The 71,683-nt window shown below is 44.9% G+C and overlaps 1 protein-coding gene across 1 annotated transcript; it reads right to left on the bottom strand.

The window, feature by feature from the left end:
- Nucleotides 1–32,094: 32,094 nt before the first annotated feature.
- TNFSF15 (TNF superfamily member 15) lies at nucleotides 32,095–53,248 on the bottom strand. The gene is made up of 4 exons (XM_072883092.1): nucleotides 52,798–53,248; nucleotides 45,926–45,977; nucleotides 45,239–45,286; nucleotides 32,095–39,906 (listed from the first exon to the last, which is right to left on the bottom strand). The coding sequence occupies exons 1-4, from the start codon at nucleotides 53,008–53,010 to the stop codon at nucleotides 39,479–39,481; spliced, it is 741 nt and encodes a 246-aa protein (XP_072739193.1). The 5' UTR covers nucleotides 53,011–53,248; the 3' UTR covers nucleotides 32,095–39,478.
- Between the last annotated feature and the right edge of the window lie 18,435 nt (nucleotides 53,249–71,683).

The raw sequence follows: 71,683 nt of genomic DNA, 5'->3' as shown, positions 1-71,683 counted from the left end.
CCTTGACTGTTGTAGCAGCCTTCTCTTTTACTCTGGGAATACGAAAACTGATGGAGAATTAATGAAACTGCGACATCCTGGCAAGGAGGTTTCTGTCAGACTGTTAAAATTTGTTTGCATTAGCAGTTATTTCACTTTTGCATTTTGTTCAAAGTTCAGGACTGCAATTATTTCACCTGAGTGGTGGTAACACTTAGTGCTAATTAGAACTGGGCAAGATTTTTTTATGAATAGCTTATCCATTGAAATTTCAAATTTAGGTCAAACAAAACAATCTGCCAAATTCTGCATTGATTTTTTTTTTCTTTTGAAGCCAAAGTGCTATCTTTCAACATTTTTCAGTATAAAATTTTTCAATGTTACATTTCAAAATGAGGCTTCAATGTTAAATTTAGATACCTTTTGATTTTAAAAAAAAAGATAAAAAATTTAATTCCCATGAGAACATTTAATTTGAACCCCCTCAAATTTTCTATTCTCTGTTTAGGAAGAAAAAAAGTTTGTAATGCGTTTGACCTTAATTTTACAACAGATGGAAAAAATAAATTTATTAACTGAGTCACAAATACAGTTGTTTCCCAGTGCCACAACGTAAAGCTGGATCCCTGCACCTGCAAAATAAAGTACAGTCAGGTGCAAAACCAGAGATTTCTCACAAATTTTTGTAATTCTGGCTAAACTTCCAGCGCTGGCTCGTGGAGGGGCAGGGAAAGGCACAGTGGAAAGGGCAGATTCTGGCACAGTGCAGCCACCCTGCTCAGGTGCAGCCCGGCTGCTGCTGCAGGGACAGGGGTGACCCGATGCTCCTGCTGCCATTGGGGATGGGAGGGAAAGAGCTGTTTGTTGGGGTGGGTGGGGTGGATCCAGTTTGGAGGTGGAGGCTGCAGGCGTTGGTGTCTGTCCAAGCCTGCGTCCAGTGTCAACCTTGCAAGGCAGGGAGCGGAGCGGTGTTCAGGTCACCAAAGTGGTTTCGTCAGGGAGGAAAATAGGGAAGAGCAAATGGATCCTCTTTTCCTTGGTACAATTAGATCTGAGAAACCATCTTAGTTACTTCTCAGTAACAAGCATGCTGTCGTGGTTTAACCCCAGCCAGCAACTAAGGACCACGCAGCCGCTCGTTCACCCTCCCCCCATGGTGGGATGGGGGAGAGAATCTGAAGAGCACAAGTAGGAAAACTCGTGGGTTGGGATAAGAACAGTTTAATAATTAAAATAAAGTCTAATAACAACAACAACAATAATAAATTGTAAAGAAAAGGAAAACAACAAAAGAGAGAGAGAGAGAAACAAACCCAGGGAAAAAAAAACCAAGTGATGCAACCGCTCACCACTTGCTGATCTAAGAGTTAGAGCTGACTAACTAGGTGGCCTTTGCTAAATGTGTTTGAATGTCCCACCACCCATTGCTCTCAGTGTAGTCTTTAACAGTCCATTGTATCATTCAATTTTCCCAGAGGCTGGTGCATGACAGGGGATGTGATATACCCGCTCAATGCCATGCTCTTTGGCCCAGGTGTCTATGAGGTTGTTTCAGAAATGAGTCCCGTTGTCTGACTCAGTTCTCTCTGGGGTGCCACGTTGCCACAGGACTTGCTTTTCAAGGCCCAGGATAGTGTTCAAGGCGGTGGCATGGGGTACAGGATACATCTCCAGCCATCCAGTGGTTCCTTCCACCATCGTAAGTACATGGCGCTTGCCTTGGCAGGTTTGTGGGAGTGGGATATAATCGATCTGCCAGGCCTCCCCATATTTGTATTTCAGCCATCGCCCTCCATACCACAGAGGCTTTAACCGCTTGGCTTCTTTAATTGCAGCACATGTCTCACATTCATGGATAACCTGTGCAATAGTGTCTATGGTCAAGTCCACCCCTCGATCACGAGCCCATCTATATGTTGCATCTCTTCCTTGATGGCCTGAGGGGTCATGGGCCCACCGAGCTATAAATAATTCACCCCTACGTTGCCAGTCCAGATTGACCTAAGCCACTTCAGTCTCAGCAGTCTGATCCACCTGCTGGTTGTTTTGATGTTCCTCAGTGGCCCAACTCTTGGGTACGTGAGCATCTACGTGACGTACTTTTACAACCAGGTTCTCTACATGGGCAGCAATATCTTGCCACAATGCGGCAGCCCTGATGGGTTTGCCTCTGTGCTGCCAGTTGTTCTGCTTCCATTGCTGTAACCACCCCCACGGGGCATTTGCCACCATCCATGAGTCAGTACAGAGAGCAAGCACTGGCCACTTTTCTTGTTCAGCAATATCTAAAGCCAGCTGGATGGCTTTCACCTCTGACAACTGACTCGATTCACCTTCTCCTTCAGCAGTTTATGTGACTTGTTGTGTAGGACTCCATATAGCTGCCTTCCACCTCCAATGCTTTCCCACAAGCCAACAGGACCCATCAGCAAACAGGGCATATTGCTGCTCATTTTCTGGTAATTTATTGTACAGTGGGGCCTCCTCAGCACACGTCACCTCCTCCTCTGGCTATATTCCGAAATCTTTGCCTTCTGGCCAGTCCATGATCAATTCCAAGATTCCTGGGTGACTGGAGTTTCCTATTTGAGCCCGTTGTGTGATCAGTGCAACCTACTTAAACCACATAGCATCAGTTGCGTGATGTGTAGAGGGGACCCTCCCTTTGAACATCCAACTCAGCACCAGCAGTCGGGGTGCCAGGAGGAGCTGTGCTTCAGTACCAACCCCTTCCTAAGCAGCTGGAACCCCTTCATATGCTGCCAATATCTCCTTCTCCGTTGGAGTATAGCAAGCCTTGGATCCTCTGTATCCCCAACTCCAAAACCCTAGGGACTGACCTCAGGTCTCCCCTGGTGCTTTCTGCCAGAGGCTCCAGGTAGGGCCATTCTCCCCAGCTGTGGTGGAGAGCACATTTCTTACATCTTGCTCTGCCCGGAGTGGTCCAAGGGCTACTGCATGAACTGTGTCCTGTTTAATTTGTTCAAAGGCTTGTCGTTGCTCAGGGCCCCATTTGAAATTGTTCTTCTCCTGGGTCACTTGATAAAGAGGGCTTACCATTCGACTGTAATTTGGAATATGCATTCTCCAAAAACCCACAACGCCTAAGAAAGCTTGTGTTTCCTTTTTGCTAGTTGGTGGAGACATGGCTGTTATTTTGTTGATCACGGCCATTGGGATCTGATGATGTCCATCTTGCCATTTTATTCCTGAAAACTGGATCTCCTGTGCAGGTCCCTTGACCTTACTTTGTTTTATGGCAAAACCGGCTTTCAGAAGGATTTGGACTATTTTCTTTCCTTTCTCAAAAACTTCTTCTGCTGTGTTGCCTCATACAATGATGTCATCAATATATTGCGGATGTTCTGGAGCCTCACCCTGTTCCAGTGCCGTCTGAATCAGCCCATGGCAAATGGTGGGGCTGTGTTTCCACCCCTGGGGCAGTCAATTCCAAGTGTACTGAATGTCCCTCCAAGTGAAAGCAAACTGTGGCCTGCACTCTGCTGCCAAAGGGATTGAGAAAAATGCATTATTGGTATCAATTTTGGCATACCACATGGCTGCCTATGACTCCAGTTCGTATTGAAGTTCCAGCATGTCCGGCATGGCAGCACTCAGCGGTGGCGTGACTTCGTTCAGGCCATGATAGTCTACTGTCAGTCTCCACTCTCCATTAGACTTTTTCACTGGCCATATGTGACTGTTAAAGGGTGAGCGAGTCTTGTTGATCACTCCTTGGCTCTCCAGTTGACGAATCAGCTTATGGATGGGAATCAGGGAGTCTCGGTTGGTGCGATATTGCTGCCGGTGCACTGTTGTGGTAGCGATTGGCACCTGTTGTTCTTCAACTCTCAGCAACCCCACAACAGAAGGGTCCTCTGAGAGACCGGGCAGGGTGGACAGCTGTTTCATTTCCTCTGTCTCCAAGGCAGCTATACCAAAAGCCCACCGGTACCCTTTTGGGTCCTTGAAATACCCTCTCCTGAGGTAGCCTATGCCAAGGATGCACAGAGCCTCTAGGCCAGTCACAATGGGGGGCTTTTGCCACTCGTTCCCAGTTAGGCTCACTTTGGCCTCCAAATCAGTCAGCTGTTGGGATCCCCCTGTCACTCCAGAAATACAGATGGGTTCTGCCCCTATATAGCTTGGTGGCATTAGGGTACGCTGTGCACCGGTGTCTCCTAGAGCCTTATACTCCTGTGGGTCTGATGTGCCAGGCCATCGAATCCACACAGTCCAGTAAACCCAGTTGTCCCTTTCCTCCACCTGGCTGGAGGCAGGGCCCTTCTAGTCCTGGTCACAGTATTTGTTACTTCTTGCAAATGCAAATCAAAAGTCCCTTTATTAAGATTGGAAGTAAAACCAGCCCTTCTGCTCTGTCTGGGGAACTGCTCACTGGAAACTGGAGCAGCAGTTTTCCTGGAAGAACACCCTTTGGTGATTGTTTTTCCTTGCAACTCACGTACCCGTGCCTCTAGGGTCGAGGTAGATTTTCCATCCCACTTCCTCACATCCTCTCCGTGGTCACACAGGTAAAACCACAGGTTGGCCAGTGGTGTGTATCCACTATATCCTCTCTCTTGAGCAGAGGGACGCTTACTCCTAATGGCTGAGGTATTGGTTCGTACAGGTGGGGAGAAGGACATATTCTCTTTAAATTGCTGGAACTCCCAGGACAGTTTCTCTGCTAGCATGTCTGGCAATTTCTCCACAGCTGAGATGCAGGCCCATAGGGAGGAAGAGAGACTTTCTTCTTATTGTTGGAGTTGGCCAGCCAATTCATCCACCATTGGTTCCTCTCGGTCTTTCTAGGTCATTACTGCCAATGAGTTTGCGCGTGACGATGGTGTGCTCAGTACCAACTTCCGCCACATGGGTTGTGTGCACCGGACTTCATCTGGATCTTTGGACAACTGCTCATTGTTCAGGTCATCATAAATCACCTCCAGCATGGCTAATTCCCTCAGGTACAGGATACTTCTCTCCATGGTGGTCCACTTGCCTGGGTGACATATAACATCTTCCTTGAAAGTATACCTTTCCTTCACACCTGACAGGAGTTGCTTCCAGAGGCTGAGGGCTTGTGCCCCTTTTCCAGTCACTTTGTCAATGCCCCCTTCTCTAGAAAGAGATCCCAGCTGCTTGGCTTCCCTACCCTCTAATCCCAAGCTACTGGCCCCACTATCCCAGCGTCGGAGCAGCCAGGTGACAATGTGCTCGCCTGGACAACGACTGAAATCTTTCTGCATATCTCTCAGCTCACTCAGGGATAGGGATCGGGTGGTTACCATCTCATTTATGGGTTCTGCCTCTTCCTCCTCCTGTTCTCGTGATGGCCCTGGTTCGTCTTCATCCGTTACTAAACAAGCTTATTTTCTTGTGTATTTCTTCTTGTGTATAGGGGCGACTGATACCGGCATGGGTTGCTTCTCTGGTTCAGCTGCAGTACCTGTTGCGGGGGTTGGCGTAGCCACAGTGCCTGTAATTTTGTCGTTGGATCCAGAGGCCTTCTCTTCCCCTTGAGGGTTCTCAATAGTGTTGAACAGGGCTTGGTAGGCATGGGCCAGGCCCCAGCACGTTGCAGTGATTTGTGTCTCTCTGGAATTGCCAAGGTGACTCATACTTTTTCCAAATACTTTATTAGTTTTTCAGGATTCTGCACTTGTTCAGGGGTGAAGTTCCAAAAGACTGGAGGTATCCACTGTCCTAGGTACTTGCCCATACTATCCCACACACCCTGCCACTCATAACTATCCAGCCTTGGGGCAGATCTCTGGGTGATATCTTAAAGTTATTAACCTTAGACAAAACCAAAACAATATTCCCAATAAATACCGATAGAATTATCTTAACTACCCAAGGATGTTCAAGATACTGAAAAGTTATGGTAATGAAGGAAGAAACATCATAGAATAAGGTAGTGAAGGTGCCATTCTGTATTTCCTCCATAAAAAACCTCTCAGAGGAAAAGATATAATTGCTAATTGTCTCCATGAGGTGGTACCCGAAGTACAGTAATGGCTTCAGTACAAAACTCAGATACCAGATTAAACTCGAAGACAGTGTTTTAATAACAAATCTCCCAGGAAAAACATCACTAATCACTGCAGAGCACAGCAACTGCAAAAACCAACACCAATCTTTAACACGTACAGCAAAAAAGAGAGCATTGTGCAGATAAGATAAACTAATATTGAGAACAGATGAATCAATATTGTGACCCACAACTGTTAACAGATATAAATTCCTTAATACGCTTTGGTTAATCTCTTATTATCTCAAACCCTTCGTGCCCCACGTTGGGTGCCAAAAAGGACTGTCAAGGTTTAACCCCAGCTGGCACCTAAGCACCACACAGCCACTCGCTCACCCTCTCCCCTGGTGGGATGGGGGAGAGAAAATTGAAGAGCAAAAGTAAGAAAACTCATGGGTTGAGATAAGAACAGTTTAATAATTGAAATATATAATAATAATAATAATAACAGTAACAACAACAATAATAATAAATTGTAATGAAAAGGAAAACAATGACAGAGAGAGAGAGAAACAAAATCCAGGGGAAAAAAACCCCCAAGGCATGCAACCACTCACCACCCGCCGACCGATGCCCAGCCTGTCCCTGAGCAGTGATCACTGCCCTCCTGGCCAACTCCACCCAGTTTATATACTGAGCATGACATCATATGGTATGGAATAGCCCTTTGGCTAGTTTGGGTCAGCTGTCCTGGCTGTGCTCCCTCCCAGCTTCTTGTGCACCTCCTCACTGGCAGAATATGGGAAGCTGAAAAGTCCTTGACTTAGTATAAACGCTGCTTAGCAACAACTAAAACATCAGTGTGTTATCACATTATTCGCGTGCTAAATCCAAAACCAGCTACTAGGAAGAAAATTAATTCTATCCCAGCCAAAACCAGGACAACAGTACACACAGCCTTCGGTCCAGCTTCAAACAAAACTCTCCCAAGTTTTGCTACAGTCTCCTGCTACTTTTTGCAAAATTTTTGCACTTTTGTGCTGTGAAATCACTGTGTATCTGCACCATATTTGCAGGAAGCACCATGCACTGGACTTCTCAAAACCTAGTTTGTCTAAAACTCTTAATGGTGCTCATCCCACTGCCAACAGACCAGAGAAAACCCAACCAGCTCTGTAGGCTAATGCAGCAGAACCAGGAGGAACTTGGAAAGGAGGTGAATGTTCATTAGTGGCTATACAGAAATAATTTAGGGCAGAGACCCAGGATTGTCTCCAATGTAGGTTACCTTCAAGAGCTAACTGACATTTGTCAAGGGCCTTCAGAAAGAAGCCATCCACATCCCAGTCAGCCACAGGGTTTGAATGCACCATGCAAAGGGCCACAAAGCATCAAACCGCACTGCCCTTGTCCATTCTGCTCTTCTGGTAAGTGTGAGCACGGCTGCTAGGCACCTTCAGGTGGATCCTACTGGTAAGGTTTTCCTGGAGGAGCCAGTGGTTGGGTGTTTATGAGAAAATATTTCCACCTTCCCCACCATGTCCCTGCTGTCTCCAGTCTGTCTTTGGAGTCTGCCTAGGGAGGGGGGAGCTGTGAGAGCTTCTCTGCAGGGGAAAGCAAAAAGACTTGCACTAGAGCAAACCTGGGTGAGGGGACCCTCCCCTGACCTGACCCTCTAGCAAGGGTAAGAGGCAGGGTGGAATCTGCCTGGACCCAGGTGCTCAGAAACAATCCTTAGTGGTCAGAGAATTACAGAAAATGGGTTTAGAAATGCAGGTACCCCTTCTTCAGGCAGGTTCAATAAACCAATATATTCCTGAAGGAAGTTTGTAAATCCTGGTCTCAAAGCCTGCCCGAAGGAGACTCCACCCTGGCCAAACACTCAGTACCAGCACATCCCTGTTCTTACCACCAGGACATTTTCTAATGCCCAGCTCATCTCTCTTTCTTGTTACAGTTTAACCCTGTTACTCTCTGGCACATCCCAAGAAGATATGATGAACAAGGACTGTGTTCCATGGTACAGATTTTCACTTGCTATTAATTGGCAAAACTCCCAGGAACAACAGCAAAAACTATCTGGTGAGGAACCAGACCAGGAGAATCACACCATAAGAGTGATGGTCTGACATGCCAGAGGAGCGAGATCTGAAGTCATCTCCTATGCTTGCTGTTGTGAGCTGCATGAAGTTAGGAGTGAACCGAGGTTGCACAGGTTGGCTTTATTTGCTCTTTCCCAAAGGGCAGGAACATCTCTGAGTCTGGGCTCCAGCATGGTCCCGCACTGCTGCTGGGTCCTGCACTGCTGCTGCTGCCTAATGCTCTCATTCCTCTTCCCTTTTGCAGTCTTTTGAGCTGTGAGGGTCTCTCTTGTATGTGCACCCTTTTTCTGGGGGATGTGCCAGGGATGGAGAGCTGCTGTTGTTCAATTCCTTTCTGCCATAAAGAAGCTCTGAAGGAAAAGGCTGCAATGTGATTTCAGATAAAAGTGACTCAATCAATACAGTATAATTTGATCCCCAAGAAACAACCACAATAACAACCACAATGTTCACTTCTACTCCTTTCCTTCCCACAGAAGGCATCTGTTTGTCTAGAGGGTCCTACATGGACACATGAGTGAAAACCAAGTTGTTTGTAACTTTATCCACATGCATAGTATTCTTCTGCCTGGATATTATCAGGTGACTGTCGAAAACCAACAGGGTTTGCATTGCTGGTTACTACAAAGTTTGCTTTTCTATTTTCACCGAAGCAGAGGGGGGTTCTTTGAGACAGTGTCTGATGATGGTCTGCTCTCCCCTTGGGATGTGCCCTCTGCAAGAGGGCCTCTGTGCTCTGTCACCTGCCTGCAGGCAAGTGGCATGGACTAGGTGTGACAAATAGAGAGGGCATTGAGCAACACCATTGCCATTAACATTTCAAACATTCCATAGCTCAGCTGGAAAGCCACTGCCTTAAAATGCCTGACCTGTGGTTTAGCTGTGGGGATGGTTTTACTCAGCCTTTTCCTAGCAGTTTCCTCTTGCTAGCAACTTCTCCTGGTTCAGACCAAAACTGCTGTAACATCCAGCCTGTCCTGCAGGACTGAGGAAGTTATTTCACATGTAACAAGGTGACTTATTTTAATTTTCCTTTGTCTGCAGACCATCCAGCTCCATCAGGTTTCTCTTAGCCCTAGAACTGATGGATGGGTGAGTTGCTCCTCCTGCCATACCTCTCCCTCTGTAACGACTCCTGTCCCTTTACTGTGTGTAACTGTGAGGGCACCGTGTTTCCCACATTTCAGTCACGTGTTGGACCAGTCCAGTAAAACTCAGATCAATCCTGGCCAGGCTAACCCACTTCTTGACTGTGAAGTCTTTCAGGCTATGTTATTGTTCCTCATCTAAGCCCCTAGCAGCATGCAGAGACAATTACGGTAAGGATGGCTGTGGCTCAGCTTCACCTCTTTGCCCTCTTTGCAGCATTTCTGAGTTTGCCAGGTCTCTGATCTGCAGCCAGGTTCCTCTTTCCGTGCTGACTGCCTGGGGGATGCATTTGGGAAGTGAGCAGTTCTGCTTTGGAGGTTTTGCAACTCTGACTCCTTACAGCTGCTCCTTACAGCTATTGCAGTTCTCATCTTTCCTTCCTGCAGACTGGGACAAGGTACAGCTGCTGTGAGAGTACTGGCCACAAGCACGGCTGGCACCCGTCCTTGTCTGTAAGCCTTTATTCACATTATAGCTCTTGTCCACAAATTATTCCTGGCCCTGGGCTGCAGAAAATTTCCCTGGCAGGACGTATGGGGGACCATTCCCTTCAGCAAATGGGTTACATGAAGTTGTAGGCATTGCTAAAAGGTGTCCTCTGTTTCCATCCTTATTTTGATACAAACGTTTAGCAAAATCAAAATGAAGCCTTGAAGCTATTTAGAGCTGCTGCATTTTCAGTGTCAGGGAACGGGAGCTTTGAGCAAGTTCCACCCTGCCTGCTCTGAATCCCAATGTCAAGTAACCAAACTCCAGCCTTTCTCCTATAATTATTCCAGAGCTGAAGACACAGGAGGGTGTACCTGGGACTCTATAAGCCATGCCATACATTTGTGATAACAGGCACTAGTACCTGCCACGCTCCCCGAGACTGCTGTCCCAGGCGTACTGCTCACGACCCAACACCCTGCCCCGGGTTTCCTCCCAGCCACCAGTTAACCGCTCCTCATGTGGTGTTCTTGCTGTTACTGCCAGAGTAACATGATGTGAATATGTGACTCATGCCTCGGCACTCTGTGAAATGACCAGCTCAGCTGTTCATGGAGCATGGACCTGCGTGGGAGGACAGCTTATTCCCCAGGAGTGGTCCTGATGCTGCGAGCTGGTAGTCTATTTGTTGGGAGCAGGCTGGTGCTGCAAAGGGTGAGTAAGTTGGAAACAGTGTGCTTGAGATTTTCAAGGGAAACAGAAAGGAGTTAAGCATCCAGGTTCCCTAAGCACTTTTAAAACGTTATTCTGAAAACATCTTTTTTTTTTTTTTTTCCCCCTTCATTTTTTAGTCACCTGCAGCATGTTGGAGTTTTAAAATGCCAGGGCTTTTCTTTAGCTTTTGCAGTGGGAGCTCTCTCTTCATCTTCAGCACTAGAAAAGCAGAAAATATTACATGCTACTTTTCTTTGGTTTGTTGTGATCTCCTGAAAGATGTTGCAACTGAGTTCAGCTAAGCAGGGAATATTGTTTCCAGCACACATGGCTTAATGCTCTTCAGTTTCCTTGAAACTCTGCAGACATTTGTGACCAAATGGTGGGAGAAGTCAGTGCTTCAGAGGGCTAATAACAGTGGAAATATCAGAGATGATGTTGACATCTCAGGGAAAAGTATGTAAACATGGCTGAATAGTGCCGTGCGAGGTCCAGACCAAAGTTAACTGACTGAAATTCAGAAGAAGAGGAACAAAGCAGCCTCTTGCAAATGTTGAAAGGGGCCTGAGCCCCTCAGTGCATATCCTGCTAATGCCTCTCAGAGATGCCTGTGACAAGGTCAGTGTCACTGTCGCAATGTTCCCTCAGACCCCGGATGGTGATGGAGCAAGTCCTCGCTTGCATGCTGTACGTTATGCCTGAGCAGGCCTGGAAAATTCACCCCCTCGTCAATCTGTGGACCTGGTCCAATATCAGTTATTTTACAAGTCTTGGTGTCTGTTCAACACATTCAAGTTTTCCCAGTCTGAGAAGACTTGCTGTGGTTGCCTGGGTTTGACATGTATGCAAAAACAACACTTGGAAACTTCAGGATACTTCTGAATCTTTTGATCTGACACTTCCAAGCCAAGGCAAAGTGGTGTCTCCATTCTGGGAATGAATCACACCAAAGGTTGGGGACCTTTCTGGTCTCCTCATGTTTCCATCCCCATGAAGAAGAAGGTGACGGCTTCCTGCCGCTGGCAAGTCAGCATTGTGTCAGGCCATAGCAATTTGCCCTCCTCTTACTTCAGGGTGTGCTGTGAGCTGGATACCAGCCTGGGAACCCTTGTACCGAGGGATAATGGACCATGGGCAGCCCTGCATCTTCTGGCACGTCTCTTCCCAGATGGCAAGGCCTTAGCACAAACCCAGAACATGCACGGCTGCAGGCGAACGTCATGGTCTGTCTTTCTCCTTCAGCTAGGATTAAAGGTTAAGAACCAGATGGGTTGTTTTGTAATCTTGTTACAGTAATGACCCCATTACAAGAATTATAACTTTTATCGTATCGTGCCTCCTCCTTTCCTAAGATTCTTCAGGGAAACCTCTGTTGTGTCCAGATGCTCTGTCTGGGACATGTAAAATTGCAGCTTTTATTACTCAGAGACGTTGCAGCAGCTGGATGCCTGTTAAAGTCTTCCCACCTCAGCTCCAAAACCAGCCCATGGCTAGAAGGATTAGCAAGAGAACAGATAAGGTCATGCCACGACCTAGATCTGTATCACAGATTCCCAGCTGTCCAACTTTGCTTTGTTCTGTGGTTAGCATGGACAGATTACCTTCCTGTGTCAGGATCACGGCTACATCTGCCAGGATTGTGTTTCCCTCAGGACTGTTCATAGGAAACCTGAGGCATCTTTGACCAATGGCTTACACGTACATTCTTCTGCTACCATTTGTTAATACAAAAGGCCAGACACCATACAGTTATTTTGAGTGAAGGGGAAAGAAAACTGGTGATTTTTGTTGGGAACTGCTGATTCATTGAATATTTACTGGAAGCTTTTTGATGGCATTTCCTTCAAGGATGACATGGTACTTCATTCACTGGTCTGGTGTACAGCTCAGGAGCCTGGACCTTGCCAGCTGTAGAGGGCACATTTGATGTTTTGGCATACAACCTTGGGAAAGGACCAGCTCACACCCTGCTGCCTGGGGAGTCCAGAGACCAGCACGGCATGTGGCCATGGTGCCTGCAAACCCCAGCTTCCCAGGCTCTGTGTAGCAGTGGCTGTTTGACCATATCGGTGATGAAAGTTGTTGTCACATACCCAACATCAATGCAGACATCAGTACCTAGAGGGATATCGTTTTGCGGATTAAGGCACTAGATGGGTCTGAAAAGCTTGGTCTTGCTGAGAGATCTGCACAAGTCACTTGGGGACTCACAGCATTAGAGATGTCCTTGATCTCCCCTATTCTTTTCCCATAGTATATTCATCTTTTGCACCAAAGGTGTGGTGCTGATTCTGTGGAGATACTTGTGCAATTAGGGCAAAGGGGACAGGAGAGGCCGGCTGTGGTTGAGGGGTGTCACACTCAGTCAGATCTTCCCATCCCACACAGAAATCTGGGGTCCTTGACCCCAAAGAGTGGAAAGGGGTTATTCCAGAGAGAGGGACTGTGGCTCTGGCCCAGCACGACACTGTCTGTAATCACTGTGGTTTGGAAGACACAAATTTTGCATCCTCTCAGCGCTTTCATATCTCTGCATCACCTTTGATAATGGACCCTGATTCCCCATGGCAACAAACAGAGGCTGAGATCCTGACAAATGCAGTTTCTCCGTGGCAGAAGGAACAAAGCATACAATTTCTGACTTATCACTTCAGACAATATCACTTCGGTGCATTATATATCATGTGAAAATAATTTAAATGGCACTCTAGAAAGCCTCCTCATTTTAAATGTATCATTTTCCTTCAAATTTTCCTCTGTTTTTCCTGTTTGAGAAGCTCCAAATATTTGTTTCTGCATATTCTCTTTATCACTCATTGCTTTGGGCACGCTTATCTGGTTCCCACCCTCCTTCACTAAACAAGTCTGGTTTTTTTACTTATGGGCAAGAACCTAAAATTTTCCATGAGCTTTCTCCTGCAAACTCAACCCTGGGGATCTAAGTCACTGCTTGATTTGAAAGGAACATGGAAATTACGCCACTGGGTATGGATGTCACGAGGGCAAGGTAAGAGGCAAGGCAGCTTTTTGATTACAACATAGTCAGCTCTCTCACTGATGCAGGCTTCTCTGTTCACCCTTTGCATCTTTCTTTCCTCCCTGGACCCGTCTCCCTGCCACCCCTTCCCTCTTATGTCCGTCTGTGGAAAGTGTTTCTGGGAAGGTGAACCTGGCTTCCTATCAGCCCAAAGGCACATGCTCCTCCTTCCTTCCTACATCTCCTCTCTGCTGGGGAAAAGCCACTGGGCTTCATCTGATATGGGGATTCCCAGCACTGCTGATCTCACGTCTGAATTCCTCCCAGAAGAGGTTTACAAAGGGTACCCCAAGGAAGGATCTGTAAAGCTTTTCATTGACCTCTGTTGGTATTTGTAAAGCATTTAGAGAACAATAACTGAGTGGAGCTTGGCTTCCTTCTTACTACAGGACTGAAACAGGAACAGCTGTCGTAATGGCAAAAGAACTGATACAAGACACATGCTTGGTTATTTGATGCTTCTTTTCATTTAATTATGGAAAAGTTCCCTAAAGAGTATGAGAAATGTGATTTTCCACCTTTATGCCAAAGCACAACTGAGCTTGAGCCCATAACCAGCACAGCAAGGAATAGCCACAGGGCAATGCCCCAAGGAATTGAGTCCATGAGCCAGTGGTCCTCTGCCTGCTCCATCCTGGGGTGGATGTTAGACTCCTTTTGAGTGAATTTCACTTACTGCATGCAGAATTTTCCTACTTTCTGTTAAAGAAAACCCACTGGCTACATGCAAATTTCCACAGAAGAAAAGCAGGTTTCTTTGACATTCTCCATCAGGATGGAATTAATAGTTGCAAGATTCAAAAGTAACAAAAGTTGAACAAAAAACCCAATTCTAAATCAGCACTTAATCCATTGGATTTTCAAAGTCCAATAACTGTTTAAGTGAGTATAGAATTGTTTCAGTTCTTCCATCTGCCATTGGAAATCTTTACCCCTTTAAAAGCATAGTGCAGATCTTTAATAATGTTGGAACAATTAAGGCTGTAACATACAATGCTGTACATTTTAATCGCTCATTTGTTGTAGTCCACCATTATATCATTGTAGGATATTTTAAAACTATGCAATTGTAATGAATAGCTTTAGGAAAATAAAATGTGCCTTTGGCACTGAATTTAAAATGAAATGAGTATCTGATGTTAGTCCCAAAGGCATATATAGGGTAGAAATCCTCTGCTCCCATAAACTGACATCCTTTTTTGGTTACTACATGTGTGAAAACCCCCTGTCATTGGTGATATAGTTAACATTAAAGAAACCACAAAACGTCTCAGCTTGGGATTGGAAAACTGCATATACCGGTCTTCTGAGACATCCTCACCGTAAAATGTGGCAAACTCAAGCAGTGCTGCAGAGCTCTGCTAGAATCGTGGAGTCAAGCAAATGATGGGACCTCATGCAGGCAAGAATAGATGGAAATCCTGATGAGATCATATATGCTGCTGAACTGTAGACATGCTCTAAAAACAAAGTCTTTATTACTTCAGAATGGTGAACTTTATTCAGTGTGTTCTGGAGTAGGACACAAGCATTTTTCCATGCTGAGTAGAAACATATTCAAGTTGATCAGAAGTTTCTTCTAGCCATCCCTCTCCCGTCTCTAAGTCTCAGTAAAGAACTTCAAGTTGCTGCAGGTATAATAAAACCTAAATCCTTTGCTTCAGTGTTGGTAAAAATTTCATTATACACAGCTTGCTGTAATTTCATCTGGAAGTGATTCAAGCTGTTGCCTCATGCATAATAGCAGTAATGCAAGAGACAGACCAAGCCAAGGGAAACTGCTTACTTAATGTGAGTGAACACTAGGGATGAGTAGAAACAAACTTGTTTTGAGATATTCTTTCTTGTACAATGTAGTTTTTAAAATTACCACCTCTCTTGGAAATTAAAAATGGCACCAGCGAGAGCTTTCTTAATGATAGTTCCTGATTTAGGTTATGGATGTGAGTGGAACTTGCCTTTGGGTCCCCCATGCAACGCTACAGGCTTGGGGAAGAGTGGCTGGAAAGCTGCCTGGCAGAGAAGGACCTGGGGGTGTTGGTTGACAGCCGCCTGAATAGGAGCCAGCAGTGTGCCCAGGTGGCCAAGAAAGCCAATGGCATCCTGGCTTGGATCAGAAATAGTGTGGCCAGCAGGAGCAGGGCAGTGATCGTGCCCCTGTACTCGGCACTGGTGAGGCCGCACCTCGAATGCTGTGTTCAGTGTTGGGCCCCTCACGACAAGAGAGACACTGAGGGGCTGGAGCGTGTCCAGAGAAGGGCAACGCAGCTGGGGAAGGGTCTGGAGCACAAGGCTGATGAGGAGTGGCTGAGGGACCTGGGGTTGTTCAGCCTGGAGAAAAGGAGGCTGAGGGGAGACCTCATCGCTCTCTACAACTCCCTGAAAGGAGGGTGTAGAGAGCTGGGGTCGGTCTCTTCTCCCAGGTAACAAGTGACAGGATGAGAGGAAATGGCCTCAAGTTGCGCCAGGGGAGGTTTAGACTGGATATTAGGAAATTTTACTTCACTGAAAGGGTTCTCAAGCACTGGACCAGGCTGCCCAGGGCAGTGGTTGAGTTGCCATCCCTGGAGGGATTTAAAAGCCGTTTGGATGAGGTGCTCAGGGACATGGGGTAGTGGTGGGCTTGTCAGTGTCAGGTTTACGGTTGGACTCGATGATCTTAAAGGTCTTTTCCAACCTCTACGATTCTGTGATTCTGTGAATCCCTATTTCTGGTCTTTGTGCCTTTGACTCCCTTTCATAGGTGAATCGTTGATAGAGCTTCATTGAGAACAGCATTCAAATTTATATTCTCACTTCAACTTCATGTTCATAGATGCTTTGGATCTAATTTCAACTGTGCAGTTGCTTTTACTTGACCCTGATGGAAAAGTCATAGGTGTTTTGTTTCAGTGCAATTGATCTGGAGACTTCTAAGGGCATTTAGGTTGCTGCAAGAGGCTGATGGGAATATCTAGCTTGTGTAAGGCTGAGGTGTAAGTTACTGAGCATAGGTATGCCCATCTGCCCATGCTTCCTTATTTTTTGAACAGGACATACACAACTGTGTGATATTTGGGTTCAGACTTGGCTTAGATGTCAGTTCCTCATCTGATTCTGCTCAGGAGAGTGTTTTTAGCAATCAGGTGTTTAAGGTCAGGTGGCTCAATGTGCTGCTGAAACCCTATTTAATTCTCTTATTCCTCCCTTTTGTTTGACTATGGCTTCCTTTCTTTTGCACAAAGCCAAATCTTGTTAGGATGCAAGTAAAAATGTAATTTTGCAACTGGAAAAAGAAAATAGGTAGTGAAGTTATGCCCTTTTCATTGTAAATATGCTATTTTAAAAATAATTTTTGGCCTGACCTGCCTTGCATCTGAGAAGTGCGGAGTGCAGTTCCTGGTCAAGCCAGGACAGTGCCGTTGCTTCAGCTGTGGCGTTTTGCCACTGCCCTCCTTGTAAGTGCATATCCAGAATGGACGGACAGGCCAGAAAATGATTTTATTTAACAGGCGAGTTCTCAGAAAGGAGATTTTGTACTAAAAAATGAATGTCAGTTGAACCAGTGATCTGATTTTGTTGTTTATTCTGTTTCTGGTTTTAGTGTTCTTACTCTTAAGTGCTGAATAATACTGCTAAATTCCAGAGAATATGAAAACAAATAAAATTTGCTTTTAAAGCAAATCAAGGCAAATCAATTTGTTTTGCTGTGCCCTGATCAGCTGTGCTGATTGGAGAGGGATGAGGCTCGCACTAAATTACAGACAGCTATTTTCCTCCTCTGCAGGCTACTTTAGCCAAAACTGGAGAGGTCAAAGTCATGTTAGCTGAAAATCAGAAGTCCCCTCATCTGGAAGCTGATGAGTATAGACTTGAAAAGAACTACTAGGAAGATGACTCAAGCTATGTAAAGAGTTCCCTGTTTTTGATGAGATGGGAGAGGTGCCAATAACTCTGCAATCAGTTGTACTATTTCTGAGGAATGATGAATCCCTATGTGGGATGCTGTTTGCAACAGGAAGGGAGAGGCTATGTAGTCTATTAACTGCAAATATTGTACTGTTAAATAGGGAATGTTTCATTTTAAGGTTTCTGTGTATAATTTGTCTGAAATAGTTTATACGGTTGAGGAAACAGGATGGCCCGCAGGGCAAGGTGTGCTTGCTGCTACCTACACAGCAGTATTTATAGTGAGGTCATTTAAATAAGCAATGTGTAAATGACACTATATTTTTTTGTTGTTTTTGAAGCGGGTAAGTGTGTCTCTGAAATCATGTATGTTGGTTCTGCAGGAGAATACTCAGCAACTGGCAGTGCAAGATGGTCATTTTGAAGATAGGTGAGACCTTTGAATCAAGAGGGAAAGCAATTGATTTTCCTGGCATCTAAATTGGAAATTGCATTAGGTTTCTTAGAAATTAGAACATTGGGTCACCTACTCCCATCCAGTTTTAACAGAACACTTGAGGAAAAACCAGGCTCTTCCTGGAACTGATGGAGGAACATTGGACATTATCCATCACTCTGGCCTCTGACCAAAGATACAAACAACCTCTGCTGATCACTCGATGGCATCTATGAGAAATGAAAAGCAATTTGCTCTCTAAGAAGGATTTTCTCATTGTGTCACAGAAGATCACAGCTCTTTTGGTTAGCTTTCTCGGGCAGCCTGAACTCCACAGCCAGAAGATTCAACTCAGTCCAACCTCCCTAAGAATCAGATTGGACCGACCAAGTACTTGGTTCCTTGAAGACATTGTTCTGTGCCCAACAGGGAACCTCTCAGTAGAAATGGAATGACAACAGGTGTTGGGGGCTGTCATACGCCTGTGCATCCAGGGGCTCTGTCTGGGGGACAGGAGAGCGGGTGGTTCTGGCGCTGGCATCCTTCAGTAGCCCCAGTCAAAGGCACAAACACTACGATGTTAAGAGGCACTTCATGCTCTCTTGGTAGACTCAGTTTTGTTCTGGGAAGATTTTGAAATATCAATTGGCATCCAAAAGACATAGTAGGGAGTGAACCCCCTCTTTGTTCCCTTTAGACCTAAACCACAGCCAGCATCCTCCTGTTTACTTCTAAGCTTTGTCAGTGTAATAGCAGGTTTGCATTACTCATTTAATACAGTGTTATGAACTGTTCTGGAAGGGCTGTTGGAGAGTTGTTTTGGCTTCTCCTAGCCAAGAAAATATTTGTGTTTGTTTTCTACACTCCTGAGGGAGAGATATTGGCTTTATGGGTTGTCTTGTTTCCATGTGTACATGTGATTTCCTTATTCCCTGCCTCTTCACTCTAGGCCAAAGCTGCTCATATTTTGCAACATTGCTGAAGCAATAAAGCTTTCTGAAGCTGGCCAAAGCTGCTTGCCCTCACTCATCTCTATCAGGTCTTCTTGGGAGGCTTTTGCACTGTTTTTTCATGATGGCATCAGCTTTAGGAAGCACGGCTCACTGCTGAGGATGGTGGAGTTCAGGACCAGCTGCAGAAAGGCAGCACAAGGGATATTATAAAGGTTGAAGAACTGGAAAGTGGCACTGGAAACTAAACTTGCACGTCACGAGCCCTCATTGCTAATCCAGCTGTGACATGGATGAATTCTGTGACCATCTGCTTTGTTTCTGGTTTGGTTGTTTCTTACCTTTTGACTTAGGCTGTGAACAAGTCGCTAGCGATTAGTGAAGGACTTCGCCAGGCCCTGTAAACATGGCTGAAAGTAAGCAAGGGCTGAATGCTTAGCTTCTTAAAACCAGATGTCTACAGAGGTGCCACAGATTTGGCACGCAGCACTGGCAGATTCTTAAGTCATGGGTTGGTTTTCCAAGGTCGTAAGGGTAATCATCTCTCTGGTTTTTTTGTTGTAGCATTTAACTCAATGGAAACCTGCAAGAACTGCTGTAAATAATAATAATAAAAATAACACCATTTCTCTGTTGTGCACACGATGAAAGCATGTGCTCAGTCTCCAGTGACTCACCCCAAGGGAGAGCAGGCAGGCCCACCTCTCAGCCCTCCTTAAGGCTCTAAGGGGTGGAGGACAGGTCTGTATTCCTCTGGCCATGCCTCCTGAGAAATGCACTGCCTGGGCAAATATCATCGTCAGCTTTCCTCTGACTCCTTGGAGAGCTTGCTGGTGCTGCTCCATGGGTCAGGACCCTGTCTGGTGTTGTGTCACTGAAGCTGCTGTGTCGCTGGCTGAAGCTGCAGGAGCAAACACAAGCTGAGCATGTGTCCGGGTTGCTCACAGCCCTGTGCCTCCAAGTCCCTGTGCCCTGTGCTACACCCTGCCCGGTGAGGAGTGCTGCAGGGCAACTGGGGGGATATGCGTCCTCGGCAGGGCTCAGATCATGTACTGAGTGCCTTAGTCTTTGCTTTCACTGAAACAGAGGAGGAAAAACAAAAAAGTAAAAAAAAATAAAACCACTTCATGTCTTCTCTCTGGTTAACGTTATGAGCTAAATTTGTAATCTCATGAACTTTTTTTTTAATGAAACTCCTCTTTTTAAAGAAGTAGTGTGCGGTGACACTGTTCTCCTCTGTCTACTGATCATGAGGTTTCAGCTCAGCACTTCCACTGCCTTGCGCTGGGCTGATGTCCTGCCTGTTGCTGGCTGGGACATCTCATTTCTCCCTTTCTGCATGTCCCACTGACTTTAGCTCCTTCTGATGCAGGACTTCCCTGGTGTGTTCTGACTTCATGTGACACCCGTCAGTGGCTGGAGGAGTCTGCTGGACTCCTGCGTGTCTGCTAGGCAAACCCACTGATGAAAACCATCTGAGATAGATATGTTTTCTTGTCTTCATGCACTATAAATTCACCATCCTGCTCCATTTCATTGATGACATAAGATGAGGATAAGAATAAATAGCAGAAACCCTCAAACTTCCCAGGTTTCCCCTAAGGTCCCTTTTCCTACAGCGTTTCCACAGAAACATCTCACAGTAGCACACTAAGCAAAACAACTCAGCCAGGAATAATGAAACGAGCATTGTGTCCTTTGCAAGCCGAAGGCAATTAGGTTTGGTAAATGCAACATGAGACAAGGGAATTATTTATGGTTGTGTAGAGGCTTCAGTCCAGGAGTAGCTCTATCTTACAGGCTTCAAATGAACACAGTAAAAGAAAGAAGATGAATTTGGTTGTGACACTGGGTGGTCCCTGCAGGTTAGCAGGCTGCTGGAGATGTTATTTGTTAAAGGTAAAAGCAGACATTAATATTGCTATTCAAAAAGTGGGGGAAAATGCTCCCAACGTCACAGCCAATGTCAATAATTTGCTGAGGTTGGAATTGATCCAATTGTAAGTTTTTGCATGTTTTGGCCATGCTTGCCTCATTGTTTTAACCTAAATTTCAGCTGTGGTATATTTACAATTGTGAGTTGGTATGTTGCTTAATGCAAAACAAGCAGAAAGAGAAAACAGGTAATTTTGTCGGTGGCTTTTCCCTCTGCCCATTCGCCTTTGCCTTTCCAAAGGTTTCTCTACTTTTTTTTCCTTTCTGATGACCTAAAAGTTATTCTGGGGGAAAGTACCTTGTAAAATTCAGAAGTTTTTGTGGTTTTTTTTTATTTGTTTGTTTGCTGATATATTTCCCAGTTCTTTCTCATTTTCTCATTTATTTTTTTATAGGGGCTCTCAGTTGTAAGCTTCTTCCTCTGGCAAATAATGTGAGTCATTTTCTGGCTTCTTGCCAGTGGCAAAAGTATGTGTAAAACAAATACCTCCTCCAGGATGTAATACATTTTCCTTCAAGGTTTGCAATGTTTGTTCGTTGTCATTCAATATGGACTGGATGGTGTGGTACCAAAATACAGACATATTTTGAGGGTACTAAATTCATTATAATTATAAATTTTATTTCTCTGTGGCATGTTAGGTGCTTCTGTGCAGTGGTTTGAAAATGTTTATTAAAAGAAAGCCATTAACTAGGGTTCAGGATCTAATGTTGAACTCTAGATTGAATAAAACCTTTTCACCTAGGACAATAATCCTAATGAAACAATGTGATACATTGAATTGGGTATTTTTCATGGGAGCATCATGTTTTAGATTAAAACTTCTGGTTTTAAGATAAGGAAATATTTGTGGGGGAGGCATTTTGAAACATCAACATTGGAAAGGAAATATATTTCTTTAGAAATTACAGAAGTTTTTGTTTCACCTTTTTCAAAGAAAAAATTCTTGGGTGTCTTTATTCAGTGAATTTCTATATTTTTAGTTTTCATCCCACTTTAAGGTAGAAAGACCAAATGTCAGAAATTGCCCTGGGGTGCAACTTCTGTTTTCGAATGTGGTAGACCAGGACTTTAAGACCACAAGCCTCTCAGTGTTCCCATCACTAAACTTGCTTAGAAAAAAACCTTTGTAAGAATTCAACCTGTCATTCCCTCCTTGCTTAAATAGTTTTGCATGTTTGAAGGTTAAACATTTCAAAGCTGTGAGGACTTTTACCTGAGGAGTAAATATAGAAGGAAGTACATATTTTAGATTTTTTTCCCCTGTATTTTTCAAAGCTGGGTTTGAAAGAGGACAAGCAAATTCTGTGAGCTACAGATGGAGACTGCATAGTACTTTTAGAGGTGGGGAAAGGACGTAGGATTCCTGAATGCCAGCGCAGTGAGGTTTTCAGTATCTATTTGTCAATCTCACATTTTCCCAAGCCTCAAACTTTGAAATGTCAGGTTTGGACTAAAACTACACAGAACCAGCCCTGAGCATTCAGGGAGATTCAGAGGTAACTTCCCGGGAGAAAAAGCTATTCTGTAACTCTGGCTACAGAATTCACCAGCATCCAGCTGTTTCTGCCACCAGAGATGGGGAAACCAGGATCTGACTGCAGCTGCTCGGCAGGACCCTGCCCTGTGCAAGCGGTGAGTGGCTCGCAGGTGAGCGCTGCTCTCTGCTCCTCTCAGCTTTCCAGCGCTCTGCTCAAGTGAGCAACCGATCCCGACATCCATGCTGCCACACAGGTTTCCAGAGCCTCTTGCTTTTCGGTCAATGAGAAATTGTAGGATTTGGGCTTTCCACCTGTTCTGCAATTCAGCTACATGAGGAGAGGTATCACAGGTGTCAGGCTGCATTTTGAAAGTCTGATGCAATTGTTTTTAGCTGAACAAAGTTGTCCTTTTCAAGGAACTGAAATAAAAACCCCAACAAACCCCTAAACAAACATACCAAAATGAAAATCACAGTTTGCTCAGGGACACTGGTGTTGAAGGAGGAGCACTAACTCAGATTCAACTCCTGGTTTTGCTTCATGTTTATTTTGTAGAGTGGAAGCAGCTTTAATCTCTCTGCGTTTCAGCTTCCAGATCCTGCCCACCGAGTGCCCCATTTCTTTTCTCCCACCCATTTCCATGCAATGCTGTGCTGTGCTTAACCTCATCTGTCCTCCTTCTTTGCCATGGTCAACACATCCCTTTGCGTAGTTGTCTTGGCTCCAACTTCAACAAGCAAGTCCTTAATTTTGCTTAAGACAGTTTAGGGAAGGCAGAGTGTTTGAAAGGATGCACTGGGGTCCTGGATGAGAGCTCCTGGTGATGTCTATAGTACTCAGTCCTTGGGGTAACTGCAGGGAGTCTGTCTGTCTGTCTGCATAGGAGATGGACAGATAGGGCTGCAAAGTTTTCATGTTGTTGTTTTTTTGAGTTTTCTCAGCATGCTTTGTTTATTTAATGACTTTGAGTCAAAACCCAAACATCTTAGGGATGCATGCCTTGAAATATTTTACCCTTTAAAAAAAACATTCGAGGACAAAATTGATAGCAAAGAGCTGCTCAAGGAGACATCTTATATAAGAACCTCAGTACGTGAATACTTCGTCATTTTAGGCTAAAACCAGACAGAAAATGGGAAACCTATACCACATCCTCATGTCTCTTACAGCATGATCAGTGCTCTGTGGAGCCTGTCAACTGCCTGCCACTTTTTGCATGTCATTTTTACTGTCAAGGCTCAGCAATGTTGTCCTCAGAGCAGCATTCAGTGGATAGACCTTCTCTGTTGGTCTGATTTGCATCTGCCCCAGCTGCCAGTGGTGCAGTGGTCAGGGCAGATGCTAAAGTGCAGGTGGCTTTTTGCATGGTCCAGAGCCACCAGTCGTGCTGTTGTGCAGCCAGCCCTCCAGCAGTCATCCAGGCTTTACTCACTACGTTAGACAGTCTGTTCTGATCTTGCCAAAAATAGAGCTTCAGTCCAACATCCAAACCTCCCAAAAGAATAACAACCTTAATATCATACTGAATACGTGCAGGATTTATGGCTCTGTCAGACATTGTTCAGGTAGTTTCTATTTTAAGGGAGATTGGGCAAATAAAAGAAGATCACCAAGGAAAAAAATACTTCAGACACTTAATCTCAAAGCTTTCTAAAAAAAAAAAAAAATTACTTGGAAAATTCAGAGCATAGTCTGCATAAAACTCCCAGGGAACAGGAGATGAGTCTGTCCTGCCACGAGCCCCAGCCCTGAAGTCAGGCTCCTCTGTAATGATTTTCCCTCTCCTCTCTCTGATGGTGCTCCAAGAAGGCAAATGCTTTCTTCTGGCCATGGCATATCAGGGTCAGAGATGCTGCACGGCTTCCCGCTGCAGGGTCTGCTCTCCTGGAAGCAAGAGCATGGTGTTTATGACAAAGCACAGTTAAACAGATTTTTCTGTTTGGTTTGGCAGACCGCAGAATTTGGGGTGCTAATTCAGCTCTTCTCCCAGATCTCTTGAGTGCAGAAGTTGCCAAGCCTTCCCTTGCCTCAAAATACTTACAGGAGGTGATCTTTTGCCACATGACAGCATTTCTTGTCCCATAAGCTATGTCTAACTAATGGGTCCAAGGGTGTAACCCAGTCATGCCTGGAGATCATACCCAGGTGAAGTCCATCTAGGAATAAATACTGTCTCAAAACCACTGTGGTTTCCTCGGATGGGGTATCTGGATGCTCCGGACAGACAGCAGCAACAGCTGGAGTTTGCATTTCCTACTGAGCTGGGTGAGGGGAGCTACGGGTTGACATGAGGTTGTCTGCATCACTGTGAAAACATCCTCTGACACCAGTGGGATTGCATGAGGTCTGGGAGAGGATTGGGGCTGCTCTCTGCATGATGGCCATGTGTGCATGTGGGCTCCAGCAGCCTGTCCCCTCTGGGTAATGGTGGGTGATGTGCAGGCACTTATAATACTCACAGGAATGTTATATAGGGGACTTCACACAGCTTTCTTGAACAGCCCCTGGTAATTATTCACTGGCACACATCTCTCCTACTTGTTACAACAGTTGTTGAAGGTGGTTCATGCTAATAGTGTTCTCCTTGGAGGCCCTGCCATGGCACGGCAGCATGGTCTTATGTCTCCTTGGCTCTGTGCTACTCCCAGCTCAGCCCCAGGGACCAGCAACGGATAATGAGGAGGAAGTGTGGGTTGCTAAAAGTAAATCAAGCCACGTTGCTAGATAATAAATGCTTCTTAAATGTTCACTCGCATCACAACAAATCTCAAAGCTGGGACAGATATTTATTACTGTAAGAAACTGCAAGTGGGATTTATTGCTGCCCCTGTGACTCCAGTGGTTTTGCGGGAGCCCGGGGGAAACGTCGGGGAAGCCCTGACCTCTGAAAGGCTCGCCCTCCCTGCAGGCTTTGGGTGGCTGCCTGGCTCCACGTGCCCCCCACCTGAAGGCTCCTGAGAGGTACTGCTCACCGTTAACTCGAGCTGGCCCAAAGACATTGCAGCCATCTGGCATGCTGATGGCTTCCTTGCTGGTGACTCTCTGGAGTAAGACCGTAAATTGCAGTCCCTAATTAGAGACTTTCTCCCTGCATGGATGATAATAAGTCCAGGAACAAAGACAGATGACAGTAATCAAGAACTGGATCAATAACTTTAATTCTAGAGCAGATACAGCCCATATTAATTAAAGGTAAAACCATCTAGACTGAGAATTTAGTGGCTAGAAAAAATTGCTTTTGAAAACTCATTTTTTTCCTTTTTTTTTTCCCTCTAATGCAACATTTCCAGCAGGGGATGGATTCCTTCCTCCAGAGACGAACATTGTCAACGTTGTCTCCAGTTTCCCTGTGGAGACAGCCAACAAAGCAGGCAGGAGTGTGGGGAGATGCATGACAGCTTTCCTGGGTGCAGCGTATTCCCTCCCAGCAGAGAGTATTTTCCAGTGACAACAGGCAGTCCCAAGGGTACTTGGTGTAAGGACCGTGCACACTGTAGAGCCAGCTGGTCCCAGCCCCATCCTGATGCCTGGGAGCCAGGCTGGAGATTTCCCACTCCATATTTCCAAATGTATATTTCCACTGCTGATAACTGACTATCAGGGAACCCAAGCGAAGGTCCTGGCTCTGTGCTGGCCCCAGAGGAGGCTGGGCTCGGCTTTCCTGGGCTCCTTCACCTGCCTGCTCCTGCTTCTCACTCAAGTGATGCTTTTCGGTGGCTAGAGGTGGGTGGATGCACAGCCTGTGCTGCAGAGCAGGCTGACACCAGTGTCCACCACTGCCTCAGACTGTGTAGGAGGGGGAACTCTGCAGAATCTCTGCGAGACTGGCTACATGGGCGGGGGCTCTCACTACCCCCTGGCCAACAACCCCCCACCAGGTGCTGGGGTACAGGAAAGAGGTTAGGGGACAAGTGGACAAGTCAGGAGACCTTGGAAGACCTATCTGATTCCCTTTTCTTTCCCCGCCACACATTTCCTGTGTGACTCCAGACGAGTCATTTAGTGTCTCCATGGTTCCCCATTTGCAAAAACGGATTTTCCCTATCTATCTCATAGGAATGATACGAGGATAAATACGCCAATGAGCCTCAGATACTCTCTTGATGTAGACTGACTGAGTCCAGTTAAATCAGTACCTCCTCTGAGTAAACAGCCAGAAAAGGTCCTGATTTTCTGGGAATATATCAGTTATTCCTAAGAAAACAAGTAATATTTTGAGTGACTGCATCAGAGCACACGGTGGTGTTTGGAGGTCGTTCTTGATAACTAATTCCATTTATCACTTATAGGACTTTGTAGTTTGGCTGTTTTACAGGGTGCTGCTTTAAGTTCTTGAATGCATAAAGGGAAGGCTGTAAGGACAGGGAAAACAAAGAGTAAATGACAAGTAATATGTTCTCCAATGTAAGCAGAAAATATTCTTGTTGAGAGCAAGGAGTTCACTTGTGAAGGGAGAGATCTTTGATATCTGTGGATGGGGATCAGGGCATCACTTGCAAGGAGGGTGCAGAAATCTAACAGCAGGTTCTTCTTCCAAATCAGAGCAAATATGCAGGCAGAAAAGTAATTACAGGAATGGGAACCTGCCCGTGGCTTGGAGGCTGGGCTCACGCAGTGGGGGAGAGGGATCCTAGACATCTCGGAAGACTATGGAAAGCACCAAGGCAGTGCTTAAGCATTTTGGTGTGGTTTTGTCAAGTGTTGTATTTTCCTGAAGAGGCGGGTGCAGTACAGAGAGACCCAGACAGAGCCTGTGTTGAGTCGGGGAATTCTTCCCAGGGCAGTGACAAATGCAGGTGGGCTGACAGGGTGGCTAACACCTGCTTTGGTCAAGAAGGTGTTAATGAGAGCTAATTGACTCCATGAGCCTCCACCTTGCTCTGCTCCTGCAGGCGTGTTCATTGGAGAGGAAGATGAAAGGGAGGGTGGGAAAGGAAGGTGGTTATGTTGGGAGTGGGTTGTTGCATGCTAGGAGGGGGGTCTGCAGTAGGTGCTTTGGTGTGTAGTGGGGCTCAGGTGTCTGGATATGCTGATCCCTGAAGGTATGGAGGGAAACTGAGGTATAAGGTATTGTTTGGTGTGGTTGTAAGGGAAGCTGAGGGAGTATGACTGTTTATGGTCATTTTTTTAAAATTTTTTTTTATCTACTTAGTCAGTTCCAACATGTTTAAGTACCCAAATGGAAAACACTCAAGTAACTTATCTGATGTTTCCTGTTGCGTGTGACTGAGTTGAGTTAGTGCTTTACTTCTTCAGCCAAAGACTTTCTCTGGTCCCTATCCACATAAGTAATCAATAGTGATGACTACAGGGTGAGTGAAGACATGTCATTCTACTGTCTGAGCCTATTGGCTTGATTTCTGAAATTCCTTGTAAATCTCAGCTGTGTGGGAAGGCTGTGCTGTGGCAGAGAGCAGCCTTCTGCCACGCTCCTTTCTAATGCCTGGAACACCACTCTCAAAGAACTGCAGGGTGGGCTCCCAGCTCTCCTTGGCTCTATGACTGCCTGTCCCAAAATGAATGGGGAGGAAAAAGGGAAAGAAAATAAGAAACATTTGGCTTTGCTGAAGAGCCAGATGGGAAAGCCCGTAAAGGGAAAAATAGTGACAAGCCAGCAACGTCCTGGCTGACCTTTATTTTCTCTCTGTCTCACAGGTCAGAGATTAATGACATATAAGAATGGGGGGGATGGCAGCGTAAAAAGAAATAACACTTTCTCAGTGGTATTTTTTTATTGGAGTCTGGAAGCTAGCTGGCGCCATCACTTACTCATGACCTCTTTGACAAAAGGTGTCCTAGTAGCCCCTTTGATGCAGGGCCCTGGTAGGGAGCTCTCTGCTCACTGGAGGGTGGCCTCACATGGTGCAGTAAGCCCTGGGTGGGTTACTAGCATCCATGCTAATTCCTGTGGCTCGAGGACCAGTCTGGTAGCCAAGAAGACACACAGGTTGGCCACTGTATCCATATGGGAGGGAGAGAAGGTGTGATAATGTCTTCTGATGAAGGTTCTTTCGTGTAGTACAGGTTGCTGAATGATAAACAACTGGAAACATGAATGCTGACACAAACTGTCATGTTCTAAAGCTTCAGCCAAAAAGGAGAACCTGTCCCAGACTAGACTGATCTCATGTCTCCTGTGCTCCAGGTGATTGCCGCAGCCCCAGGCTCAAGGACTCTTCTCATCTTCAGGTTGAAACACCTAAGAGTGCTCTTACGCAGCAGGCAAAGAATTTAAGGAATCTGCCACAGGAAACTGAAGGAACAAACAATACTGAATAGTTTGGAAAGTGATTAGTCTGTTCAGGGACCTGTTACTCATGAGTTTAATACTAAAGGGAATAGGTATGGATGTACCCTCTGAAACCATTGCTACGGTGGATGTGAGTGTGGATGCAACAGGATAGGAGGGAAATGAAACACGCTCATGTTCTCCCTAAACAGTATCTTCTGCCACTATTGTTCAAGAACGGTCCTCAGCAGACCATTGATCTGATATTTTAGGATATTCCCTATGTCTTTAAGGGTCTTCAGTCTTTGATTTATTGGAGAATGCTCTGTCTGGGTTACTGACTGGCAGTGTGGCTTGTATCAATCTGAACAGGCCTATTGGGAGGCATGGGCTCTGTCTGCGCTGCTTGGCAAAGGGAGACATGGTGTACCTGGTGCACCCTCTGGGAGCCTGGGCAGAGCACCCTGTGGTTCCTGCCTGCTCCCTTGGCAGGTACTTCCTTCCACTGGAGACCAGGGGAGAGGTGAGATGGGTCTGTGAAATGGTTCCTTCCTGGGTCTTACTCTGATGCGTGCTTTCCAGTGCTCACCAGTTGTCTGTAGACATAGCAAAGCTCTTGGCTCCTGCAGTTCCTGTCATGTAGAAAGCTCCAGCTCAGAAGAATCACTTTCTAGTGGAATGACCCTTGGAGGGGCTCTGAGACCCTCTCTGGAGTGTGGTTAGGTCTTTTGGGAAGGAACCCTTTTGCCAGAAGAACCAGCACTGTGAGGACCCTGTCTGTCCCCAGGGATGTTGGAAACAAATCTCACTTTTGAGTGCAGAAACCTTTTCCAAGAACTCTCATTGAAGCTGCTATCTCCTCACACAAACCCCTTATTTTGCCAAAGTGGTGTTTTTGGAGATGAGCCCTGAGCTGAATGAAGTGCACTGCATACTGCCAGTACTGTACTTCTGATTAAGATTAAAATATTCTTGGGGTTTTTTGCCTCTGAGTGGCAAAGAGCTGCTTACCCACCACTTGGGGAAAGCAACTGAAGGTGGGATATTCCCAGATTCTGGGTAGTGATTCCTGAGGCCAATAAAGGCTATCGGAACACTTCAGAGAGGACTAGGAGAGTGTTTTGCGAAGCATAAGCTGAAGCTGTTAATCTTCTGCTGATTTCTAAGCTGTGTAAACATAAACCTAAATTAATGATCCTTGGTTTGGTTCCACCAGATATGACATTAGACAGGCCTTAACATACAATGAAGGTAAAATAATTTAATTTGCATCCTCTGCTGCAAAGGGAAGAGTGTCCTGTGTGGGAGCAGAGGGACCATGGGAACCTTTGGAACTGGGGGATGCAGTTCCTTCTGAAGGGATAGTAGAGGGGGCAGAGAGCAGAGACTATCTTGAGGTGCCACAGCCCCAGTGTAGGAAGTTATCAGTTAGCTTCTTAGCCCACCAGAAGATGGCCATAAACCCATTAATTATGAAATCAAGACAGTTAGCTTTAGCTAACTGGTAACAGGATGCAAAGCTAACTTGAAGCTTTGCATCCTGGTAATGTACATACTTAAAAGGAGGGTGGAGAAATGACATAGTTCAGAACCACTGGGCTTGGGGTGGCCCAGGAACCTGCCCAGTGTCCCCTTTCCCCTGCTCTGGTTGTGTGGTGGCCTGACTTGGGTTACAGAAAGACAGAGTGCAGGTGGAAGCAGTCCTTGCTGCCTATCTGCAGGGTATTGGTGGCACTGCTGTCACAGCCAACTCACTCCAGCCATGCTCATAGCATGCATGCCTTCCTCTGGGATTTTCCAGGAGTCAATATGCAGGATATGCAGGAGATCAGTCCTATGCTTTTATCCTACGTGAGAATTAGCTGCAGCTGATGGGTAAAGAAAAGGTCCTTTTCAATCCTCCTTACCTCCTCTATAAAGAAGTATAAAGGGATGACCTCTGAAGGTAAACTAATGAGATGCCACCATGCATAAGGCAGTGGTAGCAGAGCCCTAAGAACTGTCTAGTTTCAGTGGACCTAGAGATTTGTATGCAGTTATTGGAGTTTTCCATATGCTGTAATATCTTTCCTACCTTCTCACCAGATAATTCAGTAGCAAAGAGGAACAGTCTCACTTTATAGCAAAAAGCTGTTTCATATCTCCTTGTTTTTGTTCTAGAGATTCCCCTGATTTACATACAGATGTCCCACTTCCTTTTCTTCAAAAAGTGAAGTCATCTTGCTAAAGGGCTAGGGCATGGGCAGTGCTTGCTGCTAACTACCTCTTTGAAAGGATGCAATTTTTCATCCTTTGCTTTCAGGCACTGATGAGAGAAGGGAAGTGTAGTGAGCAAACATCTATTTTGTGTGATTTCACAGATAACCATGCCCTGGCGGCTGTTGGCTTGATGATGTCTTAATAGATCTCTTCCACTTTGGCCTCTGCATGCAGAAATGTGCCTCTCTATCCTGTCTGCAAAGATTAATTCAAAACTCAGGGAGATGTTGGTGTGCCTTTACAGTCATCAACTGGCTGGACCATCAGCAGGGAATGTTGAACCTCTTCCCCTCCTGGCATTTAAATGAGTGCTCTCATTTAACTAATGCATTTATTCTCATCAAATAAGGCAGGGGGAGGAGGGGGAAAGCCATGCTTTGCTGTCATATTGATTGCCGAAGGAGAACAGCCATGCGGGCTGGTGCAGTAGCCAACTTCAGGCTCTGATTCTGGGAGATGCTGAGCTGCCTTTTCTGGAGGCCACAGAGCTGCCCACCCAAACAGGCACTCGTTCAGCTCAGAAACAAAGTTCAGTGTGTGATTCCTACTTCTTAACCTCAGCTGCGCTGAAATGTTTCTAAGCTCTCTGGAATTAACAGAGAAAGGGAGGTGGCCCCGGAGAGAGTTGCCCCATCTCCGTTAGACTTTAGAAGAAGCCAGACTAACACCTGGCTTGCAGACTGCATGTTGGAGCCACCCCTTTAACCTCAGCTGACACCCACGAACAAAATTAATTACTGTAGAAAACAGAATTATTTTTTCCCTTGGGCATATTTTACAGAAATAGCAATTGATGGGGCTGATAAAATGCATCCTATTGCGAGACTTTGGAATCTAGTTAATCCACACAAAGTCCTATTTTTCTGAATATAAATGCTGTTCTGCTGAAATGTTCTGAAATTCTAAAGGAATCTCAAAACACAGTGAGGTTTTACTAAATAATCTTATTGTTGTTGAGCAGAAAGCAGTTAAATGGGAGTTTTTCATTCCAAAGCAAGGTACATAACCTTTGGGATGCACTGATCTTTTTTCTTTATTATTTTATTTTGGGGATGGGGTGTTGTCAGTGAGAGTTAGGCATCCTTAAAAATGAAGATGAGATTCAGCTAGTTCTGTTTAGAGAGAAAAAAATATCTGTGTGGAATTGAAAATTACAGTCCTAGTACTCAGTCATATGTCACTGGGGCAAAATTCTCTAATAAAAGACTTTAAAATAAAGGCTCGTGAAAACATCTGAACCTTGTCCTCAGGTGAATAGGGCTGAATTTCACTGTTCTTGAAATGTTAGGTTTAATAATTTTCTGTGTGTGTATTCTGTATGTGATTAATAGCTTGGACAAAAAACCCCTATGCATCTGAGAAAACATGTATAACACGCAATACAGGGCACACTTCAACCACTCTGGCACGGGTAAATGTCTGCCCTTCCCAATTGTCAATATGAGCACTCGGTGGATGCTTATTAGCATAAAGAAAGACCTGGGAATAAATATGAATCAAATGAAATGCTTTTATTTTTTGCTTTATGACACAAAGCATGTTTTAAAGAACTATTTATAAACTTCATTGTCAGAAGGCATCAAAGCTATTTTCTAAAAGAAATAGCTGTTAAGTATAATAGATCTAAACTTTATACGATGATTTTTTACAATTTCTCTTACCTAAAATTAAGACATCTATATGTACAGTACCAATAAATATGCAGCAAACATTTTCAGTGCCTTTTTGATGTGCCTTTTAATATAAAACTCTACAATCAATGAAAGAACATAGCTTGATTTGTGCAAGAATGAGAACATCTGGAAAGCTAGTTCATACTTCAGCAAAACCCAAACACTCCTGACTTATGGTGCTTAATAAACCAGGTTATAACTTCTCAGGCAATGTCTTTCATGCTGTTCCAAAGGATTTAGCAATAATACTTATAAGGCAAAATGAATTTGGAACTGTCATTGTTGAAAAACTTGGCTCCGGTTTTTGCACTTTTGAAGAGATTCATACCTAGCTTTGGCACTAGGTCTTAAAAAGAAACTGAACAGTGTAGTCCTCATTTCCTTTGAGAAGCTGTCTGACAGATGCTGAGTGTGTTAGAAAACACGGCCCTCATTCAGCTGCCTGTCTGTAAGCTGAAATTTTTACCGCATAGGCTCTTCCTGTGAGTGCAGATCACTTCCACTTCATCTCAGCTTGTGCTCCATCCTGCAAGATGCTTAGGAGACAAAGTCTCCATGCCCTGCCAGAGTGAACTCAAAGCTCTTCCCAAAAGCTGGATGTCTTAACTGTGACATAGAACTTGTCCCAGCTTGGAAAAGGGGTCTTCATGCAAGAACGAAGCTGGCAATTAGCAGATTCAGCTGTGGTTGGGCATCTTGGCCAACAGATGAGAGCTGGGAACGTTAACCTCTCATGGGTAGTGTCCTATTCTGCAGGGTGAACTTCATGGAGCAACAAGTTCATCGTATGAAAGAAATGTTCTCCCTTCCCTCAAGATACGTGTCCACGTATATATTTGTTAACGCTAAACCCTATGGGGATTCTGCCCAAGCAGTAGCTGGGCAGCTTTACCCAGCTATCTGAGAAAGTGAGTGCAGTGCTATTATCGCTTTCACTGAGTGCTGCTATTGTCATCTTACTTGCTAGAAAAATACATCCCTCTGCAGCCCTGGGAGAGAAGCACCTCTGTTATCCTCACCTTCCCTAGCATGCGCGGCCTTTCAGAAATGTACATCTCTCCCCCCACCTCGCTAGAGAGGAAGCCTAGAAATTTATTAAGAGTAGATACCTTCTGTATGATTAAAGGTAGGTAAAATGAAGCACAATGCTTGTGTGGAGGGACGGTATGTGCCAGTGTGTTTAGACCACAAAGATGACGATAACTCAAGCTATTACCCTATACGTGCAAAGCACAGAGTAAAATGGCAATAAAACAAGTGCATACTGCTTAGCTCAAGTTAAAACAGAAAAATAATAAAACCACAATTTGCTTCTGCTGTTCGTTAAACGTGAGGTAGCTATTGGATTTAAAAAAAAAACAAACCAAATCTTTTTGGTGTTATAGGAGAAAATGATCCAATTCCTACTGTCTAATTCACTCTTGGCTGACCTACAGATGCTGCCACTCACAGCCTAACAAAGCATCTCAGGTATTTGCAAGTGGATGGAAACCAGAGTAAACATATGCCCTCCACCAGAGGTTTCAAGTGAAAACCTTCCTTGAGCCAGAGCATGGAGCCCTTAACCAGAAACCTCTTCTGAAGCAATTTAAATATGATACTCTGAGTTCAAGCCAGGAAAACACCAGAAACTGTGGAAATACAAAATAATATAAATAATATGCCCAATGGGAGAATGTTTCTCAATTCTGCTACTGGAAAGAAAGAATTTGCATTCTTGGCAGCAGAGGAATTGAAGATAATGTCACCCAGGATAAGAAGTACATGTCCGGTGGATGCTGCTGTGTAAGGACACAGCAGGTGGATGCTAAAAGTGTAAGGACAGCAAAGCTCAAGCTAGAACAGGGCTAGGGGTGCCCAGAGCTCTGCTGCCTTCAAACAAGACTTTGACCCTCATTTGGCGAAAGTTTCCTAGCTGGGTTATGCCTGGCAGCCAGGAGCTGAGCAATTGGAAACACTCAATTCCCAAGCTGCCAAGGTGCTCTTATGTGTGGTTGTAGATAGGGCAAACCTGGCTTTTTGGCCAGGTGGTGATTTTCAAGGTGGCTGGGATAATGTGGTTCCTGTCTCCCTTGGGTGCTCAGCAGGGAGCATCGCTCACTCACTCAGTGGGCTGAGAGTACAGCTACAATGCAGTTTCTGATAAGCATAGCTTTTTCTGTAGGACTTTCTTTTTCAAAATAGACTAAGAAATAACAAAAAAAGGGAACCAGCCATTCCCCACGCTGCAAAGAGGAAAATGGACTGAAAAAGAAAATCTGCTCAATGTTTACATTTTTCCTTTTGAAACGCAAGTCTCTAAGCCCCTGGGAGAAGGCCTGAATCCAAGTTCACTCTGGTCAGGGACCTCTAACCGTGTGTAAAATAACCATCACTCATACATTAACACGCAACCAAATAGGTTTCTTATACATCAGCATTATCTGGCTGTATTAGCTGATTGCTCTTAAGTGTGTTATTTGGTTAGTGTTTCTGGAAGAGGACCAGGATCAGAAGTTGTCACATTAGTTAACTTGCATTTTTTATTATCGTAAAACTTGGAAGCAAGTAGCTAAGTCAGTTTGACTGGTAAAGACACACATCAGCACTGAAGCACAAGACAATATACAATCACTTATATGAAAATACATTACAATAGCAAAATGCTATACTGGTGTCTAATACCCAGATCTGGGCAAAAATTCTTGACATTTTCTGATTCTTCTAAAGAATTAATTTTCTCCTCATTTCTCATCTGAAATGATGGGCCACTCAGGAGATTAATAAAACAAAGCGGGGTGTGGTCAGTTATACCAGAGGTGAAAAATGAGATTCCTTCAAAATTCTGAAATTCCTTCAAAATTCTGAAATCCTTCAAAATTCTGAAATATCTGTGTTGAAAATCACAAGTGAATACCTTAATCCATTCCACTTGGTCTGTGCTGCAGTTCAGTGTAACCTGGTAGTGTCCCTTTGTACCAGGGGTCTGCTCATCCTGATATCCACTGAACTCTTACGTCCAAAATCATCTCAGCAGCATCCTTTTTGTCATTTGGGTTATGTTTTGCTAAGGAATGTGACCTTCAACTTTCCACCTCTAGACCCCAATCATGCCAACATACATGTGCTGGAGATGGTCCATGTAAGCTCTCCTTAATTTGGAGGGTTGGTCCTATAATGGTGTAGTTGAGGGTAAATACAGGTAAAACTTTTTATCCACTTTAAATTTGAGCAATGTAGATTTTACTCCTCACATACACCACACAGGAAAACTGAGCTCATTTTTACAATGATATATCCCTTTAGCTACATGCTCAGGACTAAGTACAGCACAAGTATATGTTGGTAAGATTGGAGCTGTGATCCTTATAGCTTGATTTAAATTTACTTCTGTATGTATATGGAGAGAAAGTTAATGCTTATTTACCAATACTTAGTTTTTAAGGGGAAAGGAAGCAGTAGGTAAGTAATTGAACCTTTTTATGAATTTGGGTTATATTTAGTGTTAGTTTTTTGGGGATCAAAGAGATTAGGGAAGAAGAGAATTCCTAAAAACTAAAATATTTTGATCAGACTTCATTAAAAAAAAAAATCTGTTACTTTTTCTTTCAATGGTTTTGTTCTGAAAAGTGCTTAATTTTTTTTTTCTCCTAAGAAATGTAAGGGTCAAAACCTGAAATCATATATTCTTAACTCATTTAGTATGAGCTGCCTATTTCACCCTTTTTCTCCAGCTTGGATTTTTTCTTATAACTGTTTTAGTTTCACATCCACCCAAACCAAAACATATTTTCAGTTTGACCACAGACTGAAAGGTCACTTGTTCACATGACCAGATTTCATCATCTTCTCATTCAATTGAAAATGCTGATGCATATGCATTTTCATATCTCCAGAAATTATTTACGTTAAAGAAAATTTTCTAATTCAATAAACACAAATTTCTGAGAATACTTGTGTCCTTATTTAGCTTTGAAAAATCTGAGAATCCACAGCTTGGGTTCAGTCTGTTTGAGATATTTCCCTTTAAGCTTGACCTCTGTCTCACTTAAGTGGCTTTACTCTGACTTCATGCCATTGACTTCTGTGGGGGAATATCTGACACCATACAACAGGGTCAGAATCGGCCCCTGCATACTTATTATATTTGCTGGTCACTGTTACAGAAACATTATTAGCACTGAGAGGGGAAAAAAGGGAGAAAGAGAGAATTTCTACTAGGGTAGACGTGTGGATTAATATGCCTGCACCACTTTAAAACAAGTAATGCCAGATATATTACTTTATGTCATATAAAATGTGCTAGTGTGCTAATGTGCTAAAAGCTGGTGTGTGTAATGGGGTGCAAAAGCTTGATCCAACTGGATTAAAATAATTATTTTTGTGCCATGGATAATGGATCAAAAGAGTCGCACCTGTAATGGAGCTGCAGCAGGCAATTTTTTTCTTGTGAAATTTATCGTTAGTGTACAGTGGACACAAATTATGTGCCTTGTGGCAGAAAAGGCTCATTATTGACAATGGGCTTCCTAGAACTTCTATGGAATATACACAAATATATGTTTGTCTATGTATGTGTCCCATAGAAGGCTCTTTTATTGTATGCTAAATACTGCATTCACCACTCCTCTCCCCAAAGCCTCATATTTACCATCGTTCAGTGCACCAGGCATTAAGTGATGGTGACTTTAGATACAATTTTTGTGGAAATCTGCTGTACAAGCCCATCAGGATTGTGTTATGGCCTCAGAAGAATGCTACATCATCTCATTTGTTGAAATAAAGAGCTTTCTGAATTTCTGTAACTGTCTCAGAACAGCTAGAGTTTGCACTCCAATTTTCTCCAAGGATAAACCAAATTCATGCTATATAACACTTCACAGAAGCATTCCTACCTAGTTGCTGAGAATCACCTGTCCTGGACAGGTCACTTTTAAGTCTGCCCTTTATAAGAGTTTTGTGTGCTAGTCACCTAAAGTGCTTTACGTGGTGGCCTGCAAGAGCTGCAAATTTCATGTTTTCATGAGTTCAGATCCTATTTTGGGCACATAACTAAGGGATCAGAAGCTCAGAAGGACTCTATGTGGGGTGCTGAGAGAACACTTTAGAAAATCTGAGATATGGAAAGTCTTAGGGTTTCCCAGAGAATAACCTTGTCTTGATCTGCCAAGAGAGTGAGATTTCACCAGCTTTTACCGTGGTGTGGGGGGTTTCTGAGCAGTAAGAACAGCCCTGCCAAGGAGCTGAATCAGAAGACACTCTTTCTGAGAAGTTACAAGGCCAGGTCGTGTGTGCTAGGTACTGAATGGATACATGGGGATCTACTATGGGACCCAGGCACTGCAGAATAGGGAAGGATGGTCAAACAGCCTTCTTTTCTGAGATGATTTACTACACAAAAGATCTGCTAGTTTTAAGAGGTATAGAAGGTGCTTACACCAAGTCATGAAGAGGCAGCGATCCTGGTATTGCCTGGATCTCCCACCTCCTCCTCTGCTCCTCTCCTCCCTTCACCCCCAGTCTGCCTCAGCCTTTCTCTATGCTCTATGCTTCAGCTGTGCTGCTGACTTTTCCTTGTCAGCTCAAACAGAACTTTATATAGCAATAAATTGTCTCCTGCTAGGAAGAGGCTTGCTGTGGACAAAGCAGCCTGGTCTCACTGCTGCTGGGACTGCGATATGGTCTTTTATAGCTGGGCTGTCTTCACCAGAGAACTTCTGTGCCTGTTTGAGCTCCTCAGCTACAACCTCCCATCCCCAGCGCTACCTATTCCCCAACCTCAGTGTCTCCCTGACGCTAACAGTGTGCTTTTGGGCCCCACCGTGGCTTTGAGTGGAAATGTTAACTAGACAATCAAGCCTTGCTGTCACTTCTGGCCAAGAAGTGGAAACTGGAGAAAATCCAAAGAGGTGAGGCAGGAAAGAGAAAGAGTTGCAGAGAATGAAGCCTGGTTGTTGCAGAACAGCTGGGTGGTAGGTCGTCAAGTGTGAGACCTCCTGGCAGTTAAGAGTGTAAAGTCCAAATCTACAAGAACATGACTTGAGTCATTGCCAGTGATGTATTTATTGTGAGAGGCGAAGGAAAGCTGGGGAATTTCCCTGAGAGGCAGTAAGGTCTATGAAAATAAATAAGTGCAAGGTGGGAAGCTAAACACTCCTGAGCTCTGCACCTGGCCACGGCATGCCATGATCGTGTCTTTGGATCTTTTGACCTTCTGTAGGGACTACTGGTTGCCAGCCTTCACCCAGGGATTGGCTGGGGAGTCCTTTGTGGTTAGGGGACCACTGCAACATTGGCAATGGTTGCAAGGGGGAGCACCAAGACACTGATTTCTTTAGTTGCACTTGCTTTGTATTAAACATAATGGAAAGCAAAATATTGCAGAGGTTTTATCTTGAAATTTCAGTGGTTGATTTAAAAAGTGTGGAAAATTTTGCTGCATGTCTGTCTCTGTCTTGTCTTTTCTGTTTTCCTAATGTTAGGACCTGGCAGGGAGATTCCACTTTCATGCTGAAACAGAAAGTGTTTCTGCACGTTCCCTAGAAATTTTACATAAAGGTTTGAGGCTGTATATTGACTTAAAGAACTGTAAAACAATTTATTGGGGAAAAAAATATTTCAAGTAGCTTCTGCAAAACACAAGATATAATTTTAATCTACTTTACAGGGAAGTTGGAAGGGATTAATTAAGCAGTTAATGATTAGTCTGAGCTTTATGTTAGTGCAAAGTATGGAGCAAATCTATTCACAAGGAAATTATGAAAAGTAATTACCTTTTAGAACTGAGAATCTGAAGAAGGGTCATGCAAAACTACACTGGAAGTGTTGGAGAAAGTTCAAAACACTTTTTTGAGTTGAGGAAATTGTGCATTGGAGGTAGAATTAGTGATGTAGCCTAGCTGCAATATTCAAGATCAATATTCCTACCCACAGGTATAAACTGTTCCTCCCTAGCATACAAAGTTTGAAGAAGAGCTCTCAGTTTTTACTTTCAAAAATACATTTTTTCCTCCAATCTGATTTCCATTTTTCTGGTTTGTTTTTTTTTTTTTGGTTTGTTTGCTTGTTTGTTTCAATTCAGTCTGTGGCTTCAGCTTTCCCTACTCCTTAATTTAAGGCTGCAAGGAGCTGCAGGGGAGTGATAGTACAGAAGAAGGATAACAGCACAGAGTTGCACCCCGATGGATGCCCACAAAGCCAAGGTCCAGCGAGGTCACACTATAGGGCCCTGAAGGGAAGCTCCCACCAGCTGCTGCCAGGGACCTACAGTAAAAAGGCACCAAAGAAAGTTTTGTGCTCCTTAGTGTAATCCACCAGCCTGATGTTGCTAACATTGACCATTAGCTTGTCTCCTACTTCTAAGGAGACCACGGCACCCAGATAAATGGGCTGGAACCAGCTGTTTCCCTTTTCACTGAGGGTCTTGGTGCTGGTCAGCAGCTGGGTGGGCTCAGGGTAACTGTCAGTGACTTTGGTGATGATCTCAGTGACAGAATTTGTTTTACTGTAACTTTCAATGGGCCCTCGGAACGTGACCTGAGCATAGACATAGTAGTCCCCAGACACAGGTATCACCAGTGCGTTGCTGGAATAACTCAGATTGTTCTTGGTAAAGGCCAAGCCTCGTTTGTCTTCCCACTGCAGGATGGGCAGATGATTTCCCACGGTGTTGGTGAGATCTTGTTTCCTCACTGTGGGATGAAGCGAGAGGGAGAAGAGATGGGTTAGTTTGCTACAGGTAGGGATATGCTGCTGAATGCAACATGAGATCTCTACTCCAAAGGGCAAGCGATTTAAATAGGGTAATCAAAATCCTAGGACAGAACTGTTCTTATTTTACAGCTTGAAAACTGATGCAAAATTGGCTGCAGGTCAACTGTCCAGTGATATTTTTGGAGGGTGTCCATAGCGTGTCCAGATCTGAGCAATCGTGAGTGAAAGCCAAGGATGCATTTCAAGACCTCAGCCAGCGCAGGCTGCCTGAAGGGGTAGGCTGTGACTGGATGTCCTGGTTGTGGGCCAGATCCCGAATTATGAGACTGTCCTTCCTAAAGGCTGAGTCTCATGGCACTGTGGAGCAATACAGATGGCTTTACTCTGCAAGTCCAGGGTGCTACCTTGCCTATTTACAGAGTATAAATCTTGTCATTAAGAGAAACCAGTGCTGGGGCAGTTGTACACATGGGTACCATGCCTGTACCTAATGGTCTGAGAGAGTAATAAGAAATACTAAAGCATCATTTTCTTCGGTAGTGATGGATTGAAATTATGTTTCTTAGACACTGCTGTGCTTGCAAAAGTTTCACAATGATCAGCATGATCTATCACCAAGCACTGGGACACTTGAACTTCTCTTCCTGCCAAGTTGCTTCTGAAGGATGTTAGGGTTTGTTAACTCTTGTGCCAAGCTTTTCTTCCTGAGTGTTCACAATGAAATCTTTTGCTGTAGAATTTGGTTTACCAGTGTCATTTGATTTTACCAAAAACTCAGAAGACCCCACTGTGCTTCAAGAGGCCCAATTCCAAAGCAACACGTTATATTCAAAACAATTTTTAATCTCATTTTTTTTTAAATGCTTTGCTGGAACAAAACACTAAGCTTGGTGTTAGCCTCTGCTTTCTTCCAGACTTTTTCCAGTCTTATGGTTAGCTTGATTACAAGCAGAGCTTTAATCCAGACCCCCATGTTAGTCTGATCCAAGCCAAGGATGCTCCCCAGGCTGCAGGGGTCTCAGGGAAGAATCAGGGAACTGCTGCCCTATTCCCTTCGCCTCTCCTCCACCATTTTAATTTCTCTCATGTGACAGCCAGGAGAATAAGCCTTAGCACTTATTCATTTTTCTGCAGGGAAGTGAAAGATTTTTCTCTGCTCTTTCATGACTGCCACATAAAATTGTTGTGGTAAAACAGAAGCTGAGGCAGGGAAAAGGAAGAGGATAAAAACCATTAAGATTCTGCCAGGTATTAAAATGAACCTGGAAAGTTAATGTTAAATGCTGAGAAAGACTGAGGCAACTGATTTCCAGGAAATAGACCTTTCTCATGAGCTTGAGTTAATGTTTGAAGGTGATTTTGATTCAGTATTTGGGGAAGGTGTGTGTGTGCATGGGCAGGTAGGCAAACTGAATGCAGGTAAAGGAAAGCTTTGAAATTCTCTTGGCAATAACCATTAGGTTTATCCTGGGTGAAATGAGATTCAGAAAAACTAATGTGCTCAGTTCCCAGTGGCATCTATTTCCCTCTCATTTCTAGCAATAAATAATCCATAAGGAGACAAGAAGGTGTTAGGAGTACAATTTCTTGCATATTCTGAGTAGCACAACAAAACAATGGCTTTTTTCAGCCTGCCTGTCAGTGCTGCTGAAGTATCAAATCTTTCTGATCTTTCCCCAGGAGGCAAAGTACATGAGGAAAGTATTTCTGTGTGGGAGAAGGATAGACAGGGATTGTGATAGCAAGCCAAGGTAAATTATTGAAGTATTATAAGGACTATGAGGCTTAGAGCCAATGGAGCTCTGTCTGATACAGAGAGGGAAGAATAAAAGAAAGTGAAAGTATTCATGGTCTGCCTTCATCCTCATCTATCTCTTGGGTGTCTAGGGACTGGTCTGTGTCCTGGCATAAAACTAAAGTAGCATTTGGGTCACTCTAAGGTTTACAAGAGCTTGAAGTAATACCTCTCAGAAATAAATTGGTAGCAGATGAAATCTTGTTTGGGATGGCAAGGACCTGAAAAGATCAGAATATTTCCAGAAAATGTCCTGGGCTCTTTTCCATCTTGGGAATTTTTTGGGAAAACTGAAGAGAAACTGCATGTGAAATATTCTTTTCTGTGTGCAATGACGCATTTACAATGTCAATGACACTCAATTCTTCAATGTTTCTTATAACTAGCAGGCTTCTCAAATTAAGTACATGATTTCATAACTTCTAGAATTAGGCAACTCTAAGTTTTACAGCTACAACCTCCCTTTTAGGTTAAAGCTCACTCTATTGATGCTCTCTACTTTCAAGTTAATTTTTCCCATGCTTTCAATACAGATCAAGAGGAAAAATGCATGTTCAAGTGCCTTTGAATACAGTATAGCTCCTTTTCTAGCAGCAGTTGTACTTAGTACTTGTCATTTATTTATTTCATAAATATATGGAGCTATACTTCCTGCAAATATACATATTATGCCAATTCTTGAATTAAATAAAATCTGCTTTTAATAAGGGATCATTGCTACAGTTCCTTCAACTTTCCCATCCACTATAAATTTTTGGCATCCCTTACCTGTGAAATTACTTCTCCTTTCCCAAAATCCCTTTTGGTTTAGTCCCTTGCTGGAGAATCCCTGTTGCTTGGCAGCTTTTGGGAACATTTTGTAGCATATTGATGAACTTGTGGGTTTTCTACAATTCTTAGTCCTCACCGGTGTGAGAGCCTGATACCGAACACTGTACTCTGAGGCCAGACTCCTGGTCTTGGCAAGAGTTTAGAGTCTGAGTCTCCTGTTGTAGTAAAGCCCTTGTACAGCATGTACTGCAAAATCCTGTGGCTGCAGGGTCTCTTTTGCTCAAGATCATCACCTGGGAGTTTAATAACTGCCCTTAAAAGGTCTTTACTTCCAACAATCAAGTGGAACCAGAAAGTGATGTTCTACCCAGATTTAGTGGAGCACTCAGATACCATTGCAGCACGGTTAAGTGCGAGCCAGGTACTTGATGGGGTTTCTGCAAGGTAGTTCATCCAGCCATGCCACAGGCTGGTGACAAGAAGGAATAGGCATTGGTCTGCGTCTTAACCCAAAGTACAACCAAATAAGTCAGAGAGGGGATGATGGCATGGCATGGTGCAGTCAGCACCAAATATGCATTAGTGCACAGGAGAGAATGGGGATGGAGAAAAGTCCTAGCTAGGTATTCACATGGATTGTGCCATTCTTCACTAGCTATAGCCACCCTGGCACAGGAGATCTTCATGCCGCTTTGGATAAGTTCAAAATGCTCAGCGTGTGTTAAAAAGGCCAAGAGCAGGTGGAAAATTCATCATAAAGTAACAGGGACCAAAGCACAGAGTCATTCTGCTGCTGCTAATTCAGTGGTGCATTCCCAGGAAAGTACTGTGGCTAGCACTCGTTCCTCTCACTACTCTCACCTTCAGAATATATGTGCCTAAAACTAGAAAAAGACAGAGAGAATAGAGATCTGGAAGACGTTTTCTACAAGTGACAGTTCGGAGTTCACCTTCACTTTGAAAAAGGTACCTGAGGTGGGGGAATGTAACAAAGATCTAAAGAATAATTATTCCTTTTTTACTTTCTATGCACAAGTCATGGTTTCTGAGAAGACCAGGGTGGCACCCAAGAAATTATTATGCAGCAAGTTTAAAATAACAGGAAATATTTTCTGACTGCGATGCGCTGTTAAGCTTCAGAACTCATTGCCACAGGGTAGAGCACCTTGGGCTAAAAAAAGGTCAAAGATAAGTTCATGGAAATTAGGTTCCCTGATGGCTACATAGCACAGCAGCCTGGGTATAGCCTTTTTGCACAGAAAGGAGTGATAAAATCCCCTTAGGTTTTTCCTCTTCATGCTTCTTGCTATGGCCAACAGTGACTGGCCTGAAACGGCAGGTTGAAGAGGATGGGCACCATCCCAGGGAGACTGCTCGGGAATGACGGCAAAGGAATTTTTGCAAATGGAGGGCCTGAGGAAATTTGAAGAAAACTGGTGTTTCCCTGCGGCAACTGGATTTTTGTGCAACCCAGGGAAGTTCACATCAGCAAAGCAGTGCTTCAGCTGCTCTTCCGAGTCAGCTGCACAGGGAGCCTCGGGGTCTCTCTGCCATGGGGGGACTCAGGGGAAACACTAGTGGACATGGTCCTTTTGCTCTTGCAAACTGGCACTTAAGCAAAGATGTGATTTTGAACAAGGACAGGTCAGTTTTGGAGCTCTAGCAACCTGCATGCAAAAGGAGATGGGTCCAAGGATGTGCATTAGGAAGAAGCCTGTGGATTAGGGAAAGTAAACTATGCTGGGAAAGAAATCAGCCCTGAAATACTGATTGGTTTAACCCTGTAGGTGAATTTGTGTGAAGCATCATGCCACTTTTTGCACGCTTCAAGTTACTAAAGTGCTTCCCTGGGACAACACACAGGGTGTTGGGGAAGCCTCTGCAGTGAGCTGTATTTTTCAGAGGTATAAATTGCCTTAGGTCAGAGCAGCTGGAGAGCCTTTCAGCACTCAACTCCATCACATGGGAACCATCCATCAACTTTTTCCTCTTCTCTGGTAATACCTAAATTTTCCAGGTGGGTGGAGCTGGCGAGGATGGGGGACAGTTTGGAACAGTGTCCTTGGTGTGATGACAGCTACACCTTCAAGGCTGACGTGGTGGCCTTTGCAAATGCTGGCAGCCCCTCGGAAATGTATGGCAGCCCACTCTGCGATACGGCTTTGCGATAGCACCTTCCTGACACAAGATAAGGGCTTGGAGGGGTTCAACTGGGCATTACCCTTCCCTCGCTTGCTCCAACGTGTGTTAGAGATGATCTCAGTGAAAGCAGGGAGCGATTCAATGGCAATATGGTGTGTGTGGCCCGAGTCAGGTCTTGCAGAAAATTAAGGCCTAAACCTGGTCTTATTTGACCTGGTTTTGCTCCAAAACTGGTAGCTCTTCCCAATTCACTGCTCTGTGAGGGCTCACTTCAGCTCTTTCCCCTGCCTCTTCTAGGGGATTCAGCAGATCACTAAGATACCAGGCACCTATTTAAGTTCAGTTACAAGAGCTGCTCATTCAGTGAAGGAAACGGCTTGAAAAATTGGCAACGTTTCTGTCAACTACCTCCTTTGTGGGCCCTTTTCTACAAACACAGGCTGCAGTCAATCTGTCATGGTCAACAAGGCAAAGCTGATGATTATTTTTCCCATGTTTCCTGCAACACCTGATCCTATGAGATCCATATAAACCAAGATTATTGCACAACAACACCTGCTGTAATACCCATGGGAAACACTTCATTTTTGAACAAGCATTACCTGTCAGGTGCGCTCTTGGCTTTTCTGCACTGGAAAGTGTATCTGTGACTGAGGGAAAAAAAGAAAAAAAGTGTGTAAGGATGTTTGCTGCTATTCAAGTCAATCAGATGTGAGTGGTGATCGATGCTGCCAAGGAAATGTGTGCAGCCCCTCTCCACTTCTGCATACGTTTGAGTCAGAAGTTATTTGCCATGATTATTTATTGACACCGTTGAGGTAATAAAATCCCTTTGCAAATGAGAGAGCTTGTCAGGCCTGCTGCAGTGTCGACAGGGCACATTGAGGCCATGCCTTAAATTGCTGGAGGGTGAACCAAGGGGAGGTGTGGTGCACATGGATGAGAGCGTGGTGTGCATGGGCTCCCAAACACATGCTTTTGCATGTTCAGGGAGTTATAGCCATCTCAGACAGCTCCTGGGAAGGTCTGTGCCTGCACTAGGCGGAGTGAGCGTGCACAGCCCCGGGGTTAGAAATGCTCGCACTTTCGCTATGGCTGCAGTTATCTCCCTGCATCTTGTCACCCAAGTTTGCCTCTGTCTGCCCTGGCTTGTTTGGCTTGGGAGGGATTAGGGTGGTGAGAGCGGAGGGCAGGTGAGGAGGCATCTGCCAGCAGTGTGCTGTGGCAGCAATTGCAAAACCTCAGCAAACAAAGGTGTTTGGGATGGGGGAAAAGACTGGCAAACTTACCAGTATCTAATGCCCATTGCTTCAGAAAGGGAGAGCCCCTCTCTTCTGTGACCTGCAGGAGAGATTTACAAGCAGTTAGGTCAGGGCTCCAGGGTGTACAGTACCTCCACAGAAGGTCTTGTTTGCATTATCCTAGAAAATGGAATATGCTACAGTAATATTATTGTGTCCAGCTACTGCTTTTATGTAAAAAGGACAAGCCCTGACAAGGCTTTGCTTCATTGCAAGAGTTTTCTGCTCTTTGTTTGAAACCGCCTGTGTTTCTGAAAGGGTGCCAGGAACAGGACCTGGGCTCCTGTGGTGGTTGTGTTAAACTCCAGTCTTGTTCAGAGGCTGGACAAGCCCTTGGCATAACTGGGAGAGGACTGGCAGAGTGGCCAGTGTGAATTAGCCATTGCTAACCCCCCTTTGGGATGGTGCCTCCATCCAGCACTGCTGGAGCACCTCTGCTGCTTAGAGACTCTCCTGTCCCTCAATCCGTGCAGAACAAACAGAGCAACGTGAATGATTCTTCCCTGTCTCAAGACTCAGCAGGTCTGAGCCTTCACAGGTGCAAAAGTTCATCCATAACACCAGCGAAGAGACTAACTGAGGTGTCAGCTACAGAGCTGCTGTTTCACCTGCTTTTCTTTCTGCATCTGTGTTATTTCAGACTGTAAGTCTGTTGCTTAGGTCCATCTTGAATGTTGGGTAGCCTCCTTGGAAGACAGAAAGGAGCTGAGCAGGTCTGAGAGTGCAGCTGGCAGAGGGTGAGCTCTGCGGCACGCTGACACTCTACCGAGGGAAGGCGAGGTGATTCGTGTTTCTTTGTCCCTTACATTGTGTTCTAGAGCTGAACACCAGCACACTCATAACACATCCCTGTGCCAACATGCATTTGCATGGCAGCAGGGCATGGCCCTGGGTCGTGCCAAGTCGTTCTGACGTTTAGGTCGAGCAGTTCAAAGGGAAGCTGCTGCCTGCCTGCCACATGCTTACCAGGGCTGGTCCTTCTGAATCACACTTGGGCACAGCCAGTGGCTTCTCACCAAGTGCCAGTCCTCTTATGGCAGCCTGTAAAGCAGCACGGCTCCTAAGTGGAGGATGCTGCAGGATGCTGACACTGGGTCTGGCCTCCCTGGGATGTGAGGAACATCCCTTACACTTTCCTCAGGACATAGTTCATTGTGGGTCTATGCCAACAGTGTGGTTGCGGAAGCAGACGGTCTGGGTGATGTAGCCAGCTCAGGATTGACTATCAGGGCTGTTAGGAACCCTTATCACGCAACGTTTGTCAGGACCACACTGGTGTGGTATGGTGTGTTTTATGGACAGCTACAGTAAATACACTGAATAGAGTAAACTGCCACTGATCATCTTTCAGCTAAGGATTTGATGCACGTTGCTTAATAAACAGGCTGACATAGTATTAGCATGTAGATGCTGAAGCTATCTCTTGGTGGCTGTGTCTCACACAACTTCAAATACTGCAGGAGAAGTAGAAAATAGATAATTTTTATTGGCCAGGGGAAGGAGAGTGTTTGTGGGAAAAGAGTCAGGCTGCCTGTGTTTGAGGACTGCTAGCTACTCTAGTAAGCCCAAGGATACTTCAATGTTTTACTAGCAGTAAACATCCATGTGCTCCTGCAGAAAACCATAATTTCTAACATAGTAGCTCCAGTGTGTTGGAAAAAAATGGAGAAGGAAAACTGTAGGGAAAATTATCTTTTTTTTTTTCTCCCTTCCCCACCTGTACACACATATATAGCCCACCCATAGGAGTCTGCTGCTCTGCAGGACATGTCATCTAGAAGAGACAGTGGTGCAAAAGCTCAGTGTGCGGCTGACAGAGAGAAATGGTGTTGCGCTGTCAGTGAGATGGCTGGGCCTTTCATTACGACTAATGACTTTCTCCAAGGTCCTGTCTGCTTGCTGTGGTGTCTAAACATGACTGTACCTTTGATGTGACAGAGTCATAGCCAGGTGACTTTGTCCTTCCCCTGGTGGGAAGCGCAAGATCGGTGTGGAGGATTTCCCTCAAACACTCCCCCTTGCTTTTGGCCAGATGTATATGCATATGAGTATATTTACACCATTATTTATGTGACACTTCCTACATATTTATCAAGTGACATATTTTCTAACAATGATAAATACTGCAATGAGCTACAAATCAATCACAAACCTACATTTAATCGTGTAACTTCAGCGGGACTGTTTACATATTTAAAGCCTAACCTCTGCTAAAGTACTTTACATAAACTTGGATGTTGCAATACAAACAGAGGTGATGGGAAAGTGGGAAGGATATCAAGAAGAATTCTGCTTCTTCATAAAAAATAACAAAAAGGTTTTGACTAAAAACTGGGAAGAAGCTTATTATGTAACTTCAATTTACTTGTTTCCAAAGAAGGCCAGATGGAATCTCAAGGTGCAGGAGCTGCATTCATAGATGCTAAAGGACAGTGTAGTGTAGTAGATAGAGCAGGGTGCTGCAAGGTGTGAAATTATTCTGTTGCTTGGCAAGGGTAGGAGATGTTTTTTCCATAATTGTGCTGTTTGATAAGGATACAAATGTAAACCTCCTGTAGAAAATATTGTAACACTAGTCAATGCTACATAATGGCCAGGTATTAGTAATATTTATCGTAAATAGGCACAGATGTACATTGACAGTGTAGATGAGGTGGTGAGGGAGAGCTAAGCAGCATAAGCCAACAGAGAGATCATTTACACAATTAGGGTTTTTCTCTCTTTTCCTTTCTCACTTAGCTGTGATTCCGAAAAGTTCACAGCATGGCTTCAATTTTCCCTTTGGTTACTGTGGAGAGACTGTAACCAGCACTGAGTGATGCTGAAAATCCCACCTTACAGCTGACTTGCAGACAAACAACATCTCGGACAGCCAGTTCTATTTGCCCTGAAGACTGTGGTATGCAAAACATTTCTATATTGTTTTGATACCAAGAATGTCCAAAAGCCCCACTGTATTTATATCCATATATTGCTAAAGCCAAAAAGAAGGGCTGAACATCCCCTGTACATGCGCTTTGCCTCTTGCACCTCCAGGAAGGGCCGGGGATATCCGATAGAGAACTGCATGGGAAAAGCAGCTTGGCACTGCAGGCAGAGAGATTAATAAGCAAAATATCCCCAGCACCTCCATCCACTCAATTTTTAGCACAAGACACTATTTTACAGCAGGGTCTCTGCAGGTCATACACAGTACATACACCCACAATTTTGCTAGCTCCAGAGATGCTGCATGGCCTGGGCTAGGCATTTTTGGTAGGGGCCTGTCCTGTGCCAGTAAAAACTGGCTTCGATGGGAGTATTTTGGTTGGACTATAGTGCCCAGTGTAAGCATGTGCCCCGGGCATGTACTCACTGGCTTCTTTGCCCACAAGGACCACGTGCATCAAGAAGCAATGGCCAGTCAGGAGTTATACTGCTGCAGGCTTTTGGAAGGGGAATCCCACACACCTGGGCCTAGGTGCAATGCTCACTGCTCTTCCCCAGGCATTTCTCCTTCCCTACAGATCAGGAAGCCATTCCAGGTTCTCTTTCCCATTTGGGCAGGCCATTAGGGCTTCTGGCTCTGCATGAATTATGGATCTGACAGTCCTTTTCCAAGCTTTGTTGCTAGCTTTCCAGCTTCATCCCTTTGGGCACAATCCAGGTGGAGCTGCTAGGACTTTAAGGTCCCTCCTGTACTACAACAGCTCCTTTCTCTATTGCAAGGCTGACATGGCACACAGGTTCATGTGCAATCCTTTGGACAGGTTTTGGAATTTCCCTTTATGCTGCTTGTGGTCCTGCCATGCCAAATATGCTATGAAAATAAGACCAAGTACCAATATCTCCAGGCCACGGGACTTGATGCTCTGCTTTCTTGGGCTAGCTAAGCGGGTTGCTAAGGCAGCCAGCGATGCTCGCCTGGCTGCTGTGCCGTTCCCTTGATAGATTTGTGCCCTCAGACTGAAACTTGGCTTCCCTTTAGGGAAGGACGCACAGAACTCCTGGACCTTCCTCTGGAAGGGCACCACTAGAGCCTGTTATACATTTGCTGCTAATAACCCAAGCCATGTGTTATTGCTTAAAGAATGCTATTTCCTCACCTCACTCTGTCTTGAAGCACAAAAGAAAGTGGAAAGTGATTTCTATTTTCAAAAGGAAAGCACTGTAGTGAGCCTGGAAGGTGTCCAGGGAAACCATCATCAGACTTGAATTATTCATGCAAGACGCAGTATACCATGAGAGAGAGAGAAACAGTGGCTCACGTGTTGCTGTAATGACACAACTTGCCCTGCTTTTGCCTGAAAGGGACATTTCTAGAGGAAAAGGTGGGTTTGTATCCCTTCAGAGACAGAATGTGACACCATGTGCGCTCACACAGAAGCAGAAATGAATAAACCACCTCACCCCCCAGGCAAATTAAAGAGGCACACCCCTGTTGCACAAACCTTCCCCGGTTCCCCTGGTCCTCCTCCTTGCTCCAGGAAGGACTAGCTCAGGAATTTACTACGTCTGCTTCTCACCTGCTCCGCTGCCAAGTCCCTCCCTCCTCCCAGGACTGTCCCCAGAGCAGAGGAAGTTGATAATCTGGCATATGTGGGCTGAGCTCCAGTCCTGGGGTAACAAGAGGACTCCTCCTGTGGGCTTGGTGCTGCGAGGCTCAGCAAGCGAATATGCATCTGGTGCAGCCTTGGGTCTGCCCACTTGCTCCCAGTACACCCAGGGCATCCGCACCCCAAAACCAGTGCCACAGAGAGCTCTGGCACATGCGTCTGGTCCCAACCTAGTCCTCCTGATTTGGCTATCAAGGGGGCACATGAGGAAGGTATCCTTTAGCAATCCAGTTCTAACACTTCAAATACAGAAGGAAATGCACAAAGACATTTTCCCAAGAGCCTTTATGCCCAGAAACATTCCCATGGACTGAAACCGGCTACAGCCATGCTGAGCTGCAGGACTGAGTGCCTGGGCTCAGCCCGTGACACAGCTCTTTGGGGAATTAATAGAAAGCTACACAGGCAGGCAGATTTGAGCACCCATCTATGCTCTGTTGCTGGACAACACTGGCGATACAGTCAGTCACCAGTGGAGTGAATGAAAAATTCAGAAAATGCAGGATCCAGTTGAACTGTAGCTGGGCACTCCACCCACTGGCTTGGCACGAAGGCAGCGGGCAGCCGGCCAGCTCCGATGATTTTTCTCTTCCTCACTGGGACTCGTAGAGGCTGTAAGTCATCTGATCACCTCATTACATCACTGTGGGAATACTACGCACTAATAATTCAGTGCATATGCATGGAAATACACACTAACATAGCCCAGGCTAGGGCAAATTTAATGGCTTATGTTGTGCTTTTCCTCTTAAGTAGCCAAACCCGGTCACAAAAATACTTTCCTCCGCTAACTCTGCCAACAGGGTCAAGAGCCAGGAACACATTAGTCCAATCAAAGAGGCTAACATTTTATTATTATTTCACTTTAAGATCATTTCAGGAACTGAACTGTTCTGTTTTGTACCACCTCACAGGATGCAAACAAAGAGCAATGCAGCTGAGACTGCCCAAAGTGTCTCTTCACTCTGTGTCCACTGGCTCTAGCTGGCCTAAATAGCAGTAACAGGGTCAGTGCAGTAACATGTGCACTTTCGCATGTGCAAGAAGTTGGCAGATTTAACAGCCTAAGGTACTGTGCAGGGCTGCTGCATCTCCTTTCAGCTGTGCACAAAGCTATAACCAGGTAACACAGAAGATGCTGCACCCAGAAGCCAGCATCGCTTGGGCGGAAGACGCTGGCTGTGCAGACTTGAGGTCAAGCAGGGGCTAGCACATCTCTGTGCAGCCAAGAGCATGCACGCCCACGGCCGTGGGTACAGCTGTCACGCTGTCTAAACATCCGCAGGCTAAATGTGTGCAAGGTTAGAAATCTGCCTTCGAGGCCACTTACTAACACTGCTTTCTTTCGCTGTTCCGAAGTGAGCATATAATAAACAGGTTTATTAGTTGGGGAATTTCAGACCTGAAGCTAAAATTCAAACTTTAATTCCTCAGACCTATATGCAGATATGCATCCTTCTAGCATGGGGCAGTCCTGCTGAATTCATAGTCTACTGTGGAAATAGGCACTTGTTCACAGTCTGGCATGAGGAGTGGGGCAGCATAGAAGAGCATTAGAAGCAGCCATGCCAGCAAGCTTGTATTGCTAGGAGCAAAGTGAATTTAGCTGTCTGTCAAAGAAGAAGAGCTGAGAAGATCCCTGGATCTAGAGAAAGTTTTGATGGGGAGTAAAATTGGGATGCGAAATTTAGGGTCAGACTCCTTAATTGTCTCAAATGATATCTCTGCAGGAATTTGCATTAATAATATATGAGAGCTGTAGCTGTCTGCCCAGTGATGGGTGATGGGCACTGACCCACTGACATCAGCAGCATGCTCAGCAGGTATTTGCTGAAATAGGGCACTGGGAGAGGGAGTCTCAGAGTTAACCTAAAAGAAGGGAAGAAAATGAGCCATAGTGTCAAAATCTGGCTGAAATCAGCAGAGACACTGATTTCCATCAACTAGTGAATTTTTTTAAGCGTTTCCTGCAGCATGTCAATAAAAGTTTTAAAGTTTTAAGTTGTACTGTGACCTTAGTGAAATTAAGACAAGAGGAACAGAAACCATTAGTTAAAAAGACCAAACAATAATAAGATCTATCCCAGGCAGATTTGCTCTGCGTAAGGAAGAAGGAATGTTACAGTGAGTTTTTCAAGTTCCCTTAAACAGGAGAAACTCATAAAGAGAATAAAATAACCAAACAAACCCAACCCTGGAGACACGGGACGCGGTGCTCTCCTCCTCGCAGGGTGGCAGGACAGAAAGCGGCCATCAGTCTCTTACCTGGACAGCGCAGGAGCTGGGGGCTCTGAGGTTTCCAACAAGCAGGTAGGCAGTGGGCAGCGTCAGGACCAGCACGGAGAGCAGGCACAGCAGCACCACGCACCGTATCCTCCTCAAATCTTCCCTGAGGTGCATTCTGGAGGCTTGGTTGGTCTCAGGAGCCTCCTCCTCCAGGGTTATCTTGGCCACATGGTCCATGCCGGCGCCTGGCATGTGAGCTGCTGCTGCTGCTCCTGGATGGGAACTGGGAACGGCAAAATCTCTTCTGGCGTGTGCCCTGCATGGAGACCCCCATTAAATAAGAGCTGCCCCGAGTGTGGGAAGGCACTGACACACACACCCTCCCTCCCAAGGAATGCACCGCCTACAATAGAAACCTAGCTCAGGGAAAGGGAGCACTGCAGCTCCCCGAGCTCCCCGAGGTGCCTGCTGAGTGCCTCCGTCTGGCTTTTTTTCCCCCTCGCTGTACAGAAGGAAGCTAGGAAAGTCCCAGTGGGTGGAACCAGGATAAACCCTGCTGCTGGGCTGGATAAGCTTGAAAGCTTTTCCGCATGGTAGAGGGAACATGAAACCAATGGGAGTGAAAGTGAGAAGCAGGGGGAGAGCGAGAGCGAGCAGCAGAGGCGAGCATGCGGCATTCTGGAGCCCAGCAGTTTCAGCGCAGCCCTGGGAGAAAAGGGAAGAGTCTTTTAGGGAAGGCGAGGGTATCGCAAGTGACCCCAAAGAAGGGGTCTGATTCTCTGAAATGTTGCTTCATTCCTACATTTTAGGAGAATTTGTAGCAGGCTGCAGGTTGCTCAATGTACCTTTTGCACCAAACAGTACAGGGTCAGGCCTAAAATAAGGTGTTTAGCTGCTGTGGGGTTCATCTTCCTCAAACTCATTTTAATTGTGCTTTCACAGGAGCCTGTTATCATTACTTGGAAAAGCTGTGACTTTATTGCACTTGGGAAAAATTTATGTCCTCTTACTTTATTGATAGCTGTTATCTGTGATTAAAAGGGCCTGCTGCCTATTGGCAACATCAGGAGCTGCTCAGCAACTGGTTTAGGAGAAACAAGCTCAGATGGCAGCCGATGTCCAGCTGGAATGGGCTCCCTTCTCCCGGGGAAGGCTAGTTGTATGCTTGCTCCCTGACACACAGCAGTAGCCACCCTCTGTCCGCTGGCCTTGGCAGGGTTTAGGAAGGGCAGAAGCTGTCAGTAGAGATGTTGCCATGTAGACTTATCCAGCTTGTTGAAATTGGAAATTTTTTTCCTGGTGAAACATGGTTCTCATCAAAACTGAAACTTTCTTTGATTTATACACACACTCACAGTGATGTGCAGAAACTTCTTTTTCCCTGGGTAGAGAAACAGGGTGGAAATTTACTTAGTTTTTAGTGAGAGAGCAACAAGGTTTGTTTTCCCCTACTTCCCCATGAAAAACAGATTTCAGATTTGTGTTATTACAAAATAATATCAAAGACAGAAAAATATTTTCTCATGTCCCAGTCTGTCTGCAGCCCCCCTCCCCAATAAAAATTCAGCCAGCTCTTATCACTTGCACTTCGATAACACTGCTAGAAATCTTCCTATTACAGTAGTCTGGTGCAGCTCGTGATACACTAGAAAGCTAAAAGTCATGCTCTGAGCAGAATGTATAATTTAGTTAGTGAGGATGACTGAGGATGCTGGGATGGGGATCCATGCCAGCAGACTGGACAGGGAATAGGCCAGGAAAAGAGAAATTATGAAGGAGCAAGCAAGAAATAGTGAAACCCAGTATGGTTTATGGAGCCAGGACAAGAGAGCTGGTAAAGCACTAAAGGATGTGTGCTCTAATCCGAGTCAAGCCACATAACTCCTTTGTCACTCTAGGCTAGTGACTGACTTTGTTTCCTTCTTTAATTAATTGTTTGTTTTCATTTAGGTTGTAAAACCTTGAGTTCAAGGACTACTCTCTGTTTTTACAGCACCCAGAACTGATTTCAGGGCAGGCATGGCTCCATTTATCATAAATTTAAAAACCAGAATGGGTGGGAAAGTGCTGCTAAGATCACTAGAAAGAAAACTCATATTTCTGTGGAAGTGATTTTTTTTTTTTTGGCTGGTCTCCCAGTTGCTTATTCTAGGGCAGGGTACTAAAAAACTAATACTAATATTTTGGCCATGAGTGTCAAAGTTAATTTTATATTCATTGTGAGTGTCACAAAATGCTTAATATATATTCAAGGCATGTGCCTTACAAGCAGACAGCCACAGATATCCCCAATCTGTAAGCCAGCAACCCCCCTGGATTTTATTTTTTTTATTTTCCAAGGAATGCCAGTGGAGCCAGTTCTGAGTCAAAACAGCTTCTAAGAGCTTTTATTGGCCTGAGACTTCTTGCAGTGGTGCATGACATGCAAACCTTCGTCTGAAAGAGAATTCATGCTCTGCACCTGGCTCATGAAGCCAAGCTGAGAATTTGTTTTTAAAAATCCTGAGAAAGGAAGGAGAAATTACTTTTTCCTCTCCAGAGCACAAGTGCATCTGGCACATGGCGTGCTTTTTATTTGCCAGGAGGTGACTTGACCAAGACAGCTCAGCAAGGCAGATTTAGTGCAGCCAGAATAAACCCAGGTCTGCAGATCTCCCGCGCCAGCACGGGGCTCCGGCTGCCCAGCCATCCCCGGCTGTGCAGCACCGCGCAGCGCGCTCCTGCCGGGAGCGTTTCCCACCATCGCCTGGCTGCGGAGCAGGGAACAAGGACCTTCAGTGACCACAACACTCTCGTCTTTCCCGTGAAGGCAGCTGGGCCTGTGCGGGCAGGGTGCGGGCAGGGGCAGTCCTGCTTGGCTGTCTGTCATGGCGCTCTTCAAATTTCTCCTGCTGCTCCCAGTTTGCCCCCAGCTGAGCTCCCAGCTCTGACTGCTGGGTGAATTCTCCTGCTCATGTCAGACGTATCCCAGGCTGTGATCCTTGGCTAGTTTCTACTGATTAGAGAAATCTGCAGGGGTTACCAATCCAGCTCACCTCTGTAGTTTAACAAGCTTTAAAGAGTGGAGATATTTTACTGTGGAGTTAAATATATGGGACTTAGAGATGTTTTTAAAGAGAAGGAAAAGCATGAAAGGAATTAGGCAGCCAAAGAAACAGCTCGTCACTGGGCCATGCCACCTTTGTGCTGCTGTTTTCTCTTCTTTCTGTGCTTTTTGTTCTTTCTGCATGCTTGTGCATGATATGTATGAGGGCATTTTGTCTGAGGACAAATAAGCTGAACCATACGTATAGTGAGGATAGAGTAGTATACACAGGATGGTATTGCGGGTATTTCTGTCTTCAGCATGGAAGATATTTAGCATATTGCATCTTTACTCATTCCTTGTCTACATCGGGTAATGGCTGTGTTTTTAGTTTTTAAGCTTGCAGTGAGCATGGAGAAAAAGTAATTCAGCATTCAAAGACTATTTCACACATTTTCTAAGAGTTTTCAAAGTGCTTCTTGTTCACCATGTTCACAATGGTTAATGTTTTATCTGAACCATTTCCAGCTAAATCCTGTGAGATTCCCCTTAGGAAAAAAAAAAAAAGCACAGAGCATCCTTCATCTGGGAGGAGAGGGGGAATCAGCACATGATATTTACTCCTCTTGATTTGTCATATCCTTCCTGCTTGGTGTTTTGCTAGGTCGTCTGGCATCTCCCAGCAGAGACTTCATGTGTACAGAGATGCAGCATGGATAGGCTGTAGCTGGCGCTGAGCACTCTCAGCACCAATCATGACTTCCCAGGTTGGCATTTCATCCTCCTCTCTTGCTGCTGCTGCCTCGATGCCGTGGCTGTTGGTTGCTGGCATGTACTCAGGGGCGGTTCCTCCGTCGTGCTTTGCTGTGGCCGTCCTGTGCCCTCCAGCACTCGGCTCGCTGCAGCTGATCATCGGGGCTGCATGGGGAGCAACAGGCAATGCCTGCTTCTGCTAGCCGGTGGCCAGAGCCAGGCAAGGGGAACAGTGGAAGCAGGGAGTGCTGTTGGTGTGGAAATTTCTACTACCCCAAGGTCAGCCCGTGGACATCCAATAAACTCAAGTGCTGCCGGTTGTGATTGCTGAGAACAGCAGGGCTGGAGGGAAGGCAGAGAGATGGGGGGCTCAACTTAGCATGACCAGCACCGCCTTGGAAGAGGAACTGTGTCCTCCCTTGTGCACAAGGTTTGTGGGAGGGTTTTGCCATAGGCATGGTCAGGTATGGATATGTGTCAGGAGGGGCTTTTCAGGTCAGTCATTACTCTTACACAACTCCTGGCCACCAATAAGCAGAAATAGGATGTAGCTGGTCGCTATGTGGAAATGTTACCCAGTTAGACTGGGTTTGTCACCAGACAGGAGAAGGGGACCAGCTCCTCAAGCTGCCCCTTGCCAGGGGATGACGTCTGACGGGAAGCAGTGGGAGGGTGCAGGATGGTTCCCCACCTCCAGCTGCTGTGTCCCTGCTGTGACCTCCCACTTCTCTGCTGCTGAAATCCTCTTTCTGCCATACAGGGCCTGTTCTGTAAGCACGTTCCCTCCCACGCACATGAAGTGAGATGATCAGCTGAGTGGTAATCCTGTGGTGTCAGAAGCTGTTGGAATGTTATGGCCCAAGGGGACGCTGCTCCCATGTTCATAGCTCCAGCCCACAGCTGTGGAGGAGGTAGGAGCTGTGGGATGGGAGCTGCACCATACCAGGGACTCTGGGAGAGCCTTTCAGGCCAAATCCTGGTCTATCACCTTGCATATGCTGTGGCAAACCATGGTGCTTGTCAGCATGTCATAGACAACCTGGAATTTCTTGAATTTAAAGTGGCTGTGCTGGGCACCACATTTGTTGCCCTGCTGAACTGCTTCACCTTCTGTTGCTGCTGCCAGGAGATGTTTCCCAGCAGCAAGACCCCAGGTGGGACACAGACAGACCAGAGCTTTGGTCTCCTCTGGTGCCCAAGTAGCCTTTCTTCACCCATCTGCCTTTACTTCAAGGAGAGAAAGGCAAATAATACACAGGATGCTTTGCACTGTACCAGACTTCTTGTATTAAGCGCACTGGAGCAAAGTGGGATGGCATAAGGGGAGTGTAAGGAAGGGCACAAGGTCTCCTAGAATAGCTTTGATGCAATGTATTGAGCAAAGAGACTGAATTCCAGCATGGTCCCTGTGGCATGTAGACCCTGGAAGAACTCATCTTCTGTTCTGTGGATAGGTTTCTCACCAGGGAGACTACTTGGTTTGCCCAAGACTGGAGCCCAGGAGAGAGTAACATGTACAGCTTTTAGATGACTGAGGAATAAGATTGCAGCATGACACAAGGAAGAACCAACTTGGCAAGGGAAAAGCACCTTAGTCTCTACCTTAGTCTTCAAGAGACTGAAAGCACCTGTCTCTCTCTTCAAATCTCTCTTGAAGCCAGAAGAGGTCAGGTGCAGGGCTTCCTAGTTCTCATCTAGGAAAACTCTCTACATTTCACCAAGGTATTTTGCTTCCAGCACTTACTTAGGAGTTGTTGCAGCTCAGCAACACAAGGTGGTTTATCCTCTTGGAAATTAATTTCTGGTGACCTGAGACCCTTTCAGTCCTTCCTAGATATAACACTTTCTGCTTTTCCTTATACTTTTTCTCCCAATGACTTTCCCAGGATCAGAAAATAGTCAGAGATACAGAGGAAAGCTCATGATAAAAAACAGTGGAACACATTGTTCTGTCAACCAAAAAGATCATTTACCATTTACTTTTGCAATAGCCCAGGCCCAACTGATTACAGAGCTGAGAAAAGTATTCTCAGGCAAACTCCAGGCAAGGTTTTCAAAAAGGTACTGTGCAGCAGATGCTCTACTTCCGACCGCATTGGTACAGATAAGTTGAAATCAGTGAGTGAAACCAATGCACATCAATTGAGGATGGACTTCCCCACTGTTGTTCAGGTGAGATTCACACAATGTACCTGTGCACGGGTACAAAGTGTGAACTCTGCTCCTCATTCATGAGGATGTTTAGGGAACAGAGAGTAACAGCAGGAATAACATAATCTGGTCAGATGTATGAGGTTTTTCTCCTGAACCGATTACAAGATGTATTTACAGAGACACTGCTTATTCCTGTCTGTTGCTGGAGTGGCGTCTTGCTCAAGTTTTGCAATACATTTGTATTGTCAGGGACAGGTTAGGTGGACATTTTCCCATCTGTTTCAGTGCATACAAGGAAGCTGGCTCTGTAAAGTATTCCCTTCATGATCCAGGGTTTTGTTTTTCTCCTTGCTGTTGACAGTTCCTAGAAAATGATCCAATGAAGCAGAGCTCTTGACTCTGCTCTGCAACAGCCTCCCTGCTCTATATGTCTGTTAGTCTATCAGAAGCAAACCACAGCTAGCTGTTGTTATCTGAACATTGAGGCGTTGCCGAGGATACACAAAACAGCATCAGTGATGCATATTTCTATGTGGCAAATGCAAACAAATTAAGAAAATCTGATTATACAGTGCAGTTCCTGGTTATTTTGTAGAAAGGATTATATGGCATGGATTGGGGAAAGAATGACTTTGTCATTACCTTCCTTTCATACGTCACAGCTGGGCACAGCTAGACTTTCCCTTTTCTATTGCCTTCTCTGGGAACAATGCAGCCCAGATACTGTCAAGTGTGAGCAACGGGATCAGGGGATCTTGCAGCTCACTTGCTCCAGACTCCAGATTTCCCCGAGCAGGGCAGTGGTGACATAGTCTCAGCTCAAGGTCTTGGCCTGTATTGCCCTAATATGCCCTCAAACCCTTGAGGCTTAGTCTGCTAAGGCGTGCTTTTGAGTGATGCCCGTTTCATTTTTGATACAGGGCTTCAAGTTTTAGGCTGCCACCGACATGTGAAGTGCATGCCATAAGAACCTGGCGGGTAGGAGTTGTTGTCTTTCCCTGTAGGGATGCCCCATGTTTCCTCAGACAAGGCCTGCTCCTCCCATAGACAGCAAGTCTGCCAAAATAGTCCCAGGCATGGCTGAAATGCTGGGGCAGGATGCTGCTGGTGTGTCAAGTGGCATGGCTGTGTGCCAGGCAGGTAAATAGAGCCAGAGCTGAGCAGAGCCAGGGTGCCATTTCCACCGCTGTCCTTGCTCCTGTTCCCCAAAAACAGAGGGGCATTGCCAAAAGTGTGCAGGGACACATTTACAGGAGAGAAAAATTAGGAAGTAAAACCCAGATGGTTTCAGAAAAAACATGATGAGAAAGAGTTGTTTGCACAACGAAGCAGGAATTTAGGGAGGTCTCTTCTAGATGTGCTCTAAGGAAGTTTATGACGGAAGGTTTGTGTCAGATCCAAACACTTTCCACTGTATTGCTGATTTAGCTGCAGTCTTTCTCCAGTGCTGAAAGGAAAAAAGGAATTTTGTTTCCATTTACAAAGGAAAAAGTTCTGACATCAGACTTGGCTCAGTGGTATAGCAAACAGAGAGGTGACTGTGGAGCCACAGAGGGAATAACTCTACAAAAGATAGAGCCCTCTAGCTGAGTAAGTGCAGAGATAATTAAATTCAGGCTCTTAATCCTTATTCTTTGGGAAACAGATCATTATCTGGGATGCAAAGGAAGGATCACTCTACTTGGGATCATCACATTGCATAAGTCAGTATGGTCACACCTAACCTCATCCCAGACATCAGACCCTGGCCAAGGGCAGAGACAGGAAAGAGAAGTCAGCACAAATTGACCTCAGGATTTCTATGTCCTTCTGTGGATGTGGTAGGATAGCGAATTTTAGCTTTTGCATCTGAGAGTAATTAATGTCTCTCCATGTGCTGACAATTTCCCAGTGCTGATTTGACCCTATTTTTCTCTTGAAAAATGGGGTGGGATGTATTTATTCCTTATTTACACACCTCCTGCCACATTTCTGTTAGCAAATATTTCATCCCTCATACCATTCTCTAAATAGCTTTAGGGCTTGCTTTGGCAGAGTCTTTATGGACCATTTCCCACCAGGTAAATAAACACAGGGCCACTACCCTTCACTCACACTTACTTCAGAGCTCTTCTTCCCAGCCGGTAAGCCAGGCCCCGCTGTCCTAGGATACGTGTGAGAGAAGCAATTAGAGCCTTACATTAGACATGTGATGGGACCCTGACTCCTTAGCATGGACCTTGGAGGCAGGACTTGCCTTCGGCACAGCTTGGCCACCTTGGGGCCCTGCTGGAGAGGTGATGGGAGCTTGGTTGGAAGGTGGCATGGGCTCACCAGGGCTCAGGGGCTGCAGCACTTCTTTGTATGGTTGCTGGAGAGGAGGTGATGGGAAACCCACCTGTGTGTGTGTCCCAGTGCCGGGAGGTTGGAAGGACTCTGCCAAAACTAGCAGCTTTCCCAGGAGAAGCAGTTGACCTCCAGTGAGTTTTGAGATGCGTTGACCTGTGACCTGTCACCGTATAAAAGTTGTTAGCAAGCATCAAGATACCAAGAAAGCACTTGTTTGGATGGAGATAATGTAATTAATAACTGTACAAGAAGAAACCACAGTGAGGTCCTTCTTTCTCTGGTGTTGGGCAGGATGCCCAGTCTTCAGCAGACCAGAATTTTACAAGTGGTATTACTGGTGTGAATGTCTACAGCTTGGTTCACTCTGGGTTCTGTGAACATCACAGGAACCTCCACATAAATTTTATGATCAGTCTTCCCTGCCAGGTCTTTATGGACACCATCACCTGAACAATTTAAATTAGTGCTAGAGTGGGTTCTAGCACTTACTGAAAATCTAAACCAGTAGGAAAGAGGTCCAAAAAACCCAAAAAAGCATTCCTCCCCCAGCCCCAGTTTAAGCTGTAGAACTCCTTTCTGTAGGATATTGTGGATGCTGAAAATTTGAAAATTTGCATGGGTTCTAGCACGTACTAGATATGTTTATAAAAGAGAAGTTCTCTGTGGGAAATAAATACTCAGAATTTATGTGTCTTAGGAAGCCCTTGGACCTCTGATTGCTGGAAGCTGAGAGAAGGTTTTGGGGACACATCATATATGTTTTCCCTGTATATCTACATCTGCACCAGTGCTGGGGAGATTTGGGAGATGCCTGCGGAAATGCCTTCGTGGTAGATCTCCAGCTGCAGGCAGCAGACAGCAGGCAGCGCTAGGACACTTCTGGAAATGACTCCATGGTGGCTTCCTGATACTGGCAAACTACCACTGCTCCAATGGGAGGAAATAGATGGAGTTACTGTGCCAGGTCTCGAGGCTATAGCTGCAGAGTGGTGTGGATACACCTTTATGACCAGCAGAGGATGGGTGCCCACACTGAAGGAGGCCACGCTCAGTCTGCTTCCTTCTTTTGATCAGTAATAATTACACATTTCCTGATCTGAGCCGTTCAGCCCACTTATTTGTCCTTTCCAGAAACCTGGTCATTTGAGTAATACCTCTATTGTTTCCCCAAGTGGGTTGTGGAAGAGTATCCCCAGGTGGGTTGCTGGCAGCTGTCTTGTGCACTTGGCGTGGGAGACTCCTCACTTGTATTGCTCTTCCCCTCCCTCCAACACACCCTTTCTGTTGGCTGCAATTCTGAAGAACCTGCTTGCCCACACAAAACTCTTACCCTCCGTCAAATGAAATTAGGGATTAAGAAATAAATGCACTTCAACAGAGGCCGTAGAGTCAGTTTGCTAAAGGTTCTGCATGTCTGTTCTTCAGGAGCTGATCTTGAAACCGATGTTCTCAGAAACATGATGTATCATGAGAAATTTCAAGGTTACAGGTGGAAATAGCACAGGAAATTTCTCCAAGACCAGTTTTACATTTCTAAATCTGTGAAGCAAATGCAAGTTTCAGAAATGAAGATGGCTGAAAAAGGCATGAAGGTTGTACGTGGCATTTTTTTAGGCTGATCTTAATGTTTCAGCCCCTGTCTTTTAGAGGCCCTGTGTGAGACTGCATGATCTTATGATCTTTTCATTAATACAAAGGGATTTTACTTCTGTTGACACAGAGATTACAAAACCACTGCAGGTACTTTTTTGTTGAATGTGAAGTACAGACAAGCAATTGTAGTTTATTATTCTGACACTGAAAAAAGATGCAGGCACTAATATCAGCCAGGCTTGAGCTCATATAGTTTACCTTACAGTGGGATAATTACTTATTGTTTATTGATTCTCCTCCTATAAAAAAAAAATCTTATTTGTTAATGAAAGCAAATCTTCCATGGTAGTGGAGCCCAAATATTGCTTTGTAAAGATGAGAAACACCAGATTGTTAGGTGTACAACAAAACACAGTAACTTTGTTTGTGCTTCAGAGCTTTCTGAAGCACAGAAAGCTCTTTCAGAGTTTCTCTCCCTCTTTTTGCTGAAGAGGGATTAATAAACACTGGGAGCGTTGCCAGGCATACAGGAGATGTTAATCTCTTGCTGGGGGGACAGTGAGCTCTCAGGGTCAGCCTTTTGATATGTATGTAGATAAGTATTTGGATGCATGGAGGATGATGTTTCTCTTTTGCAAAACTATCCTTAAATGTAGCCTATATGACCTGGTGTATGATTTGAGACTAGTTGTCAGCCAGCATTAAGGTTGTTTTCCATCTATCCATAAAAGGCTGACCTTGATTTTTGTCCCTGGAAATTGCAACGTACAAGATGCTCTGTTGACTTAATATATGGTAAGGTTCATTGTGATTCATAAGGGTGGTTCAGCCCAGAACACAAGAGAAATGAAAACAAGACACACTATGTAAGGTCTGTAAGGTCTCATGAGCCTCTGCTGTCAGTGGACAAATATTACTTATGGTGAGCAAAGAAAACCATGTCCTTATAATAGGATGAGTGGTGAGGTGGGACTAGGGAAAAGAAATTACAAAGGAAGAGAGGTTATTATTTTAATGTTGCACAAAATATGTTGTCCTGCCTTCAAATGCAGAAGTGGCACAAATGTGGCCATAAGGAGGGAATAAGGAGGGACTGACTCAAGCCTTCACTCACTTAAGCTTTGCTACTTTTAGTGCTGAACAGATTCATGTTTCAGGGATGATATAAACATCTGTGAAAATCTGATCAGAAGAGCAAAATCATCTCAGTTTTATAGAATTACAAGAAGAATCAGATTAGCTCTATGCAGCTTTTATCTGGAGTGTTTATGTGGCTTCTTGCTGTGAAGGACTCCTAAGTGTTCTGTCAATATTAACTCACCGGGCCTCTCAACACCTGTGAAATTCAGGTATCATATGAACAATCCCTGAGATTTGCTTTTCTTGGACAGATTAGACCTATTTTTCTTGGACTGATGTCCAAAAAAGTTGAACAAAACTGTAGCCTCCCCCAAGGAAAAAATGGTGCTTTTCTGAGATGCACCATTTGGATTGGAGTGAAGCTGGGGAATTCCTCCTGGTTTTTTGAGGTGACATTTGTGTGGAGGGAAGTCTCCTATCAGGACAGTTGTGTGTTTGCATGCATGTGTTCCAATGCAATTACTTTGAGGTTTTTTTTTGCTTTGAGATTCATAATTTGATGTAAGATTTTGATTTGAGACTCATAACTGGAATAGTTTGGGAAACTGAGAATTAGTTCCCTCCATGATTGGTTGGAAGAGTATATCAAGCTGCAAGAGTATGCCTGCAGCTGACACTGGCTAGCCATGAACCTGGGACAACACACTGCTACAACCTCATGGCACATGCAGAGGGCTGACTGCACAAGTAATGACCAGGGAGAAAATAACTGTCTGCACCAAACCTAAATGCAGATTACCAAAGTGAATAATAATAATAAGATGGGACCCCTCAAGGGAACTGCCTAACTCCTGGGTCACTTTGTAGAGGGGCTATATGAGCCTAATAGTGGTCTGAACTGATCAGTGAGGTTCCTGTCACAAAAGGAGAGTGTTTAAGGTGGACAAGAGACAGGCTTGAACTATGAACACATCTGGCTTTGTGGGTAGATGTGGCAGAAGGATGAGAGAGCAGTCTGGGAAGACTAGATCTGTGGAAGACATGATGGCCAAATCTCATGGTCAGTCTGCAGAAGGACCTGTTGGAGGCTGGCAATTGGTTAGCCACTAGGATCTAGGTTTAGTGGGCCTGAAGTGGGAAAGTGGGTCTGTAAAAAGTGGAAAAGTGGATCCAAGTGGGAAGTGGGAAAATGGATCCGAGAAAGTGGCTTACAGCAGGCTTGAATACACCCAGATACAGCGTGCTCCAATACTGTGCAGGTTTTGGTAAAAGTAATGGTGTAATTAGGATGAAGTTGCACCTCTGAAGCCTACCTGTTTGGGATAGTGGAAGAGCATGACAGGAGTTGTCTCAGCACAAGCGAAGGCTGCCGGGGTGTGGTTAATGAGGCAATTAACTGAAAGGCATTATTGCTCTGTCAGCTTCATTGGTTGAATTACATCTTGAGTGGGTGAGGAAGACTTGTTGGAACAGCCCAGCCTCAGATGCAGGCTCCAGGTAGGAATCACAGAATCACAGAATCGTAGAGGTTGGAAAAGACCTTTAAGATCATCGAGTCCAACCGTAAACCTGACACTGCCAAGCCCACCACTACGCCACGTCCCTAAGCACCTCATCCAAATGGCTTTTAAATACCTCCAGGAATGGGGACTCAACCACTTCCCTGGGCAGCCTGTTCCAATGCTGGACAACCCTTTCAGTGAAGTAAAATTTCCTAATATCCAGTCTAAACCTCCCCTGGTGCAACTTTCCTGAGGCCATTTCCTCTCGTCCTATCACTTGTTACCTGGGAGAAGAGCCCGACCCCACCTCTCTACAACCTCCTTTCAGGCAGCTGTAGAGAGCGAGGAGGTCTCCCCTCAGCCTCCTTCTCTCCAGGCTGAACAACCCCAGGTCCCTCAGCCGCTCCCCATCAGCCTTGTGCTCCAGACCTTCCCCAGCTCCGTTGCCCTTCTCTGGACACGCTCCAGCCCCTCAGTGTCTCTCTTGGAGTGAGGGGCCCAACACTGAACACAGCATTCGAGGTGCGGCCTCACCAGTGCCGAGTACAGGGGCACGATCACTGCCCTGCTCCTGCTGGCCACGCTATTTTTGATACAAGCCAGGATGCCATTGGCTTTCTTGGCCACCTGGGCACACTGCTGGCTCATATTCAGGCGGCTGTCAACCAACACCCCCAGGTCCTTTTCTGCCTGGCAGCTTTCCAGCCACTCTTGCCCAAGCCTGTAGCGTTGCATGGGGTTGCTGTGGCCCAAGTGCAGGACCCAGCACTGAGCCTTGTTGAACCTCATACAATTGACCTCAGCCCATCGATCCAGCCTGTCCAGATCCCTCTGTAGAGCCTTCCTACTCAGTCTCCATGACGCTAATGTTTCTGGCTACTTTCTGAGGTTAGAAGTTTGCTGCTTCTTAATTGGGCCTTTCTCAAGTGCCAAGGAAGTTAATGAGTCAATTCCTGAAACTTGTCAACAAGTCTATATCCTTCATCTCTTCCCCTGGGACCTCTTGGCAGAATCTCACCTGTGGGATGAGGAGCTCTCTGCTATATGCACCGTTCCTGGTTCGTGGGTGTGCTCTCAGTCCATGACCACGCTGCAGGCCAGAGCAAGATCTGGGACCACACCATCCTCTGAATGCTCAGGGATGTGCAAGTGTGGGCATGCAATTTGGGGAGACAGAGCCATCATGTGCTCCAGTACGTCCACGAGTCTGGAAGAGTGATGCAACAGCCCAGCGCTCATCTCCCAGTCCTGTTGTAAGGGAAAAGCCAGTGAGTCAATGACCTCTGGGAAAGAGTAGAAATGATTTGCACCAAGCATTGGAGCCGAGATTTCCGGTGGATGAAATAATAGTGTTACTGGTGTACAATGGTGGCTTTTAGAAGGATCACTATCTCTTGACACAGGATGTGACTATGCCACAATCAAAACTTTGACTTTTTGACTACCTGATAAGACTTATTGGATCTAATTAAATCTTATTACCTTTGTAGAGCTGAACTGTGAGCTACAGTTGCTAGAAGAAGTTATAGGTTAACCTATAAAGAAATCAAGTAGTAAAAGTTAAATTTTTTAAAACTAGGATCAAATAATTATTTGAAAAAGCAAAATTCACTAACAGCTTGTTATTTTTTCCCATTTGCAACCTCTCTGGTATGGCAAAACAAAAAGACAGTAGTTGATGTTAAAGGTATTATATGGGGAAAATGCTGAGAAACAGCTGCTCAACTAAATTACACAGTCTGTGCCTTATCACAAAATTATACCTAGTCATATAGCTCCTATCTGTAAGTGCATCTCATTTCCCAGGTTAAACACCAGCTTGTTTTTATACTTTCATCTGAAGTAATTGTTACTTACATATAGATATCATGCCATAATGCTTGCCAAAATGTTCAGGCTCTGGAATGGTTTATTATCTAATCCAATGGGATTTGAACGCTATAAATTAACACACTACCATTGGCAATATGAAGAATTTTTCATTTTTGAGTCTTATAAGTGTAGAGAAAGTAGGCTTGCAGGAGGCGTGCCAGAGGGGAGGTGGATATGACATGGGTAGCATGCAGGTCTCTCATAAAGGAAGGCTGTTCCCTGATACTCTCCCCCATTCAATTGTTATAGGCAAATCACTCCTGGTTTTAATTTGATCAATAAAGTTCTGGCCTTGGTAGTCTAAAAATAGAAGCAAGGTGAGACCACAGGCAGGGTGAGACCACTGGGGAAGTAATACTTCTGTTAGACAAAATATCCTAGGGTGCAAGGGAAGAAACACAATAGAAATATTTTATGTTCATCATCTAATTCCACCTTGTTACATACAACTATCTTGTAATACACACATCAATACTCTAAAGTGTTTTGGCCATATTATAAGACAGCAGTGATGTGGCCTTCTAGAAGGCACCCGAGACCCAAGTATGTCCTGCTCCTCCAGACACAGAAGTGACTTTCCAAGGACATATATTTCCCTTTCAGCTGTGTAGTGAGCCCTGTTACACCCAGCTCTGTAAGTAGGAAGGGGAGAGGTACAGGGCAGGTTGGAAGGAAGTGCAGATGGACTGCGAATGGGCTGTAGAGCTGCCATGGTAAATTAAACAAGATGCAGGCAGAAGGATGCTAACCTCTTTTCCTTAGCCTCTTCTTTTCTATCCTTAAGTTTCACTACTACCAAGTTGAAGAATGTGGACCAGGACTTTCAGAAATACCTGGAGAATCTGAGCAACTCAGGTTTAGGGGGTCAGTTTGAAGTGCTTGGAAAGGATTTGTTGTGTAAGACTTACTAAATAACTTTGAACGAGAGAACTGACACAAATCACACCCTCCCTCCCTCCTTTATGCTATCACAGGTGGATCAAGCAAGAATAACATGGCTTCTCCCAAATCTGCAAAATAATCTTGCCCTGTGTTCTAGTCTCTTTGTCATGTACAAGTTGCATGGTATTGGCTGTAGCTGAAGGACTAATGCCCATTTATTTGTATTTATTAATTAAACTCTCTCCTTTAGTTGCTGGAAGGTGAAAAGCTGTGGAAAGCTTTAACATCTGTCTGTAATGTATAATAAAACACTTCCATTTGCAGAAGTAACATGCAGGCTGCCACGTCATTCCCAGAAACTTTACCTGTTATCTAAAATTGTGAAGTATAGCAAGTAGGGAAAAACATCCTAAATTATCTCACGTGATGAGAAAAGGCAATGATCTTAAGGTAATGAAGCTGTAGAAAACCACAGGAGGTACATCGTAGTTACCTCTACATCCTTCAGCTATACAACCTTGATAGAAATAAATGGTCTGTGTGTGTTCATTTTGAGCAGATGCTGGATGAAAGATGCCCTTGTGCTTCCTTTATCCTGTTCCACTGAGCCTTTAGCAGAGCAGCCTTCCCCACCTCATGGGAGGAAAGGAATGAGCTCGAATCATGAAGCTATTCCTGCCTCCCTGCCTAGGCTAGCAGACTCCCCTATTTCATTTTTCCATTGAACTTTCCACCATTTTTTTGAGCCATACCATTTCCCTTGTCTTCCCAAATTACTTCCTTCCCTGTTCCTCCCTCCTCCCTTGTCCTCTGGATCATTCCAGTAACCTTTTTTTACACCACTGAATGTTCTTCCTCTCTCCTTCAGTCCTCAACCCCAAACTCCCAGTGTGATGTCTCACCACTGAGTCCTCTGGATTTTGCAGGAGCTACCTAAAGTCTTGGGGATTCAAGGGAAAAATCTCCCTTGATGAATCACCTAGGACTGTTTTTTAGAATGAGTAATGAAAGGGCACTTGGGGTCAAATGGTATCAGTACAAGGAATGAGTAACTACTGTCTTTAATGGAAATCACAGACCTTTACTAGACAAAAAACTAGTAAGTCAAGATAGAAAGGCTTCTCTCATATCTAGGTCTGGTTTGTTCTTCATTTTCCTCCATGTCGTTCTCAAATTGTGCTGCCACAGGCATGATCCAGGAGGCTACAGCACCTCTGCTCTGCCTCTACTTGGCTGCATGCCTCAACACTGTGGTACAAAGAGGGCTTCTTGTGGGTACCAAGCAATCCATCCCTTTTCACATTCATGGATTTGAACTGTGCTTGACTGCTTGCAGCAGCCAGCTAATATAAACAGTGTGAATAGCTCTTATTCTAGTGTCTGTTCTCATGGCAGGGAAGTCATCTTGCTCCTGGAAATCACCACCACCGCTTGCACAATCCCTGGCACCCACAGTGCGTAATGACGTGCCATGAGCCACCTCTTGCTGAAGTGCCAGAGGACAGCTATGCAGCAAGTCTGGAAGCCGAGGGCAGCCCTCTCGCGCTGGGATGACTGTGGCTCCCCAGCCAGCCCAATGCTGCCTTGTGTACCTGGCGTGCACAATTCACCTCCATGCTGGGGCATGGTCATTTGGCAGACCATCATCTTTGGAAAAGACTTTCATAAATGGCTAGACAGCTGTGTGCAGTTCAAGGTTGCTGAGCATTTGGTCTCAAAGTATTTTTACTGAGCTCCCAGGGAAAAGACTGTCTGAAATAACAGTATAAAGTGCTGTCACATATGTATGTCTCTAGCATCTCTGTAGCAGCATGTCCAATTGAAGGTGTTCCAGGAAAACTCAGTGAGGATTACTAGAGGTGTGGAGAATGCAAGCAGCATAAGGCATAAACACAGATGAAGTGTGTGGCTGAAAGATGATTATAGGCTTCTTTGAGGGCTGGCTACAGTTACTATATAAAATGCCCTCGAGAGGAGGAAAAGGACAGAGTACTGACCCACAGCTTAAAAACATGCAGTCTGCACTGGCCAGTTGCTTTGCTTGTCTGGGCTTTGAATTTGCAATAGGAAAACATGGGCTATGATACTGGGCTTCTATTTGTGAAGCACTTGAGGATTTAATCAGAAATTGTTATTACTATTATTACTAGTATTACTATTATTATTACTAGTATTGCTATTGTTGTTATTATTATTATTAAAGTAGATTTATTCAGTAACAGGCATTTCTTAAGTGCTAATAATGTTTTCACCTCTAATATCAATGTTGTTTAGACTGATCTCTGTACTGTTTAAGGTTGCAGCTGTAGTGCAGAAATACTTTCTAAGTCTTCCCAGATCATGTAACACAAAACTTATGCTGTCTACCGTAATGACTGGGGAGAAGGGAACCAACACAACTTTTTTAGAGAACTCATTGGGGTTTTTTTGTACTATTGTTTTATGTTATTGGGAAACCAGCTGTGTTAATGTGATGCTGCTCCTTGGTGCTAATGCAGTTACATTAATCTGGAATGGTTCTTATGTAACACGTTTAGTTGCTTTTGGAAATTGCGCTTGATCTCTGCCAGTGAAATAGGTGCTGAAATGCTTTTAAAAATCTAGCTGCCACACAATGGTCTCTGCCTCAATGCTCAACTTCAAAAAATTCATGTATCACCTCTCAGGTCCATTGCGAGACCACTTGAACAGAAGTTGTTTGATGCTGTGCACACAAATCATGCAGCACCGAATGGTTATACCACGATGGGTGCAAATATAACACGAAAATAACAAAATATGCCAGGATGGAAAGGAGGGAGGACTGTCCAGGACAGAGGGGTGGTAGTAACTGAAAGGAAACTTGGCCTGGCAATGCTAAGGGAAATCCCTTGCAACTTAAGATGAATTAGCTCATGGGTCTCTTCTATTGGTCTGATCAGAAACCCCTTCACTGCAGTGAATAGAGAAATCTGCCTAGTTCCAGGCAGGCCACTTGCTGCCTTTGCCATGTGCTGGAATGATCAGCTCATCTGGCACTCAATTGAAAAACACGAAATGGCAGAGAAAATGAGCACCATAGACTGAGGCACAGCACAGCCTGCTGTTACGTAGTTTGGAGAACTAAGCTGGATTGGTGCAAAAAGGGTGAGATGCAAAACTTCAACCCCAGGGCACATCCATCCCTTGACACTTCACTTTGAGCCATGTCAGATCTGACCAGAATATTTCTGATAAAAGTATTTTTGCTCTGGAAGGAAATTTTGCTTGAATAAACTGAAAACTCCTGGAGGAATGGCACTGCCTTTGTCAAGAATAATCATCCATAGGTTTCATTTCAATGATGTTTGACTGTCCCGTTTTGACTTAATTTGACTTAATTTCAAACTAATCTAATAAAATCTTTTTCTCTGTCTTGGTCAAAATTATAAAGAAGCACCTTGACTCTTCTGAAGTTAAATCTTAGACTATCTTTCCTTAGAAATCTAAGGAATTCTGTTAAGGAAAAGTTTTCAGCTTTTCATTCTGTACTGGAAGAAAACAAAGTGAAACATCTGAACATTGCCCACAGAAAGGAAATTCCAAGTATCATCTCAGTTTAGCAGTGACAGAATAAAACCTATGGCTGTCATAGCATGAGACAGTTCCCATGAGAAAAAGAGCATTTTTTGTAATACAAACAGTATTTTGTGCACAATATGCATAAGCGCATTTCCAGAGTTGTCTGTTATGTCTGGATTTCACTGGTCAGAAACAG

This window comes from Ciconia boyciana, chromosome 18 (genome assembly GCF_034638445.1).
Source record: "Ciconia boyciana chromosome 18, ASM3463844v1, whole genome shotgun sequence".
Classification (NCBI taxonomy): Eukaryota; Metazoa; Chordata; class Aves; order Ciconiiformes; family Ciconiidae; genus Ciconia; species Ciconia boyciana.
The sequence above is the reverse complement of the archived record's forward strand: the minus strand, read 5'-3'. Positions and strand labels throughout refer to the sequence as shown.

What these genes read in the sequence shown, in the direction of transcription:
- TNFSF15 (XM_072883092.1), bottom strand. Translation starts at nt 53,010, where the DNA reads ATGCCAGGCGCCGGCATGGACCATGTGGCCAAGATAACCCTGGAGGAG. An exon ending in CCAGCTCCTGCGCTGTCCAG is followed by an intron (nt 45,978 to 52,797) that starts GTAAGAGACTGA and finishes TCTCTCCTGCAG; the next exon opens with GTCACAGAAGAGAGGGGCTC. An exon ending in GCCAAGAGCGCACCTGACAG is followed by an intron (nt 39,907 to 45,238) that starts GTAATGCTTGTT and finishes TTCATCCCACAG; the next exon opens with TGAGGAAACAAGATCTCACC.